Source organism: Nicotiana tabacum, chromosome 5 (genome assembly GCF_000715075.1).
Source record: "Nicotiana tabacum cultivar K326 chromosome 5, ASM71507v2, whole genome shotgun sequence".
In the NCBI taxonomy this organism is placed as follows: Eukaryota; Viridiplantae; Streptophyta; class Magnoliopsida; order Solanales; family Solanaceae; genus Nicotiana; species Nicotiana tabacum.
The window spans coordinates 67,088,238-67,160,326 of NC_134084.1; the positions used below are offsets into that span (position 1 = coordinate 67,088,238).

Genomic DNA, 72,089 nt, shown 5'->3' on the forward strand with positions numbered 1-72,089 from the left:
TAGGTCATGGATACTCAAAAATACCTCTTCTAGTAGTCATACTAATCATTGTTTGCTTTCAAATGATACGACCATAAATTATGAAGTATACTTTCTCAATAGTTGGTTTGTTTTCCAAACTTCAAAGAAGTAATTAATCAACCTAGATAAAGATGTGAAGTATTTCTTGTTTTCTTCAAGATGATTTATGCTTTTAATCAGTATGACCAATTTTATTTTATTTTTTATTCCTTTTTTTGGTACTATATGCAAGTGTAAAAATCCAAAAGGAAAAAAATATTCATCCAAGTAAAAGAAAATGTTTAAAGCAGCAAGAAAAATTGAAGATAGTTAACACATAAATATGCATAGGACAATTTATATAAAATATCCTTGGTTACCATGACATGCATCATATCGACAATTAACTGCTACTATGATTTTCACATATAGAACTTCGAAAATTTTATTCCATTCATGTGATATAAAAGATGTAATATTAATATGTGCTTATGCAATACAGGTGTAGTACGAAGTTGTGTGCATATGAGATTTTAAAGGAATGACAAGTATAAGATAATCATACCTTCTTACATTTCATTACTTACCATATGTAGTTTCTCTTTACATTTAACCATGTGATGATATGTATAGCTTCTAATTGTAATTTTTTCGGATGTAGGAAATTTTTTGTAGGTATATATACAATTGGTTAGAGACTCGTGCTGATGACGTGTTATGAAATAAAAGCAATTTAGTAAAACATGAACAAGAAATAAAAGCAATTTAGTAAAACATGAACAAGAAATAGAGATAGAGAGAAGGAAGAAATTTTCTTCTTCAATTGTGTGTATTTTCCTATCTATTACAAGGCTTTTATATAGACATGAAAAGTGAAGAAAATATGTCATGGAATATGTCATTGAACATAGAAAATATGTCATTGAATATGTCATTAACCATTTGAGAGAAAGATCATGGAGGAAGAGTAGACATTCACCATATTTTGATTTTTATCATAACACAATAATAATTGTAAGCATATTTCATCATTATTGACCATTTTCTTTTTTAAGCTAATCATGTCTAGTCCTTTATTTCTTTCTCTCTTTTTTGGGCCTCCTGTTGAAGTCAACTTCTTTGAGCTTTACTCACTCCTAGTGAGCGTTTGGACATAAGAATTTTAAAATTCCTAAAAATTCAAAGTAAAATTGGTATTTGTAAATTAGAGTTGTGTGTGGACATAAATATAATTTTGGGTTATTTTTGAATTTTTGTGAGTGATTTGAGTGAAAATTTTGAAAAATAGCTTTTTAAAATTTTCGAAAAATTCCAAAATTTATTTTCAAGTGAAAATTGAAAATTTTATGGCCAAATAATGATTTCGAAAAATTTCATGGCCAAACAGGCTCCTAGTGTGTGTGAGAGTGTATGTTTGTCTGATGAATACAGAAACTGTTTATTCAGCTATAAGATCTAGATCAGATCTCTTTTCTCATTTTTAGATCTAGTTTCACTTATTTGTGAATATTTCTTTACTGTCAGTCTGAATTTTTAGTTATTCTTAAATAGACTGATCTACCAAAACAATAAAAAAAAATTAAAAGATTATGTCACCTCCAAGGCTGTCTTGATTACTTTATTAGCTCACCTCCAGGTCTAATTTAGAGTAAAACTAAAATAAATTCAGCTTCTTTTGTCAAATTTGAAATATCTTTTATATTTTTTGAAAAAGCATGACTTAAGATCTTCTATATTTGTTTTTGGACGGGAGGAGTTCTTGTCGTTGTCGGCATTAACAGATCAAAAAAATATAAAGGTTCCCACCAAATGACTTTTATTAGACTTGATTAATCATTAGCTTTTACCCCAATTATTGATTATTAAATTTAGAATAATGGGTTCACTCTGACAAGCAATGTACATGGCTGGAAACCGAATATGTTTTCAAGATTAATCAACATAAAATAAATTTGTTATTTGATTCTTAACGTTCGTAATGAGCTTCCTTAATCAAGTTAAGTGAAATAATCTTTAGAGTAAATTGGCTCTCTCCATTTACAAATCCCTATTTCTTTGGCCTCTGTTAGTGTACAAAGTATGTAGTACTTCTTCCTTGTCAATAGGAAATGCCAATTCTTTAATTTCCAAATTAATAAATGGCATCATAATCTGTAAAATTTCTTGGATTTTCTTTTCTTCTTAGATTAAAACAATGTGGAAGAACAAATAAATTAGGCCAGCAAAGTCTTCGATTATTGTTTTATAATTATAATAACAAGAAATAAAATAGAAGTTGAACTTTGAGATGTGCTCCAATCGAATTCAAACTCGTCACAGGCCTCTATCAAAAGTCAACAGAATATGCACCTACCAATATTCACATCAAGACCCTTGCCTTTTAGCCAACTACACTTAAATTAAACATCTACTTAATTTTAATCCTCCTCAAACAATAATGATTAGGACCAAATTTTTTACGCAAGAAAATCATTCAAAATTTCTCCTTAAATTTATCAATTGAAGTAATAAGAGATCATAATTCGGGACAAATTGTCATAAGTTCGAGTCCAGATGCATCGTAAATTCAATTCGATAAATATATTATCGAACTTAATAATGAAATGTTCTATATATTTATGTCACTCGTTAATAGTTGGACATAAATATACTATCGATATTATTATTTAAGCCATATATGTCATTACCCACTAACGCAATCCTACTACCACATTTTGGCACGTGGCATTATATAAAGCTTTCGTTACTTACCGGCCCATTCCCTCTCACCCCTTTTCACGAGTAATATATTTGAGCTATTTTGTTAAGTTCAGTGGTATGTTTGAGCTATTTTCCAAGTCACCACTACGTCTCAATTATTGTAACACCTCAGATTTAACATGAAAATACATACATACATTTAATTCACACATTTATACATACCTTTTATACCTAGCTACACCTTATTAGTGTACTCTTTTTTAAGCCAATCTCATTTTTTAAAAATAAATTGTATGTCCTTTTCCCACGTCTCAATACCACTGTAACATCTCAAATTTCATACACTCGTATGGACTTTTTATACCCAACTACAATCTTATAATTGGTATACTCTCTTTTAAGTCCTTTATTTATTTATTTTCTTATATAAAACTTATCTCTAATGTTATAATAAAGTTGCCTGTATACGGGTAAAATCGGGGGTAATATATATCCTGATTTTGCGGTGGGTCAAACGAAGCAAGGATATGATCGGAATCGGAATCGGAATCGGGACTAAGACCTTCTTGTACCAGGACTCGAACAAAATACTTGCCATCAAATTTAATAAAACAACGCACCCCCGGACCCGGGAGAAGTTCTGAGACTTCGGGAAGCGCACAAAAGGTCGCATACGACTGATGGAGGGCCGTGATATCCGCGTCCAACCGGATATCACAGGGCAGATCTCGCCCGATGTTTGTAACGGATCAGTGATTGACGATAAATGAAGATTTTTATCTTTTTAAGACGTGTACTAGGGATGAAACTCTCCTACTATATAAAGGGAAAACTTTTATTTCAATAGGATACATTGTAACACGCATATCACGGCAATACAAAATTATTTCTCTCCTTTTTAGCTACTGCAACGTCTTTACTTTACTTTTATTCTTTGCTATCCGGAATCCACCTGAGCCCCCCAGGACCTTAACCAATTATGTCAACACGTCCTAAATCATGATACGAACTTAGTCGAGGCATCAAATCATATCAAACAACATCAAAATCACGGATCGCACCTCAATTCAAACCTACCGAAAACTAAGAAATTTCAACTTCCACAATCAATGCCGAAACCTATCAAAATCACGTTCGATTGACCTCAAATTTTGCACAAAAGTCATAAATGATACAACGGACCTATTTCAACTTCCACAACCAAAATTCGAGCCCGGTAACCACAAAATTAACTCTTGGTCAAACTTCTCAATTTCCAAAACTTCTAATTTTTCAACTTTTGCCATTTCAAGCCAAATTCCACTACGGACCTCTAAAATTACTATTCGGACACACTCCTAGGTCCAAAATCACCCTACAGAGCTATCGGAATCATCAAAACTCCATTTCGAAGCCATTTACGCATAAGTCAATATCCGATCAACATTTTCAACTTAAGCTTCCGACCTTGAGACTATGTCTCTCAACTCATTTCGAAACATCCCCGGACCCAAACCAACTTACCCGACAAGTCACATAACAATAATTGAGCATATAATAAGCAGTTAATGAAAGAACGGGGCACTACAAGATAATATATTTATAGCTACGAAATCTCAACTACGAATTTAAAAATCATGGCTAATATCTAACAATAGCCACAAAAATTAAAATTTTCTAGCTATTTATAAATTCGTAAAATTTGCTAGCCACAAAAATTAAATTGGTAAAGCTAATTCCTTATTTTTGCTATAATTTCTAAAAATCGTAGCAATAATTGCTTAAATAGCTACAAATTTATTGCCACAATAAACTGCAAAGCTAATTCATAAGTTTTAGCCACGCATTAAAAGCTATTATAGCAATAGTAACCTTTTAGTCACAATAAATTATTTGAAATAAAATATTGTAGCTAAAGAAATACATTTGCTTCAAGTTATAAAAACTATGGCAATAGGTAAATGATATAGCTACTGATTTATTGGTATGACATAATATTGTAGCTAATTATTAGTTTTTGCTACGAACGGAAAGTTACTATAACAAAAGTAACATTTTAACCATAATAAAATATTTAAAATAAAAAATTATAGCTAGATAAATATTTTTTGCTTCAAGTTCTAAAATATCATGGCAATAGTTGTCATTACAGAAGGCCACAAATTTATTGGTCTGATAAAATTTCGTAATTCATTAATTTTTGCCATAAGTTGAAACTCAATATAGTAATAATAACCTTTTAGGCCAATGAAATTATTCGAAACAAAATCTAGTAGCTAAATAAATATTTATGCTTCAAATTATAAAGAAAATAAAAATAATTTGATTAAAAACAATAATGGATGCCATGACAAATGATGAATGTTTTTGGTCGATTATGAAAATCATGACAAGAGTCGTCTAATACTATTATGTAATGAAAAATAGTAATTGTATATGATTAAGGAAGAGAATAGTAATTGTATATGATAATAATTATTTAAAATGCACAATCAATCTTCATTCTCAAACAATATTTACCTACTTATAGCAGCAAAACTTATCAATTGACTTTTTAGACTTATCAAACTCATATTTTATTTTATTGTAGTTGTTGTTAATTATATGATTTTGTATTTAAAATTTAAATATAATAGTTGTAGGTATTAAGAAGTCATTTTTAAATAATTGTTCATGTATTGAAGAGCTTTGTTGTGGGGAGGCTTGGTATATTTAGTTTTAATAATGACCAAAGGCTTCAATTATATAAAAGAAACATATTTAACACTATAAGAAAATAATAATAACCATCTTAATGAAATGACATTTTGTAGCTACGTAATCACAGATTTATGATGAATTTATGGTTGCATCATTAATTAAGAAAACTATATTAAATAATAAGATTTGCAATGGAAAAAAATTATTGCTAATTTTAGCCCTAATATATCATTAAAAAAATTTAAAGATAGGATCTCTATGAATAACATTATTATTTATATTAATTTTATATAATTCTCTTATATCTAGTTACACTAAGATATCCAAATCCCTACAAAAATTAATTATATTGTTATTCTTGTTAAACCAGTATTAGTAGTAAGTTCCAATTTTATTAAAAACATGGAACTATATTTAATTAATGTGTGAATAACTAATTATTGAGAATTAAACAGCAATAATATTGTACCAATTACATTGTATAACAAATTATATATGTATATATTTATTATAGACGATAAAATATGTTATAATGATATGTTATTTACCATCTTAATAATGATCTAAAATCAAATTACCGAATCTGAAAATTAAAAATTTAATATCGTTCTTATACATGAAGGAGGTATTGTCTCTCTTGTTAGTATTATTTGTATTTAAGAATAGTTACATATTTTCACTATTTTTATGCCTAGTAGTGTTAGAACTCGCATGATATGTGGATAATTTTATATTATACTGCTCAAAATTCTTCAGTTACCTAAATTTATCAATAAATTTTTTGAGTGTTTTTTATTTATCTTTTTTTTTTTAGATTAATTCGAAGTAAAAATATCCTACATTATTTTTATCCCCCTTATTCGTACAATTTTTTCTACTGTGATAATTGATTCATTTTCTCATTTAAAGTTTACTTGAAATTTAAATAATATAATATTTGTTAATTAAATTATAATTTTAAATTCATCAAAAGTGTAAGAAGATAAGCCTTTTATTATTTTTATAAGAATCTACCAATGTTTATATATATAACATTTCCTTGTCTAATGTATAAATATCTTAATATTGTCCTTATAATTTTGCATTTTCTCAATAGGAAATTATGAGTTCTATTTATTTACTAAGATTTTTCTATATGATAAGTTTTATTAATATATACATTTTTTACACTATCGCTTGGAATTTTTCTTTTTATCCTTTATGAATCTTTTTTATTATAATTTTAGTTACGTGTATGTAATGATCCGACTGGTCGTTTTGAGCTTTTGCACCTTGTTCGTCAGTTCCCGGGCATTTCTTGCCCCGTGTGATGTATTATGACTTATATAAATCGTTGGTTTTGGTTTTCATGGTAATCAGAACGAATTTGGAAGAACAGTTCTCAGTTTGAAGCTTGAAATTTGAAAAGTTTGTCCAAGATTTGACGTGTTGGTATATGATCTCGGGTCGGAATTTTTATGATTTGATTAGCTCCGTTAAATGATTTGGGACTTAGGAGCGTGATCGGAATGCATTTTGAATGTCCGTGGAAGGTTTAGGCTTGAATTGGCGAAAAATGAGATTTTGGCGCTTTCCGGTTGATAGGTGAGATTTTGATATAGAGCTCGGAATGGAATTCCGGAAGTTTCAATAGCTTCGTTATGTCACTTGTGACGTGTGTGCAAAATTTCAGGTCATTCGGACGTGGTTTGGTTGGGTTTTTATTTATCAAAAGCGTAATTTGGAAGTTCTTGAAATTCATAAGCTTGAATCCGATGCAAATTTGGTGTTTTAAGGTTGTTTTGAGCGTTCCGGAGGTTGGAACAAGTTTGAATGATGTTATGGGATATGTTGGCATATTTGGTTAAGGTACCAAGGGCCTCGGGTGAGTTTCGGATGGTCAATCGGACCATTTCATGTTGTGAAAAATTACAGAATTGTTGTTGTTGGTGTTGCAGGTTTTTGACCTTTGCGTTCGCGAAGGGTTAAGGTGCGAGGTTATGGAGTTGGCCTTCGCGAAGATGGTTCCGCAATCGCGAAGGTGTGAGGTCTTTGGTCATCGCGTTCGCGAAGTTCAGGTCGCGTTCGCATAGAGGAAGAATGGTAGGTGGGTCCTCAGTACATTTGTTCTACGCGTTCGCGTAGTTGGGGTCGCGATCGCGAGGTGTTGAGTGTGTTGTGCATCGCGTTCGCGTAGAAGAGATTCCGGTCAGTGAAGCAGTGTGCTTCGCGAACGCGAGGGCAATATCGCGTTCGCGATGAAGAAATGTCTGGGCAGACAGTTTATATTTTTAAATCGAGGTTTAAGTCCAATTTCATAAAAACCATTGGAGAGCTCGGGAGAAGGTGGAATTTGAGGAGATTTTCAGTGGAGCTATTGGGGTAAGAATTCTTCACTCATATTTGGTTTAATTACATGATTTGGTCTTGAATTTTATCATTTAATTTGAGAAATTAGAGTGAAAATTGGGAAAAAATGGAAGAAAAGTTTGAGATTTCTTTTGGGAATTTGAATGGGCAATTGAGATCGGATTTTGACGAATTTGATATGGGTAGACTCGTGAGTAAACAAGAATTTTATTGATGTGATTTTTATCGGATTCTGAGACGTGGGCCTGGGGGGCGGGTTTGAGCAATTTCGTGATTTTTGATGTAAATTAGATATTTTCGAGTGGGCTTTATTCCCTTAGCATATTTTAATAGTTATGCACTGATTGTGGCTAGATTTAGAGCATCCAGAGGTCGATTCGTGAGGGCAAAGGCATCGCGGGCTAGAGTTTGGACCGGATCGAGGTAAGTAATGATTGTAAATGTTGTCCTGAGGGTTTGAAACCCTAGATTTCACATCGTTGTGCTACTTTGAGGTGACACACACGCTAGATGACGAGCGTGGAGTCGTGCACCGTTGGGGATTGTGACTTGGTCCGTCCCGTACGACTGTTACGTCGCGTATTTGATTTGAAATCTTATGATATTCCATATTTTATAGATTGATATTTTATTTTAGGCGGTATGCCATGTTTGGGGCCTTGTGCCGACGTGTTGAGACCTTTAGGGGCATTTTTACTATTTTTCCTCGCTCTATTTATTTTGAAAGCATATCCTCAGTCATGATTTACCTATTTATTGTTTAAACCTGGTTTTATCACTTAACTCTTAAAATATGAAAACTGTTTGGGCTGAGTTCCCTATTTTACTGATGGTCCGAGTGATTGTGAGGTTGATGATTGAGATAGACCGAGAGTCTGATTGTGAGGGTATTGACTGAGATAGACCGATGGTCTGATTGTGAGGTTAATGACTGAGATAGACCGAGGGTCTGGTGGCCAGGTTAATGACTGAGAGAGGCCGAGGGCCTGGCTATGAGGATTATATATTTATGGATCGGGCTGCACGCTGCAGCAATATATATATATATATATATATATATGGATCGGGCTGCACGCCGCAGCGATATGTATATGGATCGAGCTGCACGCCGCAACGGTATATGGTACCTATTGAGTGTGAGTGCTGAGTGTGAGCGCTGATTGGTTAGAGTTGAGTCACGAGTGACTGAGAGGCTTGCTCGAGGGGATATATATATACATGCACATGAGTCCAAGGGGCTATATATATACATGTACATGAGTGATGCTTTGCCTGAGGGGCTAGTTTATGAACTTACTATTTTCACTCCTCTTTAAAGTGAGTTTCTATTGAACCTGTTGATTTAATTACTGCTTTCACTCATCTTTAGACCGAGCCTCTATTGAAAATGTTGAACAAATGTGGATTTATCGTTTCCTACTGCTCACTCTTTATTTACTCTTATTACTTTCTGGGTTGGAGTACTCACATTACTCCCTGCACCTCGTGTGAAGATTCAGGTATTTCGAAACCCGGCAGCGGGTGTTGATTGCTCGAAGGCGGAGTCGTCGGAGTTAGCAAGGTGACTGCACGATGTTCGCAACACTGCTTGTCACACCTCCTTTTTCCGCGCCCGAGGGGGCGCAGGGGGAGTTTCTTCCAATTAAAGGACAATCGAAACGGGATTTGTTTATTTATTTTAGAGTCGCCACTTGGGAGGTTCAGGGTGTCCCAAGTCACCAATTTTAATCCCGAATCGAGGAAAAGAATGACTCTATATTATGGTCTGCATACCAGAAATCCGGATAAGGAATTCTGTTAACCCGGGAGAAGGTGTTAGGCATTCCCGAGTTCCGTGGTTCTAGCACGGTCGCTCAATTGTTATATTCGGCTTGATTATCTGATTTTATACAAGTATGAACTTATGTGCAAATTTTGACTTTTAACCGCTTTATTATTATTATTTTTTACAAGAATGTGAACATCGCTTAAAACACGTCTTTGGACTGCGTCACATGAAATGCACCCACAATCCGGAACGCATTTTATTTGATGTTTTGAGATTTGGATTTGGGTCGCATGAAATGCACACCCGAGCTTAAGAAAGTAAATTATTAAACACGCGCCTAAAGAGACTATCGCGTTATTATTTTGGGAAGGCCACGAAATTCACTAAGCGGCCCTCCTGAATTCTAAGTAATTTAAAACAAGTATTTACTGAGGGCCCCGCAATTTGTATTTTTATTCGGCTCATCTCATCTCATTCTTATTTTTTAAAGGAATTTGCAACGTCATGGAAATGCATCTCGGGCCACGCCACAATCAATGCGCCCGTGACTAGAGACATATTTCGACTCCGTTGGGAATTGGACATGGGTCACATAAATGTGCACCCGAGTTTAAGAAGGTAAGATTTATTAAGGCGCGTCCTAAAGAGTCCAACGTATTGTTATTTTAGGAGGGTCGTGAGATTTTGCTAAACAACCCGTCCTGGAAACTAAATGCTTCGATAATATATATTTTAACAAGGGCCCCGCATCTTATGCGTTTTTGTCTGTCGAGGCTCATCTTGTCTTTATTTTTTTGAAAGGATGTCCTATAACAACTACGTTTCTTATCGCGTTTGTCTCTACTAATTGAAAACAGTAGATAGTCCTAATTAATTACATGCTCGCAAGTTATTTGTAACAACATTCAGAAATTCTTAAAAATCAGAAATGAGCCTACATGCACAGTCGGCCGAACAAATAATCATGGGCCCAAATCCAACCCTCGCATGATTGGCCAGACCTGGGCCGCTGCTTGTTCGATGCGAGCCTGCTGGGTCTGTGTTGACCTGAACTCGACCTTTATGAGGTTGAGATTGCAAGTTTGGTGTTCTTTGTCTTAACAGGTGGTTTACTAGTTATATGAGACCATCAATCCGAAAAGGAAGAACTTAATCCATGATGTACAGTTTTCATACTTGGCATACATTACAACATATACTGCAAAGTAAACTAAAATCTGAGATGCAACCTATCTCATTGAGCATATTATCACCTATCAGCATACATATGTAAGCTACCATTTAGCTAACTTATATTGATATACACTAGGCGTACAGGCTGCTTCGATTGTCAACACAAGAATGAAAATTATCATACAATACATGATATCTAATATAACAATATACGTATGAAAATCAACGTCAAGTCTTTTTCTTTTTTTGCATTTATGCTCAATGTTCCAATTACATTTTGATAGTGCCTTGGTTGTGTACCTGATGTAGAGGAACAGAAGAAGAAGGAAAAGGATCAGCTGAGTAGCACACAGCAAACAACAGCAACAGCAGATTCACAGCAACAACACAGCAACAAACAACCAGCCAATAATGATGAAGCTCAGCAAAGAGTCGAACAACAGATGAACAATCCCAGTGGTGTCCAACAGTCCACAGACAAACAACAATATTTCCCAAAACAAAGAGAACCAGCAAATAGTCGAGTACCAAACCAGCAATCCCAAGAAAGAGTAAGGAAATAATAGCAATAACTGAGGGTTTAATGCAGTAAAACCACCAGTTCAACAACCACAAACGACTCAGTCACTGCAAGCAACAGAACCTGGCCAAGACAGCTTGACCAATAGGCACTCTTATACAACTTTCAGGCAGTGTTTGGTTACAATGTTTATTGGAAACTACCTTATGTTTTTCAGCTTTCTTTGAACTCACTAGACCTCTCTTCAGACTTCAAGACTCAAAATTCTTCCTTTTTTCTAAAGACTAAAAGTCCAGCCCCTTTTAAGTTCTCAAATGGCCTATTTATAAGCCAAATGAACCAGTGCAGTTAAGCTGCCTGCCCTGCCAATTGGCAGAATACCCATACCCTTTAAGCCCATGCCTAAGCATCTTTGGTGCCAGCCCCTTTGTTCCCCACGCTTGGTTTTTGTTTAATCAAGAGTTATGGGCATCATTTTATTATTCATTTTAAGCCCCATACTCTTGTGTCTTGTTCCCCATTGGTATTAGTTTAATCCCAAATTAGTGCCCTACTTGTCAGCTCATTTAAACTAATCTTTCTGTCCTTTTTAACACCCCAGAATACCCCTGTTTAACCTTGATTGTTACTGCCCTGCCCATTGCATCATCAGGGTATTTTGAACTGATGAAAGTTCAAATTCAGGACTGCCCTGGACTGAACCTTTTCAGTCATTTTTACAATGCAGACAAACTCATTTCAAACAATGCTGGGGCAATTCAGTCAGTGGCAATGTTCAATTAGTCATGCGACATTATTAGCTCATTCGATTCATTAGTTATAGAAAACTAATCGACGACATTTATCGAGTCGACTATACTAATTATAACAGGTAATAAATAGTCGTTCAAATAAACAACACATACAGGGACCTAAAGGGCTTCGGACAACTTGGTCAGTCACTAGGAACCTATATAAGTTTATTCATGCGACGACTATACTAATCGGACATGCTTACCATAGGATACATTTAAATCATACACAGAAAACAATCGACCAAATAAAAGGTCTTTACAGAGATGAAAGAAATTAAGAAACTATCAGAAAATAACAAACAATTATCACAAAGCATGCTGATGACTTAATTAGCAGTTAATATAAACGAAAAGGGAAAGAAAAACTTACCGACAAAGTTTGAAATCAAAACGGACCCAAATCAGACTCAACTTTGACCACTTGAGGCCGAACAAATTTTAACCAGGGTGTTCTCACATGAGAACACCTTGGTTAAGATCCATTAAACCTCAAACCCTTATTAAGACCGGCCGGATTCCAAGGCTATTAGTGTTCTAGGTTTTGGATCTTCAGATCTGATTTTTTGGGAGTTGTGGGTAGATTCGGACCAAACCAAGCTTGGTTTGGTCACGAAGAAGGTCAGGGGAGTGTCTGGTATGAAGATGGGGTGGTTTGGCATAGGTCCGGGTTCGACTCAAATCTTCAAATGAAGATTCGAGACGAAGGAAGGTGATTCGAGGCTAGGGGGTACCAGATCCATGTTCAGGAGAGTGAGGGGGTCTTAGGGTGTTCAGGAGGTGGTCACCGGCGTTCGTGCCGCCGGCTTTAATGGCGAGGGAGACTAGGGCGGCGTTAGGGTTTGAGGGCGGCTTGCTAGGGTTTGGGGTTTCAGTTTGGGGAAGGAGACGAGTGAGGGGTGGGTTCGAATAGGGGGCGCGGGGGTATGATAGGAGGTTTATATACGGGGAGGCTGATTGGATCTGAGCCGTTAGATCAGATGATCTCAACGGCTTAGATCTGATGCTGAGAAATGAGACGGGGTCGTTTGGTAGTTAAACGGGGTCGTTTGGTTTAAGTGAGGGGTTGGGTCAGACTGGTTATTGGGTCGGGTTTGAACACGGGTTGCTGAAAGGGGTCCTGAGCCGTTGGATTGGCCTGGACGAATGGCTCAGATCGAACGCCTTTATACGTCGTCGTTTGAACTGGTGCTTGGGCAGCCGGATTTGGACTGGGTCTGAGTGCTGGTTGGGCCTGTTTTTTTTGTTTCATTTCTTTCGGGCCCAAACCGATTTCCTTCACTCTTTGTTTTCTAATTTCATTTTTCTTTTTAAAAAAATAAAAAATAACAAATAACAAATAATAAAATAACGAAATTAAAACTAAACAACAATGCAACATTTTAACACAATTATCACAAAAATATTTAAGTAAGTTAACTAAAAGCCTAGAACGAACGATGCACATATATATGTTTTGAATTTTCTTTTAATGACACACATTTTTTGTATTTTGTTTGATAATGATTAAATGCAAAATGGACAGACCCTCAAATGACTAACAATACATGTCATGAAAAATTTGTACCGCGGGGTCACTTGTCACTATTTTTATATTTTGTTTTCCTTTTGGAGTGATTGCTCGTGAAGCAAAAATCACGTGCTTACACTGCTTTCCTTCCTCTAATTTTTATTACTATATTTAGTATATTTTTATACTCTGGTTGTATTCGGACCTTGGTAGATGTTTATGACTAGTGACACCTCGATGTCGGACTGTATTTATTTCTGCACTTGTTTTATTTCGCTAAATCTATACTTGTTGGGGATTTATCCTTATAAATGACTTAAATGGACATATTAAACTGTGAAAACTGAATTTGGGAATTGTGTCGGCTGACTTTGTCTTCACGAGAGGCGCCATCACGACCGGTTCCGGTTTGAGGTTGTGATAAGTTGGTATCAGAGCCTAGGTTACATAGATCTTACGAGTCATGAGCAGGTTTAGTAGAGTCTCACGGATCGGTATGGAGACGTTTGTATTTATCCTCGAGAGGCTGCAGAACCTTTAGGAAAAGCTTCACATTCTTGAATTCTTATCGTGCGTCCTTGATTCAACTTTAAAAGTAACTCTTTAAACTCCTTCCACGCGTTCGTATATGCGCATGAGCGCTCGGTATCAGATATGCATCGATGACTTGTGATTCCTTGATAGAGGGGTGAGATGTGATCTCTGTGTGTTGATGTTGGGTCAGTCTGGAGGACTCGAGGCCGGATTTTGCTTATAGCTTGAGCACCGAGGTGCTGATTGTGTGAGCAAGTGTTTTTGAACTTATACGTTCGGTAGTGCCCTATTAGAAGAAGTAATGACTGGATAGTTACATGATGAGTGTGATGTGACTGTGAGATGTATTCATATGATTTGGAAGCGACGAGAAGGGTCTGCTGGAGGATAGAAGGACTATTAGGTGCTTGATTTCCATCTTGATTCAAGGTTTAGCCCCGAGTTATCGGCGTGTGAAGAATCTTTTCATATGTCCTAGTTGGGAATGAAGTAAATTTCATGTTGCGATATGAGTTCAGACTCAGGAAGATTAAGTGAATGCGTAATGTTTATGACAGTGGAAGGTATACATGAATGTATTTTCGAGTGGACATTGTTCCCTTAGCATATTTTAATAGTTATGCACTGATTGTGGCTAGATTTTGAGCAGCCGAAGGTCGATTCGTGAGGGCAAAGGCATCGCGGGCTAGAGTTTGGACAAGATCGAGGTAAGTAATGATTGTAAATGTTGTCCTGAGGGTTTGAAACCCTGTATTTCATATCGTTGTGCTACTTTGAGGTGACGCACACGCTAGATGACGAGCGTGAAGTCGTGTACTGTTGGGGATTGTGACTTGGTCCGTCCCGTACGACTGTTAAGTCGCGTATTTGATTTGAAATCTTATGATGTTCCATATTTCAAATCAACCAAAACACATCAGATTCAAGCAAAATTTCCTAAAATCTTCTAGATTACGCGTTCGATCAAAAACCCAACCAAACCACGTTTGAATGATCTGAAATTTTGCACACACATCCCAAATCACACCACAGAACCACTACAACTCTCGGATTCCCATTCCGACCCCTATATCAAAATCTCACCTACCAACCGGAAATCGCCAAAATATCAACTTCGCCAATTCAAGGCTAAATTTACTCCGAACCTCCAAAACTCATTCCGATCACACTCCTAAGTCCCAAATCACCTTCCGAAGCTAACCGAACTATCAGAACTCACATCCAAGACCTCTAGCACATAAGTCAACATTCGGTTGACTTTTCCAACTTAAACTTCCTTAAAAGAGACTAAGTGTCTCAAATCTTACCAAATCCTTTCCGAATTCGATCCGACCAACCCGATTCCACATCACACGGATAAATAAAGCATAACAAAGCAGAAATAGGAAAAATAGAGTGGTAACTCATGAGATGACTGGCCGGGTCATCACAGGAGGGGGGAGGGGGTAAAGCGCTCCCTAACAAAGGCGACTCTATACCTAGGGCTCGAATTCGAGACCTCTGGTTAAGGATGAATGAGTACTTACCACTCCACCACAATCCATGTTGGTTGCTTGTATTTATCTACATTGATTACTAGTTATATTCAATTTAGATAAGTATAAAAGTTATTGATTTAATAATCTAATATTGTTTTAATAACTTAATAATTATCATAACACTAAAAATTAAGAAGCTAATATTATTGAAATATGAACGTATAACAAAACTAACAATATTATATAAGATGAAAAAAGCTATAAAGAAAAATATATTTTAGAATATCTTTATTTCATGCAAATAGCTGATTTTTTTTATTTTAGTTAAATGTATTATATTTATTTATTTATTTTTGGTTTACTATAGGTATATTTTTTACTTTTATTTGCATTTATGGTATTTGTATTTTTTCTTGTATGTTATATATATGGCATTTGTATTAGAAGTAAACTAAGGCAACATATATAAAAGTAGACGACGTAAATCTAAAACCTAAACCTAAACTTCCTACTTCCTCCCTCAGCCGCACTCTCCCTCCCCATTTTCTTATGTCTTTCTTCCACCTTCAGTAGTCGGCCTTAATTAAGGCCGCAAGAAAGATAAAGAGGAACAAGATGGTATCCCCACTGGTTCTCTATTTATAGACAGAAATTTAACGTGTTGGTTTGTCTCTTTCCGGGTAAGCTCATGTCTCTATATCGTAGAGTTTCTGAATCTCCATACATTTACTTGGATTTAGATTTTTAACTTCAATTTACGAGTTATTCTAACAATTTGAGAGATATTATGCCTTATATTTCATAAGTAGTGAGTGCGATTTTGAAGATTTGATAGGTTTTGTGTCTTACAAGCAATTAACTTGGGTTTCTGCTTCAATTATTTGTTTTTGATTTACAGGGTACTCAAGAAAAATGTGCCTTTGAGAAATTTCAATCTCTTTTTATGCCAAATTGTAAGTTTTACTTCTTTTTTCCATCTCCTTATATTTATGATGTTTATTTAAATGCTTTCTCATTTGTCTTTTGTGTTTGAAAAAACTTTAAATCTTTTTTCACCTAATTCATGGCTAAGTATTTTTTTCTTATTCCATGATTTATTGAATATTTTTAATTAGTAACCGTATATGCATCTTTATATGTTTTGAGAATTCAAATATAAGTTTCTCACAAGATCATGTTATTTTATTATTTCAGTCTAGTGAGTGTGCTTCATATATTCTTAGATGCATGAAGATCAAGGGGGTGCGATGAAGGTGGCAACATGAATCATCAAGCAAATACTTATGTTCACTGCAAAATTTTGTACATTATTTCTGATATATGTTATAATCAAGCCTCACATTGGCAAGTTTTTCCTTCAATTTTTGATTATTGTACACGGCTTATGTATTGCAGATGCTATTAACTGATTAGTACAAATGTGTATTTGGAAATTTATTTTGTGAAACTTTTTAAATTTTAGTTTATGCGGAATAAGTTATTTCTCATGCTTAATATGTTATTAGTTTTAATATAATATGCACGACCATAGTATAATTAGAAAATGTTAGAAAAACTCAAATATCTAAGAAACAAGAGATTTGTGAGAGAAAATTTTGTCACCATAAAAAATTATTTTTTTTGTCAAAAAATTAAAATATAATAAAAATAATATAACCACGACTTTTTTTTAATAATTTGTAGCCATGGAACTTTTAGTTCGTAACTTAAAAAAATACTTTTTCCACGGACTAATATACGAAAGCAATTAAATATCTAAGTTTTCGTGGCAAATAAAATTAGATCTTTTGCCACACTACAACACTTTGTGGCTACCATATGAAGATAGCTACGAATTTATTTGTCGTGGCAAGAGTATAGAATCATTTGTTATAAATGTATTAGTCATGGCAAGAGTATAAAATCATTTTGCTATAAATATACCTACAACACAAAAATTTCGTAGCAATAAGTATTAATCCTTAGCCACGGACCATGTAAAGTCTGTAGCTAACTTTTAGCTATGCTACATTTTGCTACGAATGCTACGGAAAAAAATATTGTGGCTAAAGTGTTTAGCCACAGACATTTTCATAATTAGCTACGTTTTGTTTTGTGGCTATAAATACATTATGTTGTAGTGGGGCTACAACACTCAAAACGACCTGCCGAATCGTTACAATAAGAGAGTACATTTTTTCATGTAAAATAATAATGTTATAGTACAAGGGATAAACTTGTCCTCTTGTAGATAAAATTATAATTTTATTACAAAGAAAAAAGAAATAAAAAAGATGGAGGTTTATATAGGAATATGATTCTAGAATGTTCGTGCGTCAAATGATAAACAAAAAAATAGCATAAGTTAGTTTTGTTACTCGAGAGTTATGTATTATAAGGTATAGGGAAATGACTCAAACATACCACTGAACTTAACGAAACGACGCATATATATACTACTTAACTTAACGAAAAAGGGGTGAGAGTGGATGGGTGCTGGTAAATAATGAAGGGTTTATATAACGTCACGTGTCAAAATTCGATAGTAGTAGTTTCGTTAGTTGTAATAGCATATATGGCCCAAAGTTATAATATAGATAATATGTTTATGTCCAACTATTAACGAGTGACATAGACAGTTCATTTTGTGAAGTTCAATGACATATTTGAGCCCTTTCCCTTTTATTATCTCCTTTTATTTGTTCTAATAAAAGAATGGCATTTATTATGTACATAGACAAATAACTATTTTCTTTGGAATATAATTTGTTTATATATTTTAAAATCATGTCTCAATTTAGTTTGTTTTGTGCATATTTCAACTATTCAATTTTGTCCATATATTTATTACCTTCCCCCATTTACAAGCATTGAACCGCTTTGCTCACCAAAACTTATGCACATTGCAAAAATATCATGTAAAGGTTTTATGTATGCTGTAATTAAGGTCTGAACTCATCGTGATTTTATTTTTAGGCTTCATTGACCACTACCAAACTCTTTGATGCTACATTTTCTAATTATATTGGAGTTCGATTATATCCGAATTCGCGTTGCGTAGGGCCCATTCGAGGGAAAACACTCCCTATCAAGGATTTTTTCATACCCAGAGCTCGAACTCAAGACATCTGGTTAAGGGAAGAACAGTCTCATCCACTGCACCATATCCTTTTGTGGTCAACAAGTAAATTTTATGTAGAACCAAAAACTATACTCGAATTGATAAAATAAATGGTGTAAAATATTGTTTTCTTTCTTACATTTTGGACAGTAAATATGTAGGACAATAATAATTAGCGTGGGGTCTTAAGAAAATTAGCATAGATTTCCAGAAATTCCAAATCAACCGGCAGTTCCAGGTTTGAAAACTACAACTCATTCCGACGGTTCAAACTTCAAACCATGCTTGCTGACTCGGCTTCTTCTTTCTTTTTCACCAAGACAGAGCAGTAGTCACGTGACACCCCTCACGTGCCTCCCCCCTTTATATTTCAGACTGCAACCCTACACTTTCGCTACATTCACTACCATATTCTTTTCACTAAGCAATTTTCTCTCCTACTTTTCTTTAAACCCCTTTTTTCTCCCCTAAGCCATGGCATCTGACAAGAAGATCAAGATCGGAATCAATGGTAAATACCCTTTTGATTCTTCTGTATAGATCTGGCCATGTTTGTTTTGGTTCTGATTTTCATTTTCTGATTTTATTTGAAACAGGATTTGGAAGGATTGGTCGTTTGGTGGCAAGAGTTGCTCTGCAGAGAGATGATGTTGAACTAGTTGCAGTGAACGACCCATTTATCTCTACTGATTACATGGTAAAGTTTGTTGTTAGATCTCTTTAGTGTTTACCTGATTTTTGTAGTACATCCTGACGTGGATCTCTGTGATTGGTGCAGACATACATGTTTAAGTATGATTCGGTTCATGGACAATGGAAACACCATGAGCTTAAAGTAAAGGATGAAAAGACCCTTCTTTTTGGTGAGAAGTCCGTCAGAGTCTTTGGAATTAGGTACTGATCTAGATTTATGTTTGTTTTTGGTTTTAGTTAATGGTGCTGAAGAAATTGACTAATATCTGGTGTTCTGATGTTATTATTAAAGGAACCCTGAGGAAATTCCATGGGCTGAAGCTGGTGCTGATTTCGTTGTGGAATCCACTGGTGTCTTCACTGACAAGGACAAGGCTGCTGCTCACTTGAAGGTTTGATTTATCTGCTTTCTTTATGTCTTTTTTTGGTTTGATTGATTTTTCCAACTGCATTTCTGCTGTTTAGATTTGATCTATCATGCATTAACTCACAGCTAAAGCCACTAGTATATTTAATTTCATTGTTATTAGATCTTGTTTCTTGTGTTGGATCTAGTTTTGCGGAGAAAATGAAGCAAATTCCTGCATGTACTATTATAAAATTGGGATCTAAGTTACATACATTAAACTGTCACATTAAAAGTTTATCATGTAATTATAGAGATTTATCTGCTCTCTTACCTTATAACTAACTTGATTGTTTGTGTAAATAATTTAACAATATCCCTGATGTGTAACTTATCTATCTATGTATACATTTAACCAAATAATAATTGACATGGGGGTATCTGTGTTTGCACAGGGTGGTGCCAAGAAGGTTGTGATCTCTGCTCCTAGCAAGGATGCCCCCATGTTTGTTGTGGGTGTCAACGAGAAGGAATACAAGCCCGAATATGACATTGTCTCCAATGCTAGTTGCACTACCAACTGCCTTGCACCTTTGGCTAAGGTCATCAATGATAGGTTTGGCATTGTGGAGGGTCTCATGACTACTGTGCACTCCCTTACTGGTTAGTATATTCCTAGTTACTTTAAATTGCCCATCTGTGATGAGCTGTTATATATAGTTCTGATGCGATGCGATGCAATGGTCTTGTCACTCAGCCACCCAGAAGACTGTTGATGGTCCATCCATGAAGGACTGGAGAGGTGGAAGAGCTGCTTCATTCAACATCATTCCTAGCAGCACTGGTGCTGCCAAGGTAATTATTATTGGATTTTGGTGTCTTTGCTTATAGTTACTGTCTGTTCCATGTTTGTTGCATCTATGCTATAGAATACCATATAAACTAGAAGAGAATGTTAAGAAATGATACCTCAGTAGGCAAGTCAATCTTTCAGCAATGACAAAGTTTATAATTACTACTTAAATTTTAGTTGCAAATATTCATCTCTAGAGTCTGTTTATTAGTCTGTTAAGCATTCGAAAGCAAATCCAATCTATGAAACATAACATGGAACTATGACAAAGTGAGCAAGCGATTAATGAGAAGTTTCGATTATTGTCTTGGTTTATTTTCGTTATACTTTTGAGGGTTATTGCACCTGGTAATAACCTGATAGATTTTCAGTTTGATCAAGTTGCATTCATCATAATGTAGGCTGTTGGAAAAGTGCTCCCAGCTCTTAATGGAAAATTGACTGGAATGGCCTTCAGAGTTCCAACTGTTGATGTTTCTGTTGTGGACCTTACCGTAAGACTAGAGAAAGAAGCCTCTTATGATGACATCAAAGCTGCAATCAAGTAAGTTTCTGTTTGATCACTTGCGTTGTTTTATTGGTCCCTCGTGCAACTACACTAACTTGTTCCATGGTCTTGGATTCATAGGGAGGAATCGGAGGGTAAGTTGAAGGGCATCTTGGGATTCACCGAAGATGATGTGGTTTCCACAGACTTTGTTGGTGACAGCAGGTATATACTTGGTTCAATTTACTCAAAAAGAGGTACCTTAATTATTGAAGTGCATTTGTTTAATGTGAAATTATTGGGTGCAGGTCAAGCATTTTCGATGCCAAGGCTGGAATTGCCTTGAGCAAGAACTTTGTGAAACTTGTGTCGTGGTATGACAATGAATGGGGTTACAGGTAATTTTCTTTGCGTTAGACTTCTCTTTGCTCATCTTTACACCACCAATAAATTTTTTTTAGTAACACAATTTGTTTCTGGACTTTGCAGCTCTCGTGTGATTGATTTGATCTGCCATATGGCTTCTGTTGCTTAAGGATTTGATGCTGGTGAAATGGCCTCTTTAGTTTTTGATTGAATCATAGGGGTATTAGTTTTCTATGGCCGGGAGTGGTCTTCTTGCTTAATTGTAATGGAATAACCAGAGAGGAACTACTGTGTTATCTTTGAGGAATGTTGGGCTTTTTTCGTTTGAATTATCATGAATGAAATTTTACTTTTTCCCAATACAAGTTTGTTTTCGTTTCTTGGTTTTTGTTATCCTTGGTTTATGTCTTGGTTTGGCTTAAATGATTGAAGATTACACTACCTATGTTTCTGCTATTCCTGTTGAAGATCACATTTGATAATAATGCATCGAATGCATTAAAGTTTCTTATTGGCTCTGTCAAAAGTATTGAAGGTGGATTTTTCTAATTGGCAAGAGAAAGTATTAAAGAGGTGATTTATTAGTACTTATATTTTTCTCAGCATCTCTCTTTCAGTGTTGGAGCTTCATAAAATTAGCACTTCAGAGTTTCAGTCGGGAGCTGTGTTTTTTATTACGTGACATAAGATTTTCTTCTCAGTAGTTTTTCATTTTAGCTTTCACTTATGCAACTCGTTTTTTCCAGTAGTCTGAGTATGTGCAAAACTGAAATGGAAGCACTAAGGGCTTGTTTGGTGTGAGAGATAACCGATAATTAATCGGGATTAAATTTGAAATGAATTTATTTTATGTTTGGTCGGAATAAAATTACGGGATAATTAATTGGAATTTGTTATCCATAGATTATAGTATTAATCCCGGAATAAGTAATCATAGGAAAATAATTTGTTTCCAACAAAATGACCCCTAATGGGTTATTTGATACACGGGATAAGGGATAACAATTCTGGGATCAAATGTAGGATTATTTTATTTAGTGTTTGGTTGAAATTTCTGAATCGGGGTTAGCAATTTCGGGATAATTAATTTTGGGATAATAAATTCAGGAGAAAAACTTTGAATTGTTCAAAGTGATTAAGCAATTCAAGATTTGTTATAAATAGAATTGTATTTAAGGTGATTGTCTACACTTTAGAGAGATTTTAGAGTTTGGTACTTTGTGCCTAAGTTATTTTTCCCCTATAAATAGAAGATTCTATTTCATTGTATATGATCTCAAATCAATAAGAATTCTCTCTTTACTTTTTTCTATAATACTCTTCTTTTTCATTTATTGTTTCATAACACGTTATCAACAAGACTCTAACCAATTGAGTATACTATTAATTAGTTGTCTGATGTTTGAGAAAGTAAACCATCCGTGGAGACAAGATACAAGAATTTATGTGAGTATCTTGCGTGAATTCCTATACAAGACATCTGCTTTGGTCACCAAGCTTTGAGATACGGGCATGATGCTCAACTTGTACATAATATTGAGCATAATGATTTTCAATTGCTCCATGAACTTATTTTAGGAATAAATTCTAGATTTAAGGTAAGTATTTTACCTATTTTCATTTAAATTCTTGAAATGCTATAATTTAATTTTAAATACAAGTAAAGATAATAAATTTTGATTATAATTCTTATAAAGTTTATAAGAAATTATAACCGCTCGAAGTGGTAAACGATTCTATGTCTTGTCATGATCAAATTCATGCATGATTACGAGCACAAGAAGTGAAAATCCGTCCCATTGAATTTGTTTCATTCTAGTTCCCTTGAGAGAATGTGGTAGTAGCATATGATAAGTCTGAAAAAAGACAAAATTATTACCGTGAAAGTATCAAATGAATGTGGACATGATAATAGACGAAATTATAATCGTCATCATTGTGGTAATGAGAAAAATAAGGATTCTCAAAATAATCTTTCACTTTGTGAAAGTAATATTTGTCGTCAATTTGACATGAAATTTTGTAAAGCATATATAGATGATTATGGTCCATTCATGATGTGAATCTGACAACATGTGATTTATGAATACATATTCATTCTTGGAAGAATATGAGCATGCTAGTGGTAATGAATATACCACAATCACCTCTAGAAAGAGGTTTGAGATGAAATAAGAAAATAATTTCATTATTATGACATGAATGGTCATTGGTCACATACCTATTGACGTCAAAATATTTTGGCAATTGATCACGACAAAAGTAATAAAAGCAACATATCTTGCCTATAATGATTTTGATCATGACCATAATGATATAACTTTCTCCTTGAAAGAGATATTCACCATATAGATATTGATGAATATGTGGTAGTACAAAATTAATTGAGAGCTCTGGAAGAGCCAATTATACTATTTTGGAGAAATAAATTGATTTTAAATAAGGTATTGTGTCGTAGTTAGTTTCAAAGAAACTTATTGAGTTTTTAAAGTATTTGTGAAAGCGGTTGGTTATATTGAGACTACAAATAAAGAAAAGATTTATTATCTTCTGCTACTACAACTTGTAGCGGGTATGTGAAAAGCTACCCGCTTTATTATCCAGTTTGTACTACATAAATAAAAGAATGCCGCAATAAAATAGAAGTTTATTGATTTAAAAACCCATATCATATAAACTTGGAGTTTATTGATAATTGCACACGGCATGGTATAAACATGAAGTTTATCAATATTGATAATTTATTCAATTGGCATAATTGGTTTAGTCATGTCAATTTAAGTATGATGTGCAAAAAGAGAATTCACATTGGTTAATATTAAAGAACTAGAAAGTTCTTTACAAATTCTCTTGTGTTGCATATTCTCATTAATTAATAGACCAATTAAAATTGGGATTGAATCTTATTGAATGCTGAAAATATCAAAAGTAAATATGGGCACATTCACCTGTCATGTATACCACATAAGATGCATCTATGAGATGGTTACATGTGCGATTATTATTAACCAGTAACATGTGTTTGAAAGATAACTTGCTCAATAATTTAATTTAGAGCATAACTTTCAGATTTTCTAATCAAGACAATTCACCTTAATAAGTTGGTTTACATCATAGATGAGTTAGCAAAATGATTTATTGTGTGCCTCTACTTAACAACTAAACTATTGCTTATGAGAATAAAATTTTCAATATTAGTTTGATATACGTTATAGCAAAAGTATCATTATATTCTCTCCTCACAAATGGTTTAGGGCCTGGAACCGAATAATTTCATCTTATTATTACTGATGTGTGTATTTTTATTAACATCATAATACACAAAGGTAGGTTTTCAAAGTTGAGGAAGCAAGTTAGTTTTTCTAACATGAGGGGAAAATACGATAAACAATTGAGAAAAAGTTACGTGGAATAAATTATCATTTATACATCTATATCCTCGAATAAGATAATATGAACTTGGTGTTCAAAAAAGATAATTCATATGCAATAAATTGTCAGTCACGCCAGACGCATTTGCTGACCCAAAGAAAGTAACTATATTCTCACTACAATATTTCTATTAGAATAAGTCCTATAAGGACAAAATATATGGTACGCCTAATGCATATAGAAAAATCGGTTTTAAATAAAACTCTTGATAAAGAAGATGATCAAATGATCATAATATGGAGAAATGTGATCTAGAAAATCACATGACATAACATTTCATAAAATCTCAGGAGAGGTTCAGGTACTTAAAAATATGAATGAAGAAATCTCTATGTTATGTTTTTATGAAAAAAGAGTTTGAGACCGATATAAAATATTCGTCGACTACATCTATGATAATGCTAAATATATATGAGGATCTTAAGCCTGGAGAAATAATTCAAGTAGAATTGGTTTCATTTGAAAGACATGTAGTTTTGGACCTCTAGTTCAAACACTTGCAAGCATAAAATTAAAGGTGTGCAGTCACTTTTATCTATCTTATATGTCTAGCATGTGAAGTCTGTTTATATGGCTTATATGACTTAATTTATATGACAATCCCTGAAGGATTTAAATCGTTTAAAGCATATACAATACTTGGTCCTAAAGCACCACATCCGAAGTGCAATTTGTGTACATATGTATCTTGCTATAACTATAAGCATGATAATGTGATAGTAAATTTTTTTGCATGTATGGAGATATTGAAAAATCCATTCCACGACATTATATGAAGACATTACATATCTACCAAGAATGATGATTTCAAGGTGCAACATATTCATTCCAGTTAATGGTCGATTTTTTAATCAAATCTCTACCAATGATCTTTAGAAAATGGTGCACAAGTTTGGATTTTGTGAAGGCTCAAAGATGTGAATTGGTTATCTCATAAGGGGGAGTTAATACACGTTGTATTCTTTTTCCCTTACAAAGTTTTGTCCCACCGGATGTTCCTTACAAGGGTTTTAACGAGGCAACCAAAAGGTATATTGTTAGATATGTGTACTCCTTTTCCTTTACTAGATTTTTTTCCACTAAGTTTTATTTTAGTTAAGATTTTAACGAGACACATTATTTGTTGAATATACATTCAAGGGGTAGTGTTATAAATAGAATTTTATTTAAGGTGAATGTCTATATTTTAGAGAGATCTTAGAGTTTGTTACTTTGTGGTAAAATTGCTTTTTCCCTATAAATAGAGGAGTTTTATAACATGATTAAAATGGAAAATAAAAATTTATTTCAACTTATTTAGTATTTATATTATACCAAGTATCCTCATTTTTAGTCCTATGAGCAATTCCGATAAAAATATATTCATTGAATGACTTTGTTATTATTTAATCCCTGCATTAAATCCCATAATTAAAATTTCAGGATAATTTGTTCTGTGCCAAACGACCTTTAAAGATGAAACACCAAATATTTCTCAAAAACATAATATTATATCATGTTAAAAAATAATACTATAATTAGAGCAAAATAAAATAATATAGAACAATGAAATGTAGAGAAGAAAGAGTGTAGACATTTCTCATTCAAGTGTATGTCTAAAAATCTGAATCAGGAACTCAAGCGTTCTCAATAGTCCCACTGTTGCTTTCACATCAACCTTCACTTACTTTTTTCTCAAAATTGTTTTTCCAGATATGATATTTTGCATTATGGTGTAGTCCTTACGGACAGAGGCGGACCTAAGTTGATGGTTGAGGACTTGAGGGGTCACGGAACCCCGTTAGCCTCGACAAAAACTCTATATATTTATCTTATATATATCTCTGTATACAGCTAAAACCACTTAAATAATTTTCGTGTGCCCTCAACCACAAAGGCAGACTGGAGGAGTGGTTTTAAGGGGGAGCTTAAAATTTTAGCTTTGCTTGAGGTCGTGGGTTCTCATTTTCACCACTTTCTCCTCACCTTTTTATTATTCCTCTTTTGAATTCAACTAATTTGTATTTAATACCAACTTCACTTTTTACTTTTATCTTTTTTTTGAATTCAATTATAGTTTAGTTTTAATATATAATTGTCAACTTACTTAATTTTATTCCTTTTGAAATTCCTCCCTTAAAATTAAAAGCCTCAAATTGCAATTTATCGCGCTTCAGAAGTAGAAAAATACAAATCCTTCTGCCACAACTTTCTTCAACAATCACTTTGACAAAGTAGCGGATATCTGTCAACTCTAACTCGGCAATGACATCTAATTAAGAGTTTGAGGCTTTTCTTCAGTTCTTTGACTATTAGCACACCCTTAATCTTGATTTCTTTAGTAAGTTTCTTTGATAATTTTTGAAGTTTGAACACCCTTTTCATCATAAACACCTTTTTAATTGAGAAAAAGCTAGAAATTTTAAAGTTTGAAACAGTCTTAAATCAAATACCTTTCCTTTCCGTAACACCTATTTTGCAAAGAAATCTCTCTTTGTTCGATGCTTTTTATTTCTTTAGAAATTCTTTTTATTTGTACTTGGATGATAAGTCATCATAATCATTGAGTTTTTAAAAAGTTGCCCGTCAAATTTTATCGCTATTAATTAGCATATAATGATGCCCCCGTCGTGTTCAAATGCTCGATCTGCCTCTGCTTACAGATACATCCAAGGGTTGGTTGAGTGGTTTTCATCTTCAATATACACCATACGTCTTAAATTTTATCCCTTAATTGCCATCATAAGTAAAAAAAAGTAAATATTCTTTGTAAGTGTTATAAATAGAATTCTATTTAAGGTGAATGTCTATATTCTAGAGAGATTCTAGGGTTTATTACTTGGTGGTTAAGTCACACTCTCCCTATAAATAGAGAGTTCTATTCCATTGTAAATCATCCCACAATCAATAAGAGTTCTCTCTCCCTACTTTTCTCTGCAATACTCTTCTTCTTCCTTTATTATTTCATAACACGTTATCAGCACGAGACTCTAACCAATTGAGTAGAAGCTTTGGGATTGAGCATAATGATTGTCAATTGTTCTATGAACTTCCTTCATGATTAAATTGTGAATTTAAGGTAAGTATTTTACTTTTCTCTTTCAAATTCTTGACATTCTATAATTTGATTTTAAATACAAGCAAAGACGATAAATTTTGATTGCAACTCTAATGGAGTTTGAAAGAAATTATAACCACCCAAAGTGGTAAAATTTCTATGCCTTGCCATGATCAAATTCATGTATGATTGTGGGCAAAGAATTGAAAACCCGTCCCATTGAATTCGCTCCATTCTCATTCCCTTAAGAGAATGTGATAGCAATATGTGATAAGTCTGAAAGAAGACAAAATTATTACTATGAATGTGTCAATGGATGTGGACGTGGCAATAGACGAAATTATAATTGTCATCATTATGGTAATGAGAACAATAAGGATTCTCAAAATAATCCTTCACTCTGTGAAAGTAATATTTGTCATCGATTTGACATGAGATTTTATAAAGCACATATAGATGATTATTATCCATTCATGATGTGAATGTGACAACATCTAATTTATGAATACATATTCATTCTTGGAAGAATATGAACGTGCTAGTGGTAGTGAATATACCACACTCACCTCTAGAGGGAGGTTTGAGAGGAAATAAGAAAATAATGTCATTATTATGGCATAAATGGTCGTTAATCACGTACTTATTGTACGCCAAAATATTTTGGCAATGTAATTATTAAAAGACAACGGTAATGCAAGAAACAGATCTTGCATATAATTTTGACCATAACCATTATGGTATAACTTTCTCTTTAAAAGAGATATTCACCATATGGATGTTGATGAATATGTGGTAGTACCAAATTAATTGAGAGCTTTGGAAGAGCCAATTATTACTATTTTGGAGAAACACAATTGATTACCAATAAGGTATTGTGTTGTAGTAAATCTCAGAGAAACTTATTCAGTTTCCAAAGTACACGCGAAAGCGGTTGATTATATTGAGATTATAAATAAAGGAAAGATTTAATATCTTTTATTACTACAACTTGTAGCGGGATAATATGTATGTGAAAAGCTACCCGCTTTATTCTCCAGTTTGTACTACAGAAATAAAAGAACACCACACTAAAGTGGATGTTTATTGATATACAAACCCATATCATAATAAACTTGGTGTTTATCGATAATTGCACATGTCATGTTGTAAACCTGAACTTTATCAATATTGATAATTTATTCAGTTGGCATAATTGGTTTGGCCATATCAATTTAAGTATGATGTGCAAAAATAATAGAGAATTCACATGGGTAAATATTAAAGAACTAAAAAGTTCTTTACGAATTCTCTTATATTGCTTGTTCTCGCTAATTAATTGACCAACTAAAATTGGGATTGAATCCCATGCTAGAAATATCAAAAGTGAATATGGGCCCATTCACCTGCCATATATACCACATAAGATACATCTATGAGATGGTTACATGTGCGATTATTATTAACCTACAACTTGGTGTTTGCGAGGTAATTTGCTCAATAATTTAATTTAGAGCATAATTTCCAGATTTTCTATCCAAGATAGTTTATCTTGATAAGTTGGGTTACATCACAGTTGGTTTAGCAAAATTATTTATTGAGTGCCTCCACTTAATAGCTAAAATATTGCATATGAGAATGAAGTTATCTATATCAGTTTGATATACGTTATATACGAAAATATATTATATTCTCCCCTCACAAGTGGTTCGGGGTCAGGAACAAAATAATTCTATCTTGTTATTATTGATGTGCGCTGTATATATTGATTAACACCATAACGCACAAAGATAGATTCCCAAAATTGAGAAAAAAGTTAGTTTTTCTAACATGAGAGGGAGACAAGATAAACAATCGAGAAAATGTTACGTGGAATGAATTATTATTTATACATCTCGATACTCGAATAAGATAATATGAACTTGAAGTTCATAAATAGATAATTCATCTGCAATATAGTGCAAAGCATGCTAGACGCATTTGCTGACCCAAAGAAAGTAACTATATTCTCATTGCAAATGCTCATATTAAGTCCTAGAAGGACAAAGTCTATGGTACGCTTAAAGCGTATAGACAAATCGGTTTCAAATAGAACTTCTTGATAAAGAAGATGAGAAAATGATCATAATAAAGGAGGCAAGTGATCTAGAAGATCACATGACATAACACTTCATAAAGTCTCATGAGAGATTCAGGTACCTGAATATATGAATGAAGAGATCCATATGTTATGTCTTTATGAAAAAATATTGGAACCGATACAAAATGTTTGTCGACGACATCTATCATAGCGCTAAGTATAGATGAGGATCTTAAGTCTATCGAATATAGACACAAAAGTATTGGCCAAATGGAAGAGACATAATTCAAGTAGAATTGATTCCATATGAAAGACATATAATTTTGTCTATATTGTTCAAATACTTGAAAGTATAAAGTCAATGGTATGTGCAATCAGTTTTCGATATCTTATATGTTTAGCATGACATAAAAACTTGATATGCATCTAAAGTCTATTATATGGCTTATGTGACTTAACTTATATGACAATCCTTGAAGGATTTAAATCGCTTGAAGCATATACATTCTTGGTCCCGAAGTCCCGTATGATAAGTGTAATTTGTGCATATGTATTTTGCTATAACTATAAACATGATAATGTGATAGCGAGAATACCTCTATGGAGATATTGAAAAGGTTATTCTACGGCAGTTTATGAAGACATTATATCTCTATCAAGAATGATGATTTCAAAATGCAATATATTCATTCAAGTTAATATGGCTGATTTGTTTATCAAGTCTCTATCAAAGATCGTTTGAAGATGGTGCACAAGATTGGAATGCAAATGCTTAAAGATGTGAATTAATGCTCTCCTCAGGAGGAGTTAAAACGCGTTGTACTCTTTTTCCCTTACAAAGTTTTGTCCCACTGGGTTTTCCTTGTAAGATTTTTAACGAGGCAACCAAAAGACGTATTGTTAGATATGTGTACTCTTTTTCCTTCTCTAGAATTTTTTTCCCATTGGGTTTTATTTAGTTAAGGTTTTAACGAGGCACATTATCTGTTGAATAGACATTCAAGGGGGAGTGTTATAAATAGAATTCTATTTAAGGTGAATGTCTATATTCTAGAGAGATTCTAGGATTTATTACTTGGTGGTTAAGTCACCCTCTCCCTATAAATAGAGAGTTCTATTTCATTGTAAATCATCTCAAAATCAATAAGAGTTCTCTCTCCCTACTTTTCTCTGCAATACTCTTCTTCTTCTTTTATTGTTTCATAACAGCAAGGAAGTAATAGTTTAGGGTGCAAATTGTTTTTAAAAAAACATGACTTTGAAACATAAGATCTTTAATGTTGAATTTTTTGTACTTCAACCATCCTTTGGGACCAGGAAGAGCAAGTTCGTTTATTTGGTTTGATTTGATGCAGAAGCTACCAGCCGAATCGACTAACAAATAATAGGCTAAAGATATGAGCTCATTCGACTAATCAGTGATCCCTGATTCTTTCAATTGAACTTTAACTAAAAAAAGAATGAAGAAAAAGAGAGATAAACAACAGACAATAGAACTGTATGACCCAAAAATCAAAATCAAAAGATTGGCAACCACTTCCCAAACTAATTTGAGGAAAAGACATAAATAGGTAATATTTGAGTAAAAATTTCAAAAACATAGTAGCAATAGTTATTTTACTGTTACACCCCATATTTTCGTACGTGAAAGTACACCATAAGTAAATTGATGAAAGCTTGGAAATGAGATGTTACATCCCGTATTTTCGTATGTTAAAAGTTTCATCGTAAGTTAATCGACGAAAGTTCGGGAATGAGATTATTTTTGAGATTATAAGTATTATGCTATTTCAAATAAGTGATAAGTAAATTTGTAAAGGTGAGAGGGTAAGCGAATCGAAGAAAAAAAGTTTTGTCGAAGTTTGATATTTTGGGATAAAATACGGTGCAAGCTATAATACATCGTATTTATAGACTAGTGTCATACAAAGTATCACATGACCATGATAGTAGGATACATAAAGTGTGTTAAAAGTGAGTAGTATTTTAAGTAAGTGGACATACTTCTTAATTATATGAATAATTGAGTAATTAATAATTTTTGGTGGGAGATTAGCTAATTAATTATAATTTTTGGATAAATGTAACCCCTCCAACGTGGCAACCCAAGGAGACCTTGATCCAAGCCAAATAATGAGTCTTAACTAGGTAACAAGTGGCTTATTTAGAGAAGTTTTGTGACCAAGTCATCTCCTAAGTGGGGCCCACACCCACTAGGATAAAAGAGCTCTTTAAATCACCTAAGGGAGGTCCTTATTGGAAAGAAAGCTTCAGCAAGGTTCATAAATTGCAATGGCAACGTTGTGTTTCAAAACATTTCATACGAAGACTGATTTATACTAAATAGCGTGAGATTTTGAAATTTTAAGGAGTACGGTACAATCTTTCTCAAGAATATCATACGAATTTTCCTCTATTTCGATCCGCCGTTGCGTTTTTTATCACAAAAGACGTGTGTTAAAGGGATTGTCAAGAGAATCGGCTCATGTATGTTAAGGCTATCCCTTCTTTCTTTTGACATGATCTATACGATACAAACGAAATGTGCAAATGCACAAATTCCATAAATAACTCTGTTCATAGAAGTATTAGAAATATCTATGTTCTTGAATTTCCATGTATCATAATATTTTATCATCTATTCATGGGTTTCAGAAAAATATGAAAGTTGAAAAGAGTTTATTTTATGACATTACTCAAAGGCAAAATGGTCTTATGACATTCTAAAAGATTTTATTAACGTACTTTTCATGCATTGCATTCATGTACATTGACCCATGATTCAGACGGTGTTATATACGCGTATATATATATGGGAGAGGTTATGTCGTTATATACGCACCACCACATGATCAGTTGGTATACGTTGATAATTTTGCCCACAATGGCCGATATAATATGATGGGATGTCCTCAGAGGCCTGATGATGTTATGAAATATGTACCTATGCACGACATGACATTCATACGCATATATGCATGACACTATTTCATGATTTACAGAGTTATCCAGACTTACAGGTTGAGTCGTTTACTCTATATTTCTTCCATGTCTGTTATGTACTTATTTATGTAACTTAACATACTCAGTACATTATTCGTACTGACGTCCCTTTTGCCTGGGGACACTGAGTTTCATGCCCGCAGGTTCTGATAGACACACCGAGAGCCTTCCAAGTAGGCTATCAGCTCAACGGAAGATATTGGTGCGCTCCATTTGCTTCGGAGTTGCTTGCTTGGTTAGTATGATTTAGACGCGTATTGTTTGGTATAGTGAGACTCTATCCCGACCTTGATAAAAATTATGTATTCTTAGAGGCTTGTAGACAGATGTCATGTACGTAAAAAGTTGTATGTCCTTGTCGGCTGTGTTCAGTATACGAGTGGTTATTTTGGTCTTATAGGCTTGTATGTCTTATGTATAAGTTGACATTACCTGTTGTATTCTACTTATTTCATGGCAGCCTTCCGGCTCAATTATTTATGATAAGTATGACATGGAGAGATACGTTATGTTGGTACTCGAATAAGTAAGGTACCAGGTGCCCGTTGCGGCCCATAGGTTTGGATCGTGACATTTACATTCATGGCAACTAAATAAATACATTCCCTGGCCGAAAATCACTCAATCCTACTAAAATAGGGATGCTAGTTAGTAATCCCTAAAAGTAAGCAAAAATAAAAGGAAAGACGAGAACTTTCATCTATATTATTATAAAAGCACGAATGTTCCATGCTAAATGTTGGATGATAAAAATATCCCCAAAATATTGATAGACTTTTATTCCCTTAAAAAAATTAAAATATTTCTTTAAAAAATAATTCCATGTTGCATAAAATCGCAATATCTAAAACTTTACCCAATTCGAATTTGGATGGATTTCTAATTCTAATCAAATTCTTCTCAACACGTTAATGTCACCTATTTCGAGGTTGCAAACTATACCAATTCTATATGAACAAGAACACGTTCAATCACATCTCTCACCACCATATGAAAGATAATTTGTTGCCTCATTGAATTCTATAAAATTATCCTTTACATTACATGCACAGAAATATTAAAATTCTTCAAGATACTTCTTCAAGAAAAAACATTATTTAAAGAAGTTTTCTATCTTTTTTTATAAAATTATAAAAATTAAAACCTGAAATGTCTATTTTGCACTTTGTAAGTATACATATTCGAATAAAGTGTAATTATGGCTAATTTTTTTAAAAATATTATATTATTTATGGTATTATAATCAAATATGATTCAGTATATGTATCTGATTTGAAACTTTAATATCCAGTTAAATAAAATCATACTTTTTAGTACGAGTGAAATTCTAGCTTTTCCATTACTTGATATATTGTATAAAAATATACCAATTTTACCTGAACATGAATACTTCGAATCACCTATTATACTATTAACAATCATTATAAAGGGGTTACATACTTTATTTATCACATGAGTTTTCTCCTAATATGCATCCTTCCTATAGAAAAAAGGTACTTACAATTTTGTTAAGCTATAGCAAAATATACTATCTGCAGCATGAGAATACTGCCATATCAAATTAAATATGATCAAGCTTTTGCTCTTGAGGTTTATATAGCACCATTAACGTTTTCATATGTCGATGAAAGTATGAGAAAAATTAGAGTTTGATTTTAAGTTCTCGACAAGAATGTGATAAAGTGTATCGCCTGGATTATAAGATTTATATTTCTTTGACTTCAAAATTTTTTAGCTCTGTATTTTCATATAATTGTAAATGTTGTAAACAAGCCTTTTCGAAATCTTGGCCTTAATACTATTTTTTTCTTATCTTATTCGGGAAGTCAGTTTGATATCCTATTTTTATTGTAAAAGCATTATAATATTCCGTGATTTTTTAAGTTTGAGTAGATTTTTCATACTTGCTATTAGTAGTCTATTTCAACGGAGAAATCCTATCATAGGAGTCTCTCTCTGTAACAATAGAAAGTACAAGAAGGTGTCAATACTGGAGCGAAATCTATGAGTTATGATTTATATTAATTTTATCGGATGTCGCCAAAGGGACTATGATTTATATTATTAATCATTTATTCAAAAAAAGAAAATCACAGCTATCTAATATAAGATAACAAAGTATAGCTTATAAGTATATGAATTGCTAAAACATGATCAAAATAATGCATCCACAAAGATTATTTTAAAAAGAAAAAGAAAAACAAAAGAAAAGAGGAATCAAACACTAAGTGTATGGCTTATATATATATGTATTGAAGAGTCAAAAGGAACAAAAATGTTTTGCTTAAATGCGTCTTTTAGTGTTTGACAAAAGATATTGCTTGACAAAAGATACTCGTGCAAAGCACGAACATAGGAACTAATCCAAAAATAAAGCTCTATTCCCAATTCCACTAAAATAGGCATATAATGATATACAAATTCTACCCTTTACTTGTTACGAAACTTTCATGTTATTATAATTTTATAAGTGATTGCTGCTCTTCTTGAATTGAAATATACATTCACTCAATATGTTTTTTAATAATATTTTCATTGTTTTTTATTAAAAAAATCATGTATAATTAATAATATGTATAATAATGGAAGAAATCATGTATGTTTGCCATAAACATCCTAATATTCTGAAAAATATAAAATACACATATTTAGTAAAAATATATAAGGTATATATATGGTATGTATATATTATAAATTATTTATATGTTTGGTATAAGAAATAAAATTTAGATGATTATACAATAACAATCATGTATAATTAATAACCATGTATAATTAATAATACCATATATTCTTCGAAAAATCAACGAGTGGATACCATATAAAACAAATTCCAGCTAATCACATTATTAATATACAAAATATAAACAAAAAATGTATGGATATTCATGTTGAAATATATAAGGTATATTTGTCGTATATACATTATGAACAATTTAGATTTATATATATATATATATATATATATATATATATATATATATATATATATATATATATATATATATATATATATTACTTGTATAAAAATAAGTAAAAATATTTAAATTTTTTTTTACTATAATGATGAGAGAGAAATGACATCAATACTATTAGAATAAAACTAACTCCTTAATTTGAGGGGCAACTTATTTTTAAAATGTCCTAGAATTATAAAAGAAATTGTCATTTATGGAATAAATATAGAATAATAATATTAAATAAAGGATTAGGCATGTAAAAATATAAAGTAAATGGGGGCCATATAAAGTCTGGGCCAGCCCAAAAATATGAGAGACGGGCTGAATAGATCCAATTAGTAGACCCGGTACTAATACCTCTCGCCGTTTCCAAACTAGGCAAAGCCACCTCCAGCGCAAAGGTCCTACGTCCGGCGACAAGAGGTAATTCGCCGGAAAATTTCTCCGTTTTCGTTGTTATCACTTCTTAGGATTAGGTAACGTTTGGTTTGGTTTTCGAAAAACAACCAATCAACTAACTATCTTGGTGCAATGGCTGCTCCATAAAATTTGTCGCCTTATACTTTTTTATTATTACATATACACACACATATACGAAAAAAAGATAGTGTTGCCATTTTTTCATACTTGTTATTTATAGTATAACATGCTTAAATGATGAAACCTTTAACTTCACATAGTAATATTATCATTTATATTAGTAAGAGATAACTTGACTAATTTGGATGTAAGGCATGTATTTTCAATATGTTAACTTTAATTTTGTTGTAAAAAATATATTTACTAATATAAAGATTTAAGTAATTTAATTCAAAGTTCTAAAATATTTTTAGTGTTAAAGAGTAGATAGTCTTTCTTTCTTTTGTCCAAGGTTTATTGTATTTTTTTTTTTTGCAAACTTTAATATTGTCTAACTTGAAATAAAATCATAAAACCCATTATTAAAAAATTTTGGGGTTCTAAATTAAAGCTTTACTAGTGTCAATCAAATTTTATAGAGTCTCAATTAAGTTAAGACAACAATCAGTGAATATGTTATTTAGCTACCAAATATGAGTGAAGCTGTTGAATAACACGTTCATGGGCAGTGGTCTGTAAATAATTGTTGATCATTAATGACGGCGACTCAACGAAATTGGTTGCTTAAAACTAAAATATATTAAAAGACCCTGAATTTCTTTCATAATATCTATATAATATTGAGACAAGAAAAGTAGTGAGAGAACAATGTATAATATGTGGGTTAGGCGTAAGTCATATGGTATTGAACTCTCTATAAAAAATATAGCATTAAATGAAAATGGTAAAAGGATTGAGCCTATTATCGATGTATTTTGAACCTTACGATGAAGATCTATCAAATGTGACAAAAAGGAATAGGTAATTTAGAGAATTTGATTTTAAATTAGAAAGTAAAATAATAAAAAATATGAAAAAAGAAAGAAAGAAAAATAGAATTGATGAGAAGATAAATATATTATTTAATTTAGTGAGTAAAAAGTTTTATGCTATTAACTTATTTAATCCTATATCTACCAAATTTAAAATATTTTATCAATAATTGTATAAATATAAATTACATATATACGGAGTACTATATTACTATACTTACCATTTAGAAGCAACCAGGAGTCTGTTTGGCGAAGCTTCTTTTTAGTCAATTTTTTTTTTTTTTTTTTTTTGCCAAAAGCACTTTTGGCTAAAAATTGAGGTGTTTGGCCAAGCTTTTGGAAGAAAAAAAAATGCTTTTGAGGAGAAGTAGAAGCAGTTTTGAAGAAGAAGAAAAAAGTACTCTCTCTAAAAATCGTTTTTTTGAGAAGCACTTTTGAGAAAAATACGCTTAAAAACAGTTTTTTAAAACTTGTTAAATACTAATAGCTTACTTTTCAAACTAATTAGCCAAACACACTTTTGAAAAAGAGAAGTTCGATTTTACCCCTCGGTTTAGTTTATATTATTTCGTTGCTGAACGTAAATTGGGCCATTTTAGAGTGCTTTTAGGTAAAGAAAAAGTGGTGTTCCCCTTTTGCAATTCCTCTTTGTCGTCTAGGTTCTCCAATTTCTATGCTGGTCCGAAAATCAGATGCCCAGTTTTCCTTGATTGCTCTTTTCTCAAGCGTTACCCATTGTCTCTGCTACATAGGATTAGGATTAAGAGAGTCGAGTGAAGGAATAGGCCAACCAACCTATTTCAAGATCCCAGGAGGGATATACAAACTTTAGTATGAGCAAATTTGCACTGTTAATCTTCTTATTATGCACACGGCAACACATTAACTCGGGTAAACAATTATCTCTTTCACTTTGTGGGAGTTTTTTGTCTTATATTCTTAATTTTGAGATTGGCTCTTTTTTGTAAAATCCATCTTTTGAGTTGAATTTGGCATGTGTTCAGCTGACATGATTCATATTAAGATTTCAGTGTATGATTTTTAGGTTAAGTAGGTTCACATTCTGCCAAAAGTTAATTGCATTTGCTACCTTCATTTTGGAGTTAATTCGAAACTTCGAAGCATATTATTTTTACAGTTTATTCAATCTTTCATTGTGTGCCAGTTTGAAACAAATTGTAATCATTTGGTTTTCTTTAATTAGTGCTTATTTCTTACCTCTGGCTGTAATTCCGTTTTTTGCGTTCGATGTCATCTCCCTGTATGTGGCGCGTGCAAATTAATTTGCTTAACTTTGTATGTTTTATGCTATCTATTTTGTTTTAACTTTTATTTTCTTTCTCGTTGTTTTTTAACTAATGAAAAATGTTACTCTGTGTTTTATTTTGGAACATTGTTTGGTCTAACAAAGGGATCATAAAGTTTGGGATCTGGAATGCCTGTGTCGTAAGTTCCGTTAAAGTGTAGAACTTGAATAGATACGATGATAAAATATCTAAACATGACCAATGGGGAATGCTACACAATAGAACATAGAAAGTGTTAGATGATATGAAAAAATGTGAGTAGTGATAGCTTTGGTTCAGTGTTAATTTCCATTAATTATGGTTCTTTCGAGACAATTTCGGAAAAGGACATATTTCTTGACCGTTTGACTAACATGGAGAAAAATGTGGGTAAAATTAAGGAAAATAAGAGTGATCAAAGTTTTAGAAAGCAGGCGCTGAGGTGGTTAATTTAGAGGTTTAGTGAAGAAGAGGGAAGAGTAGAGGAAAGGTTGGAAGATATGGATTTTTCAAGAAGAGGCAAAGTTTATTGTAGTAGGGACAGTTTTACAGGAGGAAATATTTGGAGAGTTTAACATTGATGAAATGGAGGTTTTTAGATCAAGCGTATAAACAGAGACCTGCTCGGTAGATTTATCAAAAAAATAAAGACCTGCCCTCTAGCTGCCCAAAGAAAAACCTCAGATATCAAATGAAATAAACTATCAATACTCCACCTACTATACTATATAAATTTTATAGTTAATTTTTATTAGTCGGTCTGTTGTATTCACAAAGTGATCCATTTTTCATTCGCCCTGTTTCGCACTATTTTCAGATGCCTATTAGATTGTAGGATGTACATTGTCATTCAACTTGGCATTATAACAAGTAAGAAGCTTCTGGATGATTTTAATCTATTAATTGTGCTACATGCTTGTTCAATAGCGAGCCAATGCAACTAAGCATCAAGAACTCATTCCAGTATCTTTATCATTGAGTACAAGTGCAACTATTACCATATGATGTTAGAAACAGGATACAAGTAGCTCAGCAATGTAATGATTTTTAATAAAATATTTAACTGTATTTTTTCGGCCAAGGGTCTTATTGACCATATATCGGTGGGATAGTCTGATTCATGCTATGAGTTCACTTCTTTTTATTTTAGAATCACCCTGAGTCAATGTTGTCTGATATACATTTGAGTCATAATTCAACTGCTCCCTAAGATGTTATAACGAAACAATGCGGAAAACTACTACTATTTCTATCTAATGAATATTTTTTTACCTGAGTTAGACTTCATAGTTTTTGTTTTTTGGAGTGATAGTCTGGTTCTTGACATTACTTTTTCATCTAATGTGACATTAAATAAGAACTTTTTATTAATGCATTTCAAATTATTTGGGATCATGCTCATGCTTATAATGATACTGTCCTTTGCTCATTACAAAAAGGCATTTTTAGTAAATTTTGAAGATAATTATTATATTATATATTCTACGTAGGTATTAGGTCTTCATATTCCAACATTATGTATCTTGATGAGATGGGACATTGTATAAACTTGATCTTCTTGGACCATTTAAAAAGTTTAGGTTGGTCCTTTGTTTCTCTTACACACTTGAATCTCATTTGTAGAATCATTAGTATTATATGTTTTCAGTTGCTCTACAGCTTATTTATCCATATATCTTCATAGATCCAATCACCAAAAAAGTGATTCTGCTGATTTCTGTTGTTTTAGCTCATTTAGGAGAGAACATGAGTTACCATTAATGCTCAGAATACACGGGTCTTGTGTTTGTTCTTTTTGTTATGAAATCCTAAATGTGCTCTCTGTGTTTTTTTCGAATTTTTTGATGCATGCAATGATTTCTCATCAATTCCTCATTGTATTAGGCTTATGGCAATTAGCTTTTCTATATAGTTGTCGCAGTAGATCTTGCTATTTCTCTATCTGGTTATTATTTGGTAAAAGTAAATAAAATTGAATAAATAATAAAAGAATAAGGTTAATTTGGTTTCAGTGGGCAAGGTTTTTGTTTATTGCAAGACCTGTATAAGTTTGAGAGTAAAGTTGAAATCTTGTTATTAGAAAGAGATCGACTGGTTTTATGAAAAATGAAAAAAAAAGTTTGTTATGGAAAAGAATGGTAAGTTTACTGCTTTGTTATAAGGATTTGGCAGTTCAAGCCTCACTCTCACAACCTGTATGTTTGTAGACGGATAAAAGGTTGAGGTGCTCACCATATTGTTATCTTCTGTTGTTGTTCAGAGGCTATTTTTGAAAGCTAGTCTCTAGAGTCAAAATGTCAAATAAAGCTAGTTTGCACATAATACTACATTTGGTTGAAATAAAATTTTTTACTTTGACCAAAAAAAATATTTAAAAAGCACAAATTCATGACCGAGGGACTCTAGACTAACCTCAGAATAGTGAGGCGCTTAACCAGCAAGATACAGAGGTCTTTGTGCCGGTGTCATTTATAATATTTGTATAAGTATTTTGCTTTTGCATATTCTATGCACATATATACACTGCTTGACACAACGTGCTTCCGTCCCTGAATATGCATTAATATATTAGAATCCAACAACTATTTAAGGTTATATGATAGTCTCTTATCTACATCTGGAATCAACGCAGATTGTAGAATCCAAAATCAGCACTCTCTCACTTATCAAAGCTGATTCCTCTCCTTTGCTCCTCTTTGCGGCTTTCACATGTTTTTTTTCCATTTGGTTTAAGTTGTCTATGGGTTGTGCTGTATTTTTTTAATTCTTGTGAGTATTCCTTTATTCTTTGTCAAATGCATTCATATTGTTCCTAATTGGACTTTATATGGTGGGCATTTGTTAGTTTTTATGTTCATTTGGGTAGTTTTTGTTGGAATTTCTTCATGCATTCTGGTAATTTTGACTGATTTGCTCATGTGTGTGTTTTCCCCTCACAATCGAGCAATTTTACTTACGTCGCCGCAGTATTCTTGCATCACAAGGAAAAATATCCTAAAGTGCTACTTTCTTTCTTGTAGTAATAGTCTTTTAGCTTATGTAGTCGTCGAACTTCCTACACCCATACGTTCGCCAGAATGCCTCCTTGGTTCGGGACGAAGGTAAGCCGATACATAGACCTCTATTTCATAGCACCCGAGGAACGCAAGTGTGATGGAGGATTGGAGAAGAGAGATGGAAGAAAGGGCTCATGATGGATTTAGGAGTCTTTGTGTGAGCCGTATGCGATTAGAGTCGCACGTAAGGTAACGAGGGGGTTCCCGGCTATACGTTTAGTGTGGTGCTTGGATTTTGCTAGGCGGTTCTTCGTAAGTGATGCTTTGGTATTACATTCTTTACTTTGTATAGTAAAAACATCACTCTGAGAATAATAAAAGTAGAAGATAATACAAGTTCACTACTTTCTTAAGATCAACCTTAGAGATACAATGATACACGGCAATTTTGTAAGCTATAACACCTAACTCACACACAGTGGGAAGCTGAACCAGTTAATATGTAAAGCTTATATATTCTCGCTTCAGTTGTTTCTGTCATATTTATTGTGGCATATCTGGTGTCTAATTTAGTTCTTACAGGCTAAAGGCCAAAGCAGAAAGACCACCATTGTTTCTTAACAATTTACATTTTAGGACCGTTACTTAGTTATTCCAATAATTTGCGTGCAGTTGTTAATATTTTCCAAAGTAAATAGCTGTATAAGTTTGAGATACAAGTGCCATTGAGAGATCAAATATTAATGAACCTTGTGCCTATGCATTACTAACTCTGTTGATCGACGGATACATTCATGGATGGAGCACATGTTAATTTTTTTTGTTAAATATGAACTCTTAGCTTTTGGATAAAGCATCAATTGTCAAACTATGGTATGTGTAGTATACTAGTATTTATAGCGATAGTCAATGATGTTTGAAAGCCTATAGGTATATGTACAAGGCTCACATCCTGGGGAGACCCGAAGGCAGAAGTGACATACTAACAAGAAAGATAACATTTGAATCTCAGGAACCAAGTTTAAGCTACCAATATAATTTGCATTCATGAAAATTAAAGGGGTTTACATTTTAAACTCGAGCCCCTGCTTAGCAGGGTAGACTTACAATGTTGCCACTAGGAACTATTATCTCAAATCACAACTCATTAGAATGGGTACCTAAAATTATGTCTCAACCCACAAATTAATTGTAGCGGAACTTGCTTTCTATAAAAAGTTATCCACTTCTGTGATAAAACAATATAAATTATTTACTTAATAGGTCCGGGCCCGGGCTCAGCACGGGCCAATTCCAACTAGTATTAAATAATGATGTAGTAGTACTTTATATTTTTGGGGCCTTAAATATTTGGGGGCCTAATGCAAGAGCTTCACTTGCCTTACCTTAGAGCCGCCCTTGTCTCGGTGCCTTTTGTTTTCCGTCATTATCCTATCTGGGTTTCTTCTTTATAGTGACACCTTCTTATTATTCATGTCGTAGGTATCGTATCACAGGAACTGGTGGTATAGTATCATAGGTACACTGCAGTCTTTTCTAATGGAGGTGCTGAAATTTTACTGAAACCCCTGTTGGAAAGAACCTTCGTTTAGGTCTTAACTTCGGATATTGTATTTGGGTTTGATGTTAAAATGTGCTTCTTATTAGTCTATAATACAAAAAATATGAGAAAGTCATCTTTTCGTTTTTCTTCTAATGTTATTTGCTGTCTTAAGTTTATCACTTTTGCATTGTACTGTTAAGTTGCTGATTTTCTTCAATATGTATGCAGGAACAAGAAATACTTACTTTGCAGTGTTTGTTATTGGCCGGCACCAACTAGTTTGGGATTAAATCATAGCATAGGTGGATCTTGGATTTGAAATTTATGGGTTTGGGATTGTAGGACAGCGACCTTAAGTGCTAGTAACTGAGTTCTGAATTTAGTATTCGTGCATATTTAGTTGATTTCTTAACAATATACAGGATCTGAGCCAAGCTACTGGAGTCGGTCGAACCCGTATGTTACACTCTGAGTCTGCCCTTGAGTGATATTAGTAGGAGTAGTAGTTGTTGTTGTTTTTGTTGTTGTTGTCGTGTCTTTTGTGAGATACTAGTCTCATGAAGTTCTATGCTAGAAAACTGCCCTTTAGATACATATCTGTTTCTCTCCCATTTGGGGTTTGTAACATTTCTAATGTACCATGTAAAAGTTGCTTTAGCTACTTTTCCACCTTGTCTAGTGTGTTTTGTTCCGTAAGTCCCCAGTTTGCTGGCAATAGAATTCCAGGTGAGCAACAGAAATGCATGATCTTGGGAAGAGATTCTGATGTTAATGTTGTACTTGTTAGAATAAGTCCTGGAAGCAGTGAGGCTGAGGTTCTCCAGTCATTGCTTTCTGATCCGGATTGTGATTCCATACATATCACTGATAACTTTGTTGATAGGATGCTTTATCGCTTCAAAGATGACTGGAAGTCTGCACTTGGTGCTTTTAGATGGGCACAATCACGTCCTGGCTACAATCCCTCACCAGAATTGTACGATAAGTTGGTAGATATACTGGGAAAGATGAAGAAAATGGAAAAGATGCACTCATTGATAGACGAAATGCATGCAAACCATCTTGTTTCTCTCAACACAATAGCAAAAGTTATGAGAAGGTTTGCAGGTGCAGGAGAGTGGAAAGAAGCAGTGAGGACATTTGACGAGTTGGGAAAATTCGGTTTGGAGAAGAATACAGAATCAATGAATCTGTTACTAGACACTTTGTGCAAAGAAAATAAAGTCCAACAGGCACGTGAAATTTTTTCCGAGCTCAAGTCGCATATACCACCAAATGCAAACACGTTTAACGTTTTTATTCATGGTTGGTGCAAAGTTAATCGGGTAGAAGAAGCGTACTGGACAATTCAGGAGATGAAAGGCAATGGTTGTTCTCCTTGCGTCATCAGCTACTCAACAATCATCATGTCCTACTGCCAGCAATTTAACTTCCAGAGGGTCTACGAGCTGCTTGATGATATGCAAGGACTGGGATGTGTACCAAATGTTGTCACTTTCACCACCATCATGTGTTTCTTGACAAAATCAGGGGCATTTGAGGAAGCCCTTAAGATTGCTGAGAGGATGAAATCAGTTGGTTGTAAACCTGATACACTTTTCTACAATGCTCTGATTCATACATTAGGCAGGGCGCACCGATTACAAGAAGCTACTCGTGTCTTGAAGGTTGAAATGCCCAGAAATGGTGTTCAACCTAATACATCGACGTATAATACTATCATTGCCATGTTTTGCCATCACTCGCAAGCGGAAAGTGCGCTAGAATTTTTAAGGGACCTGGAAAGTTCACCATATTGTAAACCTGATGTTCAGTCATACTTTCCGCTGCTCAAGTTGTGCTTTAAAGTTGGGAAGACAGATGATTTCCTGAATAAGTTGGTGAATGACATGGTTAATAAGCATTATCTAAGTCTTGATCTATCAAGTTATACACTTCTTATCCATGGTTTGTGCAGAGCAAATAAATGTGAATGGGCCTATCTTGTTTTTGAGGATATGATCCGCCAAGAGATTACTCCTCGATACAAGACATGCAGTGTGCTACTGCAGGAAATCAAACAGAAGAATATGCATGATGCTGCCGATAGGATTGAATTGTTCATGAAGAAAATGAAGACCTCCTGAATAGTTCCTGGAAACTAATTTGATGTTTCGTTTATCAAGTAACAAGTTTCCCTTCATAAGTGCCTGCTTTTAATAGATTGTTGAATTTGAAATGTAGATTTCTTGTTTGGCATAACACTGAAATCTGGGAATAGCGCTGCAGCTGTTATCTCTGGTTTGGTATGAAGCTTGTACCTTGATCACATTATCTTACTATTTCTTACATCTGGCTGCTTAATTAAGCCAGAGTTGTATCATGCTTGGCTGCTGAATGCACGGAGATGATTATCTTTCGGTTCACAAGGCTAGTCCTGGAGCAACTCTTAGTAGTCCACACTGATGCTTTAAAAGATTACAAAGCTCCATTCCAGGTTCTAGTGTGTTGCTCATGATCCAAGTTTTTTCCCCTTAATTTAAGACTTTTGGAATTCCAAATTGATGCTTAGCAGATTAACCTTTTTACAGATGATAGGACATTGGTGTAAATGATGTACAATGCTGTGGTTTAAGCTAGTTTTAAGAGTTACTTTCTTATTGATGGTCCAATATTTTGTCAAGTGACTTCTAAATGCCTTTTCAGCCCTATATTTTGTAGTAGGTGACTTACTGTTTAAAGTATGGTGTTGCTCCATACTTTATATTGAAATTTCCAATTTGTTGTCATCTCCATGCTTAGTTTTTTTTGGTTTCTCACCTTGTGTTTAGTATCCACGTTGGGATCCAACTAATTTATATTTGCGTCAAAAAGTTAAGGCATTCCCTACCAAAGGCGACCTATTCCAAGGGCTTGAATTTAGGATCTCTGATTAAAGATTAAGAGCCAGCACAACCTTGGTATATAGTTATTGTCACTACTTGTAGATCTGCAGTTTATGATTCATGTGTGTGTTGGAATGCAGTGCCACGTGATGAGAGGATGTTCAGTAAACCTGCTCCTCCTGCTTCCCGTGATCCAAAACAAGCTTTGGGACCATACCAAACTAGTACAATCCCTTGTGACTGTGCATACAACCCATAAATATGTGGGGCTTCTGCTTGACAGTAGATCAAGTGGCATATATAAAGAATAATAATAATAATAATAATAATGTCCATTCCTTGTTTAGATTAACTGGTACAGTCAAACATCATTCTTGTACAATAGTCATTCACTATAAAAGCTGAGTAATTCTCGGAACCGAATATTATATTACGTTATAATATATGTCTTATATAACAATATTTTACTATAGCATCAAAGAAATTTTGGAACATACGAGGCTGTTATAGAGAGGTTTGACTGTATAACCATTTGTATGATATTAAGTTGAACTAGGTTGATGCACATTTTGGAGAATCGTTCTTAAATGAAAGTCTTTAAAGACTAATATACAACTAAGATGAGTGTTGCAAAAATGCGAATACTAAAGTGGATGTATGATATTCGACAGAAGGTATAGATAACACAAAAGATAAAATGAGATAGAATCGCTATAGATTATTTGGTCATATCCTATGTCAACCTCCAAATATACCAAAACCATATTAGGAGCTTGATAGATGTAAAAATGTATAATCACATTTCGGAAAATGTTTTTCAATTTTCCCATGTTTGGTTGGCTTAAATATTTTGGAAAATATTTTTCTTATCAACTCATTTTCCTCCAATTGGAGGAAAATGTTTTCCTTATTAAGAGAAAGGAAAACATTTTCCAAAACTCCTTCTCAATCTTCCCCACTCTATTCCCCCACCCCACACCCCCACACCCCCACACCCACCCACCCACCCAATCCCAACTCACCCCCTCTCTCCAAAAAGGCTTTTCTTTTACAAATTTTAGTTTTTTTGTCACCACCCACCCTGCTACCCCCTCCCCCACCCGAAAAAAAAAATTAATGTTTTTTTGTAATTTCAAATTTTTGTTTTTTTCGTTTCTGCACCTCCATCCCCCTGCCACTCAGTCCTCCCTCCCCTCCCCCCCCACACAATTTTTTTTTACTTTTTTTTTTGAAATTTTAAATTTCTGTTTTTTCGTTTTTCTGCACCCCCATCCCCACCCCCCGCACAAAAATAAATTTGCTTTTTTTTGTAATTTCAAATTTCTGTTTTTCCGTTTTTCTGCCCCCACCCCCCGTCCCCACCCCCGCAAAAAAAGTTTTTTTTTTACTTTTTTTTTTTGTAATTTCAAATTTTTGTTTTTTCATTTTTCTGCAGAAATCCATACCCCCCCCTTCCCGCGGAAAAAAAATATTTTTTTATATAATTTCAGTTTTAGTTTTTTCATCTTTCGGTCTACAGGTTCGAAATTTTACAAGTTCCGAAGTTATGAATTCGGAGGTTTATGTGTTTGGAAGTTTACGTGTTCGAAAGTCCGCAGTTTTTGCATAAAAAAGTAAAGTAGCACATTAGTTCCTTTGAGTTGTGTCAATTTTTAGAGACTTGGAGGGAGGGGGAGGGGGAGGGGTGAGGAGAGTTGCATAAAAAATATTTTCCTAAAAAAAATATTTTCTACTCTCTAACCAAATAATAAAAAATATTTTCCGGAAAATATTTTCCACTCACCAACCAAACAAAGGAAAATAAGTGAGAAAACCACTCATTTTTCATGAATCACATTTTCCGGAAAATCACATATTGCATTCTTTAGGATATTGAGCAAAATGTTGTCTGTCCTTTTCTATCTGGTATCATATATTTCCACTACCTATATATCTTCATTCAAGGGAATACTTGTGTCGCATTGTAGAGGTTATATCTGCTTGTCGTTGGGATCTAATAGTAGTTTTCCCAACATTTTCAGATATCTGGTTTTTTCTCATTCCTACCTTTACCTATCAATTTAAAATAATGCATGTTTTGAAGTCGTAAAAATTGTACGGGGCTCCCTATTTGGTCGCCCCCATTTAATCTATACCCATTTTTTTAAAATTTTTAACTTCCCACTTCTTAAATAACTTCAGCCCCCTTTCTCCTTCTTCTTCCCCTCCTTCGTTTTCTTCTTCTCAATAAAAGACAAAATGCAGAGCTTATTTTTTTTATTGGTCTTGCGTCGAAAATCTTTCTTCACCTTGGGAGTAGCAGTTAATAACTTCAGCTATTATTTTTAAGATGAAAATATGTTTGATCAATTTGTCAATGTGTTTCTCTGGTGCATTTTGTTAAGTTCTTTGGTTAATAAGTACTCATAATACAGAGAAGCTAATGCTCTTTGGTTTTATCATGGATTTATAATGTTGTTCTCTATTATATATCTGTAGGCTAACAGAATCCAATTTGAGTTTCACAATGGTGCTGCTGAGCATACATTTATGAGAATGGATGGGGAACCATGGAAGCAACGACTTCCCACGAACGATGACACGGTGGTTATAGAAATATCCCATTTTGGTCAAGTAAACATGCTCGCGGGATACTCATGTGTTATGTGCATTACAGAGAGGGAGTTAAAAGTAGCCAATTACAACACAAAAACTTCGGCTCTAGAGCTGAAGTTTCCCAGTTACAACACAAAAACTTCAGCTCTAGAGCTGAAGTTTCCCAGTTACAACACAAAAATTTCAGCTCTAGAGCTGAACTTCAGGCCCGGCTACTAGAATGCTGAAGTTTTGCGTGATTGTCTTTGCTACTTCAGCCCCGTGTGCTGAAATTATGTAAAAAAGCGGATACACTTGCAATTTTTTTGCAAAGCAGGTACAAGTTAAAATCTGACACAAAAAGCAGGTACAGATGCAAATGCCCTTGAAGTCCTCTCACTAAGAAAAACGAATTTCTATCTTTAAATGGGAAATGCGTTCACCAATCAACATTAATTAATGAGTAATAATTTGGGAACAACTTGCTTAAGAATATTCCAATCCCTATTACAATCAGTGAGGGATTTTTGAATCCCTTCATCACCACGCTAGAAGATTTTTCAGCATTAATACTATTAATATGTACTATAAATAAAAATTCATAGTGTAATTTTCGAGCAAAAAAGGATTCAACTGACCACAATCACGATTGAGTCAATGTGGCTCCACCACTGCCTATAACCAAGTAAATCAACAAATTCTTGACTTCTTTTGTGTTTTAACATACATGATATTCTGTATATTAGAGAACGCATCAGTTTCCTATTAGACCCAATAAATATGAGGGTATATAATATTATGTCCTTGGTCTTACACTATAGGTTCAAATTAAACAAAAAGATTGCCGACAATGAAAATTGACCTGGTAAGTGGTACTCCATAAAAGACTCGGTTCGTTAGCATAGGAAACTTAAAGTTATTTGGCAAAGCCAAAATAAAATTTTCTACTTTAGAAATTGAGGTCTTAGATATATAGAGAGATCCCCGAGCTACGTACTAAGATGCTTGTATACGGGAGAAATCGAGCTCGCCTACGATACAGTAGATCAGGCTCGAAACATGGTAATGAAGAATTGAAGATCGACCCCAAGTTCCGCTGGGCTAGAACCCAGGGTCAGAAAGCCTGCCTTCGAGAATATCGAGGCCGTGATCCCAGAATCGACCCTGGCCCCAAACGAGTTCGAAAAAACATTGATAGCATAGCCAACAGAGGACCGAAATATCCGTGACTGGTTGGAATCTCGGCACATATCAATAAGGAACCAGCAATTGGCAAATCAAGAGAGTTTTTTTTATCTTTTATAGAATTGTTTCTAAAGTAGGACTCCTCTACTATATAAAGGGTGTCTGATAATTCTTTTGACACATTGTAACATGCATTCCAAAGCAATACAATATTATTTCTCTCTTTAAGCTCTTATTCTTCTGTATCTTGATACAAATCGAAGTGCATCCAGTTCGAGTGTGACTGACCTTTCAAGACTGTAATTGTTCAATTCGTGTGGTTTGAATTTACTTTATCATTATTTATTTCAGTTGTAACTTAATTTATCGCTTTGTGTCAAGTTAATCTGCATATCCTTAAAGCCACTTACAAATTCAATTGTCGAGACCAGGAAGTCAGACCTTTTCAAAGTAAAATAGAAGGATAATGAGATGCTTAGGGAATTCGTGTCCCAGTTTCAAATGGAATGGATGGACCTGCCACCGGTCACTGATGATTGGGCAGTTCAAGCTTTCACCCAAGGACTCAACATTCGGAGCTTGTTAGCTTCACAACAGTTAAAAGAAAACTTGGTAGAATATCCGGTTGTCACTTGGGCTGATGTCTATAACGATATCAACTGAAAATCATGGTCGAAGATGATCAGATTGGGTCCTCTTCCGACTCCGTGTATCCCATCAGAACCATCGGCAGAGTCAATACATACATCAATCGTGAACCGAGATTAAACAAGGATCGGTATCCACCGTACAATGGAGACCGAAAAAGCAGTGGGTCCGGGCGGAGCTCTATAAGAAATGAAAGGAGAAGTAATCGAGGTCAGAGCAACCATGGACTCATGAGCAAAAACAGCTTTGCAGGCCCGTCGGACCTAAATAAGCACTGAGATTATCGGAGTACAACTTTAACGTCGATGCTGCCGCTATTGTATCTACCATCGGGTGCATCAAAGATACAAATGGCATAAACCTTTACAGTCCGATCCATCCCAAAGGGATCCCAACCTAATGTTCAAATATCATGGAACTCGTGGCCACATAACGGAGGATTGCTGGCAACTGATGGAGGAAGTAGCGAGGTTATTCAACAACGAGCATCTCCGAGAATTCCTGAGCGAACGAGCCAAGTATCATTTCAGGAGTAGAGATGTTAATAAGCAGGTCGAGTCGGAAGAACCTCATCACATCACTAACATGATTATCGGTGGAGTCGCCATTCCTTAGGGGCCGATGTTAAAGCGCACCAAAGTATCCATCACAAGGAAAAAATGAACTCGGGATTATGTGCCCGAAGGAACCCTGTCCTTCAATAACGAAGACGCAGAAGGGATCGTGCAACCCCACAATGATGTACTGGTAATATCTGTACTCATAAATAAATCTCGAGTTAAGCGTGTGTTAATTGATCCAGGTAGCTTGGCCAATATCATTAGATTGAGGGTCGTGGAATAGCTCAGTCTGCAAGATCAGATCTTGCCTGCAGTCCGAGTTCTAAATGGATTCAATATGGCATGTAAACTACCAAAGGGGAGATAACATTACCGGTGAACGCTACCAGGACCATCTAGGAAGCAAAGTTCTATGTAATCGAAGGTGATATGAGGTGCAATGCTCTATTCGAGAGGCCGTGGATCCACAACATGAGGGCAGTACCCTCGACTCTACACCAAGTGTTAAAATTCTCAATAATAGAAGAGATTAAAACAATCTACGGAGAGCAACCGGCTGCAAAGGAAATGTTTGCGGTCGAAGAGGTGATCCCAATATCCGCACTTACAATGATAAAAAGTCTGAGCTCGGTCGCCAAGGAAGAAACCAAATAGAAATTACCAACACCGGCCTCGACCCAACCATAGGGGATCTATAAAGACAATGATTATGGGGTCCCCAGGTCCTTCATAATCCCCGATGATTCCGATGCCATCAAGTCAACGGTCGAGGAGCTGGATCAAGTCGTACTGATTGAGCATTTGCCCGATCATAAGGTATACCTGGGCACGGGGCTAAGTCCCAAGTCCAGGAAAAAACTCATCCAATTCCTTATAGCTAACGTGAATTGTTTCGCTTGGTCCCACCTTGATATGATAGGGATACTTCCGAAAATAACCACTCACAAGCTGAGCCTGGACCCGAAGTTTCATCCGGTCAAGCAGAAAAAGAGACCTCAGTCTGAAGTTAAACATGCATTCATCAATGACAAGGTATCTAAACTCCTTAAAATAGGGTCGATTTAGGAAGTTAAATACCCGGATTGGTTAGCTAACGTAGTGGTAGTCCATAAAAAAGGGAATAAATTAATAATGTGCGTAGACCACAAAGATTTGAATAAGGCATTCCCTAAGGACTCTTTCCCTTTGCCCAACATCGATCGCGTGATCAATGCGACGGCCGGCCATGAGATCCTCAGTTTTCTCGACGCTAACTCCAGGTACAACCAAATACGGATGAACTCGGACGACCAAGAAAAAACCTCCTTCATCACCAAATACATCACATACTACTATAACATGATGACATTTAGATTAAAAAATGTCGGTGCCACTTACCAACGCCTAGTAAACTGGATGTTCAAGGAACAAATAGGATATTCAATGGAGGTTTACATTGATGATATGTTGGTTAAGTCCCTGCGAGAAGATGACCATTTGAAACATTTGTAGGAAACCTTGAGCATATTGAAGAAATACAATATGAAGCTGAACCTGGAGAAATGTGCATTTGGAGTTAGATCAGGTAAATTCCTCGGATTCATGGTGTCCAAACGGGGATCCAGATCAACCCCGACAAGATCAAAGCCATCGAAGATATCACGGTTGTGGACAACGTAAAGGCCATGCAAAGATTAACCGTACGTATAGCCACCCTGGGGCGATTCATATCGTGGTCTTCCGACAAGAGTCACTAATTTTTCTCACTATTGAAGAAGAAGAATAACTTCTATGGACCCCGGATTGCCAACGGGCCTTGGAGGAACTCAAGCGGTATCTATCGAGCCCACCACTGCTTCACACGTCGAAGGCAGATGGACAACTATACTTGTACTTGGCAGTATAGGAGATAGCGGTAAATGGAGTCCTAGTCCGAGAAGAGAAAGGTATGCAATTCCCAATCTACTATGTTAGTAGGACACTTGGCGAGGCCAAAACTAGGTACCCTTACCTAGAAAAGCTGGCACTCACTTTGGTAAGTGCCTCTAGGAAGCTAAAACCATACTTCTCAATATCACCCTATATGTGTTGTGACTACTAACCTGTTGAGTAATATTATGCATAAGCCCGAGATCTTGGGACGACTAGCCAAATGGGCCGTGGAAATCAGTGGGTACGATATTGAATATCGACAACAGACAACCATTAAATCTCAAATTTTGGCAGACTTTGTGGCCGACTTTACGCCGGCCCTAATTCCCGAGGTCGAAAGAGAATTATTGTTGAACTCAGGGACCTCTTTGGGGATCTAGACCTTCTTTACGGACGACACCTCAAATGCAAAAGGGTATGAACTTGGCATCGATTGAATCCACCAATGGGTAATGTAGTTAGACAATCTATTAGCACTGTAAAATTGACTAACAATGAAGCCGAATATGAGTCCGTGATTGCAGGTCTCGAACTAGCCAAAAGCTTAAGGGCAGAGGTAACCGGAGCTAAGTGCGACTCCCTATTTGTGGTGAACCAAGTTAATGGGACGTTTGAGGTCAGAGAGGAATGAATGCAAAGGTACCTGGATAAGTTGCAGGTAACATTACATTGATTCAAGAAGTGGACTCTCCAACACGTACCTCAGGATCAAAACAGTAAGACCGATGCCCTTGCTAACCTTGGGTAGACGATCGAGTACGATGAGTTCAACTCGGGGGCGGTCGTACAACTCATGAGATCGGTAGTGGAAGAAGGTCATGCCGAGATAAATTCGACGAGCCTGACTTTGGACTGGAGAAACAAATATATAGAATACCTGAAGACCAGAAAACTGCCCCTGGATCCAAAAGAATCGAGGGCCCTACGTATGAAGGCATCCCGATTTAGTTTGTCCGAAGACGAAACCCTGTTCAGAAGAACATTCGATAGCCCGCTAGCGATATGTCTAGGGCCAGGATATACCAAGTATGTTCTGAGGGAAATCCATGAAGGCACCTGCGGAAATCATTCAGAGACCGAATCATTGGTTCCAAAAGTTATCAGAGCTGACTACTACTGGATCGAAATGGAAAAGGGCACAAAGGAATTCGTACGAAAATGTGATGAATGTCAAAGACATGCTCCGATGATTTATCAAACCGGGGAGCTATTGCATTCGATTTTGTCACCATGGCCATTCATGAAGTGGGGAATGGACATAGTTGGCCCCCTTCCATGGGCACCCGGTAAGGCTCAAATTATATTATTTATGACTGACTATTTTCTAAGTGGGTGGAAGCCCATGCATTTGAGAAGGTCAGAGAAAAAAAAGTTATCGATTTCATTTGGGACCACATCGTATGTCTGTTCGGAATGCTGGTCTAGAGATTGTGTGCGACAACGGAAAGCAGTTCATCAGCAAAAAAGTAAGCACGTTTCTCGAAGACCATAAGATCAAATGGATCCTATCAATACCCTACTACCCTAGTGGGAATGAACAAGTAGAATCGACCAACAAAACCATACTCCAAAACCTCAAAAAGAGGTTAACCAATGCCATGCCAAAGGAAAATGGAAGAAAATCCTGCCCGAAGTCCTATGGGCATACCGTACGACCTCGAAGTCCAGTACCGGGGCCACCCCATTCTCGCTGGTTTACGGTATTGAAGCTCTAATACCGGTCAAAGTCAGAGAACTAAGTCTTAGGTTTTGATATGCAACCAAGTAATTGAACGACGAGGCCATGAATACAATTCTGAATCTATTAGATGAAAGACGCGAACCCGCCCTTATCTGATTAGCCGCCCAAAAGCAGCGAATCGATAGGTATTACAATCAAAGATCCAACTTTCGACATTTCAGTGTCGGGGACTTGGTGTTAAGGAAGGTCACAGTAAGTACCCAGAACCCGAACGAAGAGAAGTTAGAACTGAACTGGGAAGGTCCTTATCAAATTATCGAAATCACAAGCAAGGGATCGTACAAACTCGGAACAATGAACGACGAGCAACTACCGAACAACTGGAACATAACTTACTTAAAATGATATTACTGATAAGGTACGAACCCATTCATTCCTTTTACTTATTTGCATTTTGAACTAACACTTGCAGGCATCCATCAAAGAATGGCTTAACTTTTAGGTTTGAAAGCACGCGTTGCACTCTTTTTCCCTTGAACCAAATAGGTTTTCCGGTAAGACTTTTAACGAGGCAACAGTAAATCATACTAACTTAGAACTGAAGGTCGGTTATGAATCGGTATCAAAGATCACGACAGCAGTATTCGATGCCTCTCTACAATCAGCCCCGAACACTGGGAGGCATTACCCTCGGATAACGACTTTAGCAAGGAAAGAAACTTTATGATTGAATGGTTTTGGCTTGATCGATAGAATTTACTATAATGGCCAAATGGTCAAATGAACTGTGCCCGCATAGATTGCTCGAGACCTGGTAGAAAGCTTGTACACATGTGTAACTATTATGCACATGAATAAAAAGAAGCCTCTACCTTGCGGATAAATATCTTGTCCCTTAAAAAGTTTTCTTTTTTCTTAAGGAATTTCCTACATCCGATCCTCTAAAGGTATCAAGACCAAGGGCCGCCTTAATCCAAGATCAAACGATCACTCCCACTCGGGGACTGCCATCCAAAGACAAACTCGAACAACCCGGGCTATCAGAGCCAGAGGCAGAAGACCTATTAGGCAGCGCCTGAACCTTAAAGGCTATGGCCATCCCCATTCGGGGACTGTTATCTTAGGCAAGCCAAATAACTAGGGGTAACAATCCTACTGGGCAACACCCGAACTAAAAAGGCTATAGCCATAGTAAAATGTCTCGGAGACATCCGAGACCCGTAACAAAAATAATGCCTTCAAAATTTCTTAACGGGTTCTAAAGGCTACCCTCGACAAACTATAATCTAAAAAAATATAAGTACTCTAGGCAAAGGTTTCTGGTCATATCGAACCCCACGATGCCTTAAACAAAATAATGTCGAAGGCAAGGCTTGTTCGAACCTCCGAACATGACCTAACTATTTCATGCTAAGGCATTTCAACAACAACAACAACAACAACATACCTAGAGATTGTCGAAGGGAAAAAGAAGCCTTGTATTATCTATACATATAGTCTTTACAAAGGACAAACGGCCGTGACAAAAAGATCAAAAGTACACAAGTACAAAAATACATAAAGCAAAGAAAAATGCACACGGCACTTAAACGACCCGGTCTTCATCAAAGCCCGCCTCGTCGCCAAGGTCTTTGGAGTCTCCTCCACCCTCGGATCCGCTCGAACCCTCAGAATCTTCTTCATCCTTGGGATAAGCCAACTTCTTGGCCTTGGCTTCAAGTCCCTTAGCACTCTCAATTTCGGTCGGCAAGTCAATAACTTGAGCATGAATTTCCTTGAGGGCCTCCCTTCGGGATTGCCTATTCGCATACTCGATGATATCCTTCGTTCGATACTGGGCTCCCTCTGAACTTGGACACACAAAAGCTGGCCTTTCCACACTGCACTTACTCTGTCTTGGCTATGAAATCTGGGTGTGAGCACTGCCCGGGATCCTTTGAGGTCCTTAGGGAACTCTGACACACCTAGATATGAGAAAGACTATGGAATAATCTTGGCACTTGAGGTGATTTATTACATAACTCAGGGAGGAAGTCCTAATCAGGTGCTGAAGGTTTGGGCCTGTTTTTAGGCTCTCTATAGTGTAACTTTTATTTTTCTTATGTAATTCATTTCAGTATTGGTCTGTAATAATCTGTTAAAAATAAATATTGGGGTTGGCTAGTGAAAGGGATGGGGTAAATATGCATGCCATAGTTGTTAAGGGTAGAAAACATGTTATTAAGTTTATATTCCTAATTGCGCAATAAAAACCATGCTTAGGATTCATACATTAGACATCATGCTATTTAGGATTTATATGTATCGTTTTCAGCATCCCATCCACACTTAGAAATCCTGTCTATAGGGTAGATAATAACAATAAAATAAGCTGCTATTATGTGATTCTGCCCACATAAACATGTTCCAAAATTTATTTAGAAATCCTGCTCTTAGGAAATGCTGCAATCATGCTGTGCCTTTAGAAATCTTATTCTTAGGAAATTCTGCAATCATGCAGTGCATTTACAAATCCTGCTTTAGAAATCCTGCATATAAATTATTAGATACCATGATTAGGTTCTCGTTCATACTCACTCAACTACGCTTAGTTAAACTACTGATGCATGAAAAAGAGTATCAACAATCTCATCCTGCTTTAAACAAACTGGTAATAATCCCTGCATGTCTTTGCAATATTTAGACAACATATTTTAGGTACAGACAATTTCCAAACTATTTTTTAAAAATTCTGAATAACTGCTGCATATTATTTTACGCCTAGGCAAGCCTTAGGTGCTAAATTTGTCAAAACTGGAAACATGCTTCTTTATGTATGCTGCTTAATTATCAACTGTTAGAATCAGTAAGCAAACCTGATTCGGACTTCTTTTATGAGTCATGTAATAAATCTGATTCTGCTGTTGTCACTTAGATACCATGCATAGGATCTAAATGTGGACCTTATCTGTGTATGAGTCATGTTGTCTATGTGCATTACTTGTGGAGGTATATCTAAGCCCCCTATCTGTTTCCTGTGTTTCCCCCTAAATGCAGTCCTATGTGTTCTATTTGTCGCCTAATATTTTGCCTTTAAACCTGAGGATCCGCCTAGAACCCCCCTCCCTTTATAGGATAGGAGTCCTAAATTCCTCCGGGACTGATAGGAAGGGACGGGTAACAACATGCAATAGGGGTTGACACCAACCCTCGCTTTAATTACCTTCACGGGCGGAAAAGGCTAGATATGGATATGATGACAGGTGCATTAATACCACGTGTAGCCCCTCTTTGAGGAGTGTCATACCAGGTATTGCATTGATGTGATCCATATTATAAATTAACCTAGGACACCCCCTACACATCCTCAAATATGCTTAGATTGTAATTCTTTGTTGCGTTTTTAAACTTAAATCCCCTACTATTTGAGCCATACTTGTTTATTTGCTAATTGTACAAATTCACAAAACTGTTTGTCCGGGAACCATACTAGTGGATCCTGAGGGGTGCCTAACACCTTCCCCTTGGGATAATTTCAAGTCCTTACCCTATCTCTGGTTACCAAACGTAGTTATAAATGAACCTTATAGGTGCCCTAATGCACCTTAAATCGTTAAGCGACGACTCTTCAAAAATGCAAACCCCCTTTCCCAAAAGGAAAGAATTGTCCCAACCAAAATGTCATAAACCCAATCCCGCGAAGGAAAAAGGGGGCGCGATAGCCGGATATGAGATTATCGCCTACTGATCTTACTCAAAAAGAGTCAATCGGAGTAGACACATCAATAGCAGCAGACGTAGAGGAAGAAATCCTTGCTCTTCGGGCTAAGATGCTGACTTTGCCGTGGAAAAAGTAATGAGAGGAAAGCCTTGACCTTCTCTTGTTCTACCCTTCGAACTCGGAGATTGAAGAAGATCACTCTATGCAGCGACATAGGCAAGATCTCTATATGTTGATAGATACCCGAGAGACTGAGTCCTTGGGGGAGAAAGAAAGGAGGCATTACTCCCAAAAAACGTGCAACCAAACTTTATCAAGAGATTTTTTACTTTTATAGAATTGTACCTAAAGTAGGATTCCTCTACAATATAAAGGGGGTCTGATAATTCTTTTGACACATTGTAACTTACATTCCAAAGTAATACAATATTATTTCTCTCTTTAAGTTCTTATTCTTCTATATCTTGATACCGATCGAAGTGCATCCAGTTCGAGTGTGATTGACCTTCCAAGATTATAATTGTTCAATTCGTGTGGTTTGAATTTACTTTATCATTATTTATTTCAATTGCAACTTAATTTATCACTTTGTGTCATGTTAATCCGCATATACTTAAAACCACTTAAAATTTTAATTGTTATCCGATTTTGAGGGTAAACAATGCTACTTCTGATATTATGATCTTTTTTGTCTTGTCTTTTCACTAAATCAGAGCATATTATATAAAACGTACTATGTCTTATTTATGTAAACCAAAACTGTATATCGAGATAATTGAATAGTAGTTAGATGGTTGAACTACTACTTTACATGTTAGTCCTTACAAGAATTTGATTCTCACTCTTTCTTATATAGTATAGCTTTTTAAATCATTATTAGTACATTTTAACCGATGATAACATATTATTACTTTATTTCTAACTTATTATATCATGTTGATATGAAAAATTACTTAGTTTAATAGTTTCATTTAATAGTAGAATTTATTTACATTACCAATTCACAAATTAAAAGATAAGCTCTCTTTTTTCCGCTTTTCCTTGTCTTGGCCTTCTGCCCTTTCAAAATCAGAAAATAAAATATAAAAGATAAGGATGATTAAAATAGATACTAGCAATAAATAGTGGAATAAGGAGGAATCACAACGTCACAATAGAAGAATTAAATGCATTTAGAAAGCATATGATTAGAATATCGATTACATTATAAATTCCAACAGTAACGTTTTGTTTAGCTGGGAACCCATACCTTCAGGGGAATATAAACTATGGCCCATTTGCCATGTTCAGCTCTATATTCCCGATTAGAAAAGAGAGGCAAACTTTTAAATACCACTCCTTTAGTCCAACTTTTAAAACTTGGAAGTGAAAAAAAAAAAAAATGAAGTCCAAGAGAATGCAGAATAAAAATGACTTTGGATCAAACAGTAAATTGATAATTCCTTTTCCGGAGGAAATGCGATAGGGGCATACCTAAGGGAGTACGAAAAGAGGATTTTCTTTACCTTACCGCTAAAACCTTTCTTTCATAAGTAAACACGACACACACGAGCTTATTTTGTTGGAACCATCAAAAAAGGGACGGATGGACGAATGTAATTTAACTTGAACGAAGTAAAAGGGTAATAGACTATTATTGTTCAACTCATGTGACGAACTACACATCGTTGGGTCCCCAATTTTTTCGAAGCACCAGATCTAGATCTAGATTTTCATTACATAGTAGTACGATATATCGATCTAGAGAATTTACTTTCAATTTAAATAGTAAGTCATCCATTTTGCACCTACCTAAAGTGATGCTAGGTTGCTTCACCTGAATTTCTTGATTAAAGGCGTCGAGTATTTTCACTTTAAATCTCATGACTAGACCTGTAAATTGTGATCATATCACTTTTGGCAACATGATATTTTCTTATTCACTTGTGCTGGCGGAGAGGCCAACACGTGTATTTTGGCGCGCACGGAGGGGGGGGTCCTTCATCATTTTCTCAATATTACACCTGTCTCATTTTATGTGATGCACTTTAATTGATGACAGGGTTTAAAAAATTAAAAAAAAACTCTTAAAATATATGATCTGTTATAAAATGATAAAAGAAGAAGAAGAGTATTGCAGAGAAAAGTACAGAGAGAGAATTCTTATTGATTTGGAGTGATTTACAATAGAATAGAACCCATCTGTTTATAGGGAGAAGTGACTTAGCCACCAAGTAACAAACCCTAGAATCTCTCTAGAATATAGATATTCACCTTACCTTAAATAGAATTCTATTTATAACACTCCCCCTTGAATGCCTATTCAACAGATAATGTGCCTCGTTAAAACCTTAATTAAATAAAATCAGTGGAAAAAAAATTCTAGAGAAGGAAAAAGAATACACATATCTAAGAATACGCCTTTTTGTTGCCTCGTTAAAAACCTTGCAAGGAAAACCCATTGGGACAAAACCTTGTAAGGGAAAAAGAGTACAACGCGTATTAACTCCCCCTAATGAGAGCATCAATTCACATCCTTAAGCCATCACATTCTAATCTTGTGCATCATCTTCAAGAGATCGTTGGTAGAGATTTGATAAATAAATCAGCCATATTAACTTGAATGAATTGCACCTTGAAATCATCATTCGTGATAGATATATAATGTCTTCATAAATATCGTGGAATGGCTCTTCAATATCTCCATAGAAGTATTCTCGCTATCACATTATCATGCTTATAGTTATAGCAAGATACATTTGTGCATAAATTGCATTGAGGATGTGGTACTTCAAGACCAAGAATTGTATATACTTTAAGCAATTTAAATCTTTCAAGGATTATCTTATAAGTATAGTCAAATAAGCCATATAAATAGAGTTTAGATGCATAGCAAGTTTTTATGTCATGCCTAGACATATAAGATAGATAAAGGTGATTGCACACACCATTGACTTTATACTTTCAAGTTTTTGAACTATATGTCCAAAACTACATGTATTTCATATGAAACCAATTCTATTCAAATTGTTTCTTCAGACTTAAGATCCTCATATATATTTAGCGCTATCATAGATGTCGTCGACAAATATTTTATATCAGTTCCAACCTCCTTATTTTCATATAGACATAACATAGAGATCTCTCCATTCATATATTCAGGTACCTGAACCTCTCATGAGATTTTATGAAGTGTTATGTTATATGATCTTCTAGATCACTTGCCTCCTTAATTATGATCATTTTCTCATCTTCTTTATCAAGAAGTTATTTGAAATTGATCTGTCTAAACGCTTTAAGCGTACCATAGACTTTGTCCTTCTAGGACTTATTCTAACTGGAGCATTTGCAGTGAGAATATAATTACTTTCTTTGGGCCAGCAAATGCATATGGCATGCTTTGCAATATATTGCAAACGAATTATATTTTTATGAACTTCAAGTTCATATTATCGTATTCGAGGATCTAGATATACAAATGATAATTCATTCCACGTAACTTTTTCTCAACTGTTTATCATGTCTCCCCCTCATGTTAGAAAAACTAACTTATTTCCTCAACTTTGAGAACCCACCTTTGTGCGTTATGGTGTTAATCAAAATGTACACCGCACATCAATAATAATAAGATGTAATTATTTGGTTCCTGACCCTGAATCACTTGTGAGGGGAGAATATAATATACTTTCATATATAATATATATCAAACTGATATAGATAACTTTGTTCTCATAAGCAATAATTTAACTATTAAGTGGAGACACTCAATAAATTATCTTGCTAAACCAGTTGTGATATAAACCAACTTATCAAGATAAACTATCTTGAATAAAAAATCTGAAAATTATGCTCTAAATTAAATTGTTGAGCAAGTTACCTTGCAAATACCAAGTTGCTGATTAATAATAATCGCACATGTAACCATCTCATAGATGCATCTTATATGGTATACATGGCAGGTGAATGAGCCCATATTCACCTTTGATATTTCCAACATTCATGGGATTCAATCCTAATTTTAGTTGGTATATTAATTAATGAGAACATGCAACATAAGAAAATTCATAAAGAACTTTCTAATTCTTTAATATTTACCCATGTGAATTCTCTTTTATTTTTGCATATCATGCTTAAATTGATATGGCTAATCTGATTAAGCCAACTGGATAAATTATCAATATTGATAAATTTCAGGTTTACACCATGATGTGTGCAATTATCAATAAACTCCAAGTTTAATATGATATGAGTTTTTATATCAATAAACATCCACTTTATTGTGGTATTCTTTTATTTGTGTAGTACACACTGGAGAATAAAGCAGGTAACTTTTCACATACATATTACCCTGCTACAAGTTGTAGTAATAGAAAATATTAAATATTTCCTTTATTTATAGTCTCATTATAACCAACCGCTTTCGCGAATACTTTAGAAACTCAATTAAGTTTTTTTTTTAGACTTACTACATCACAATGTCTTATTGATAATCAATTTTATTCCTCCAAAATAGTAATAATTGGCTCTTTCAGAGCTCTCAATTAATTTGGTACTACCACATATTCATCAACATCCATATAGTGAATATCTCTTTTAAAGAGAAAGTTATACTATTATGGTTATAGTCAAAATTATATGAAGATATGTTTCTTGCATTACCGTTGTATTTTAATAATCACAATGCCAAAATATTTGGCGTACAATAAGTACGTGACCAATGATCATTTATACCATAATAATGACATTATTTTCTTATTTCCCCTCAAACCTTATTCTAGAGGTGAGTGTGGTATATTCACTGCCACTAACACGTTCATATTCTTCCAAGAATGAATATGTATTCATAAATCACTTGTTGTCACATTCACATCATGAATTGACCATAATCATCTATATGTGCTTTACAAAATCCCATGTCAAATCGATGACAAATATTACTTTCACAAAGTGAAGGATTATTTTGAGAAACCTTATTGTTCTCATTACCACAATGATGACGATTATAATTTCGTCTATTGCCACGTCCACATCCATTGATACATTCATAGTAATAATTTTGTCTTTTTTTAGACTTATCACATACTGCTATCACATTCTCTTAAGGGAATGTGAGTGGATCAAATTCAATGGGATGAGTTTTCAATTCTTTGCCCGCAATCATACATGAATTTGATCATGGCAAGGCATACATTTTTTATCACTTCAGGTGGTTATAATTTCTTACTAACTCCATTAGAGTTATAATCAAAATTTATTTTCTTTGCTTGTATTTAATATCAAATTATAGAATTTCAAGAATTTAAAAGAGAAAAATAAAGTAAAATACTTACCTTAAATCCAGAATTTAATCATAAAGGAAGTTCATGAAATAATTGACAATCATTATGCTCAATCCCAAAGCTTCTACTCAATTGATTAGAGTCTCGTGCTGATAACATGTGATAAAATAATAAAAGAAGAAGAAGAGTATTGCAGAGAAAGTACGGAGAGAGAATTCTTATTGATTTGGAATGATTTACAATGGAATAGAACCCCTCTATTTATAGGGGGAGAGTGACTTAGCCATCAAGTAACAAACTCTATAATCTCTCTAAAATATAGATATTCACCTTAAATAGAATTCTATTTATAACCTGATCTAAATAAGTCTTGATATATGTGTGGTTATAGATGATATCATTAAGGGTAAATATGAAGTTTAAAGATAAATTACTTTTAGATATAGAAAGATATCATTCTTTTGAAACATACCAAAAAGGAAGGTGTATCATGTATATAAATCGAGACAAAGAATATATATATATATATATATAGCAGATTTATTTCAGGTGATTTAATTTCAGCTCATCAAGTATATTGTTATGATTATGATTTCATCTTATTTGATTCTTTATAATCTATATAATTGAAAATTTTCTTTATTTTTGTGCTTCGTTGATGGTTGAAATCGGATACTCCATCAAAGAGAATGAAAGAACGAGGCACGAATATATAGTAAGTTAAGATGTATTTGTCGGTGGGAATATACTATTATTATTTTTATCTGTCTTGCCTAATTCTTCTGTTTTGGCTTTTGGCTGAATTAATATATTCCAAAGTGTAACTGGAAATAAAATTATAAAACTGTGTGAATATGTCCAAATAAAGATACCTTCTTACGAAATGATTGTTCGATCCTTATAAGTTTGGACAGCTTTTACATGCTTAGATTATTAATGAATAAAGGCGAACAAACCACATGAGTTTCACTAATTAAACCGAAGGCAAAAAGGGGAAAAGGTAAAATGATAAATAAAGAGATAAACGTATTGCAAACTTTCGGTATTTATACTCTTATATATGTTTTTTTTTGTGTGAAATAGACTCGAAAATAATAGAATAAGAAAATAACGAGCGAGAAATTTTAGATAATATTAAATTTTTTGGAGTCAAAAATAATTGAGCACTTGATACGTAAGTCTTTCCAGAAACGAGAGAAGATATCTTTTTCCTTTTTTTTTTGTGTGTGAACGAGGGGGAGGGAGTGTCACAATCTCAAATAAAGACCTTAAAGTTTTCTAAAATTAAATTCTCATATTGTAATATCTTTTCTTTTATCATTTAAGTCTAAGAATATGACCCTCCACATACGTGTGAGATTATGAATAAGTAGATGATAAATTACTTTTATAAAATTATATTTTAGTAATTTTTTTGTCAAGTCTCGACCGAACAATCTTGAATAAGTCTAGACATGACATTTCACATATGCATGAGATCATGAGTAAGTGGATATCTCTTTTTCTTTTACTGTCATAAAGTTTATAGGAGAATGTGGCAAAAAAGTCATTGGATTCAAATTTATAAAATATAATTTAAATTATATATCAATATTGAATTGTTTCCTTGAAGACGAATGAGTTAATATCTGCCTAGTTAATATCGGATCTTAGCTTGCAATATAGTAGTTTGTCACATCTGAAGCTGTTTGACTAAATATGGAATTTACATCTTCTAAAATAAATCATAGAAATTAGTGTGACTCAAATTAACTTATTAAGTGTAAAAAAAAATTAGATTATTTCTAAACATAGAAGAATGTCATTTAAAAAAAAATGAATATCACATAAATTAGGACGGAAGAAATATATGACATGAAATTAGAGAAAAGCGTTAAAAATTTACTATTTCTTTGCCATATAATCCATCTTTTTGAAGTTTTTGAGCACTTCTTAAAAAAGATAATTATAATCTTAATCATAAGCATACTTGTCTCTAGTATCCTTTCTTTGCCTTAAATATTTCATTTGAAAAAAAGAAAGATATAATAACTACTTATTATTTTTCTTAAATGTCAATTATTTAGAAACCAAATTAATTTGTCAAACACTAGTATTTGACACCGAAGAGAATAAACGAAAAACAAGCTGTAACTTGTTCCAATAATACAAAAAAAACAAACAAACAATATACAAATCCTGTCATGTTCTCTCTCACCCATTGTCCTACGTTATAAACGATGTTAATTTGTCTTTGAAATCTTCTTTGCCTCATTGGCATTCACGGGCTAAATCTTATTAACTTTCTTTTCTCCAAAATTTATCTTTTTCCTGTGTGAGCCACTGACCATACAAAAGACCCCATTAAAAATCTCCAAAACATGTGGCTTTGTTCCTTCTGTTATTATCTGCACACAACTTTAATTTGCAGTTGACACCTTTTTCCTCCTCGTTTCCTGTTCTTGAGCTTTTTCTCTTTCTCTGGTACTAGTACCAATTAATTTCTTGAAACTGCAAAATTCTAGATCCCAATATTCATACGTATCTTTTTGTGCATGATCATTATTCACCTAGCTTTTCTATTTTGTTTGTCACAATTTATACAATTTTCTTGGAAAAGGTAAATTGGTCTTTTTAGTGATTTTCTTTGATTTCCCATAAAGCCTGAAAATGGGTTATGCTTAATTGTCTCAAAGACTTGTTTTTTTTTTTTTTTTTTGATGTGTGACTTTGCTGAGAGTTGAAAGTTGAGTTTGTTGTTGGTTGTGAGAATGCCTCCAAATAATTTTCCTTTGAGATGGGAAAGTACAGGGGATCAATGGTGGTTTGCTTCACCTATTGATTGGGCTGCAGCAAATGGTCATTATGACATAGTGAGGGAGTTGCTTCACTTAGACACCAATTTACTCATAAAGCTCACTTCTTTACGTAGAATAAGAAGGCTTGAGACTGTTTGGGATGACGAGGAACAGTTTGATGATGTTGCAAAATGTAGGTCTGAGGTTGCTAAAAAGCTTCTCCTTCAAGGTGAAACAAAGAAAGGGCATAACTCTTTGATTAGAGCTGGCTATGGTGGCTGGCTTCTTTATACTGCTGCCTCAGCTGGGGATGTTGAATTTGTCAAACAATTATTGGAAAGGGACCCACTTTTGGTGTTTGGAGAAGGAGAGTATGGTGTTACTGATATACTTTATGCAGCTGCTAGGAGTAAAAACTCTCAAGTATTTAGGCTGCTCTTTGATTCTTCAATCTCACTTGAAAATGAGGTTTCTTCCACTTTCAGGTTGGAAATGATGAATAGGGCAGTTCATGCTGCAGCTAGAGGGGGAAATGTTGACATGTTGAGACAGATTCTCGGAACTTGTTCTGATGTTTTGGTTTATAGAGATGCTCAAGGATCTACTCTCTTGCATTCTGCTTCTGCTAGAGGCCAGGTTCAGGTTTGTTCTATTCTTTTATCTTGTTGATAGAGCGGAACCCAATTTGCTTGTAATTGAGACGTAGTTGTTCCTGTTCAAATTGAGCAGAATGGATATAGGGGATTCATATAATTGTGTTTGGTATATAGCTGAATGTAGCTTTAAGTCTTGCTTACTTATTAATGTCTATATCTTGCTTCCATTACCTTAGTTTTGTTATTTCTTGTTTACCCTCCATAGTTATGTCTTTGCGATGAAGAATCCTCTAACTCCATAGTAGTCTAGAGGGTGGCATTATCAAATGGATAGCTTTCAAATCAACCTTTTAAAGCTAAAACTTGATTAACCGCTTAGTGTAATATAACGTGCTTTATCAGTTTGATGCGTAGTAGATTATACTCGCAGAGGTTCTAGATGTAAATCATTGGTATCCCAATTTTGCTAAGTAGTAGATTAAATTGGGTAACTTTTTTTGTTTCTGTTGTATCTGAAGTGCTGAAGAAATTAAAAGAAAGAATGTCTCAGATCTAAAGTGTGGAACGTGCCTTTCAAAAGAAGCTGGTTTAATGTAGCCCCTGTTTCTGACCATCTTTCTAAAATAAAGACTGCGTCTATAGTTGTTGTTTTCTTAGTTCAATGCCTACTGTTTTAAGAAAGCAAAAAATTTTAAGGAGTGAAGAAATCCAATTTAAAATTACTGTTTTGGCTAAGATCAGCCTACTTAAGGTTATATTGAAGGATATTAAGTGTGAAAACATGAGTCCAAAGGAATCGTGTACAATTCTCACATAAACGATACCAAGCCAAGCTCTTTGTCCTCATACGATGGTTGTCCGGCAACTGTGTATTCTCAGCAATGTCCTAAGAACTCAAACTGATTGTTATCAGGTTCAACTACCTGGTGCTCCTTTTCAGTTGGTCTGGAAAGCTGGAACATTTTTCGGAATTTAGCCATGTTTGTGTCTTTATCTGCTGCTGCTGTGATATAGACTGCCCTGTGACTGAAATAGGGTTATCTATGTCCCAATTCTGCACTTTCTTCTAGATAAGCAGCCGAAAAAGGGTGTAAGACTTCTTGAGTTGACATAACTTTTCGGTTAACATACAACACCAGTTTTGGTACGTAAGAGCACTTGTTGGATTTGCTTCGTTTGGTTATTTTTTGAGAGAGTAGTTGATATTTAACTGAATCGAACTGTTCTGGACTATTAGCTGTCTAGTTTGAGCATTGCCTCCTCGTTATCGTTTGCTTTAACTTGATGTTTTCTTGAACTGCCAGAGATTTGTTACTTTTGACTGTTGAATTAAATCTTAGTTACTTCTTTGCAGGTTGTTAGGAGTTTACTGGAAACATATGACCTTATTAACTCCAGAGACAACCAGGGGAACACTGCACTTCATGTGGCTGCTTATAGGGGTTACTTATCTGTGGTGGAAGTTCTTGTATCTGTTTCTCCTTCATCTATCTCATTGAGAAACAACTACGGAGACACGTTTCTTCACATGGCTGTAGCCGGATTTCGGACCCCAAGTTTCCGCAGACTGGATCGGCAAATGGAGTTAATGAAGCAGTTGGTACGTGGAAAGGTTATCGAGATCGAAGACATTATTAACATTAGGAACAATGATGGTCGGACTGCTCTTCACATGGCTGTAATTGAAAACATTCAGACTGATGTTGTGGAACTCCTCATGACTGCATTTTCCATAAATTTAAATATCCGTGATGCTGATGGAAATACCCCACTGGATCTCCTCAAGCAATGTCCAAGATCTCCATCGTCTGAGATATTGATTAAGCGCCTCATTTCAGCTGGAGGAATTTCCAATTGCCAAGACCATATGACAAGAACTGCCCTAGCTTCCCACTTGAAGATGCAGGGTATTGGGGGCAGTCCTGGTGCCTCTTTTAGGATCCCTGACGCTGAAATATTCCTGTATGCTGGCATTGATAATGCATCTGATGCCACTAGTGAGTGTGCAAGCACAGAAATCGATTCTTGCTGGGGTGAACCGAGCCCTTGCCATTCTGCTGCAGGGTCTAATTCATCACACAAGCTAGGCTCAGTTAGCAGTGCTGCTAGGCGCTTGAAGTTTCTTCTACGATTGACAAGGAAGAAAGAAAGAAAAGTAGATACCACCGGCTTAGAAGATAATATGTCTGTGGAATCACACAGATTGTATGCTGGCTTGGGAGACCAGCCAATACCTCTACGACAAAGATTCTCGAGGATGTCATCGCTTCCAAACAACAAAAGAGTGCTCCCTGTCCAAAATAGTCTACCAAGTCCATCTACCAAAAAGAAATTTGCAGCTGGTCTGATGCATGGCGTTATCCAAATGACACCTCAATCGTCTTATGGATCACCATCAAGTGCTTATTCTGAATCTTCCTGGTCATCTCCAGTGGTTGTCGACAAAGAAAAGAGGATGGATCTTGGCAATATGAGTGGAGGAGCCTCTAGCTTAAATCTGTCAAATAGGAGAGAAAAATCAAAACTGACACGTAAACATGGTTCCTTCAACATGAAGTTAATGAATCAGTACTTCTGTTTCGGCGCTCAAGGCCTCGCTGTGGAAAATTCTGTTAACTGTGCACAACAAGATCAACATCACAGGCATCCAGTGGTAGCATGACTTTCATTGCTGCATCTACACAAGTAAGAAGTCATTGGACATATCCTTCCTGTAAATAGTTTGGGATTTTGGTCTAAAGTATTACCAGCTTCTTGGAACAACATATTGAAAATATATTTTTAGTGCTTGTAGTACACTAATTTTTTGCAGCAGTATCCTTTTTGTCTTGTCTGTGTTTTACGTGTGCTCTGAGGTGAGAATCTAAAGCAAAAGTTTGTAATTTCTACTCAAGTAAAAGAGCAATGGAAATGGTAAAGAATGTTTTTTTTTTTTGAGTATCTTGAATCTTGACTGATAACTAGTTTGAAAAGAATGTAACTAGGAGCTCATTTCGTGCCATTCTTCTAATTCATTTTTTAACGAGTTATTGACGTACTCTTTTGAGCACTGATATTCAAAAAGCTTTCCTATAGTTTTCTACTTTTTGAAATCTAAAGAATGCAAAAATTTCTCACTAATCAAGTTATTCTGAACAGAGATGGATTCATGATTTAAAGATAGATTTGAAATAGGTGCGATCTATACTTTTTACATACGTACACAATGTGTGAAATGAAAGTTTACTGGTTGAGTTGAAAGCAACAAAGTATCTATCATTAATCACGAATTTTTAGTTTTCTCTTAATCCCGATTTTTTAATAGATCTCGTTCATGATTTGTATCTGATTCTCTAGCTAATTTGGCTAAAAAAGAATTGGATTAGTAGTTAGTTCAACAAGAACAATCGATCTTACAATAAACAAATTTATTTATCATCTGACATCGACGAAATTTTCCAAACAGGTTTGAGATTTCTCAACTGACATACACAAAAGAAAGCATATAAATCCCAGTCCGAATCTAAAAGGGAACACAAAATCAAAAAGAAAAAGGGAAATGGACAGAAAAAGATTCAGGCATATACAAAGAATAAATGAAAAAAAACTGAATAATTGCAAAACCATGAATGTTGTTCATATTCATTATTGCAGAGCACCAAATAATGGATGATAAATCCAAAAATTGTTGGGCTCAAGCCTTCCAAAGATACTCTTAATACGATGTGATACTTTGGATTAAACACACATGATTTCCCAAAAAGGCCTGAAACCATTAAGAGATCCCTACACTTTATATATAGGCTCCTAATTTTTTCAGTTACCAATCCAACTTGGTTCGCATACCCAACAATCTCCCCCTCGAACTAAGTTTCACGTGGACTGTTCCATGATCCACGAGTCAATTTTCGGGATTCATTATGTGCCACTCATATCGTTGGAGAATTTATGACAATCGAAGCCTACAACGTGCTTCTTCACGTGTGTGTGTCTCCAAGCTCATAAGGATAAGAAAACCGAGCTCCACACATCCCTCCGCCATCGCCATACTCATCCCGTTAAACCTGTACTTTGGGCACAACCAGCCCCAAAATACACTTAACATGTTATATTGTTCGTTTTGGTCCAAGTCAACACGATTTTCCCTAAAAGGCTTCACACCATTAAGAGATCCATACAATATATATATATATATATATATATATATATATATATATATATATATATATATGTGTGTGTGTGTGTGTGTGTGTGTGTGTGTGTGTGTGTGTGTGTGTGTGTGTCATGATTTTTTCAGCTAACCAATGTGGGGCTTTGTTCGCACCTCCAAAAAAAATATTTTCCAGGAAAAATAAGTGATGTTCTCACATATTTTTCTATGTTTGTAGGTGAGTCGATACTTGATATTGAACTTGTGCCATTTCAATCTTCATCAGTAGGGGTGTTCAAACCGAACCGAAAAATTTCACCAAACTGTAAAGTCAAATCAAATCGATTAAAAAACCCGACTAGGTTTGATTTGATATTGAGTAAGAAAATCCTATCCAAACCGACATGTAAATATATAATTTTATATGTACTTTAAAGACTTTATATAGAATTTTTTTTTAAAATGTCTAAAAATATTTGAGATTCTCTCATGGGATGTAATATTTAATAGAACTATGAAGTTCATTTTTTTTTTATATTTACCTTAAATAATGAGTTGTATTACTTTCTTATCAAGTGTTATTGAAATGCGTCATTCATCTATTTGTTCTTCCATATTCACATATCGTGAATTCTCATATCTTTTCGAATTTGAAATGGTATTTCAATAATTTAAAATTAAATAAAACATATCATTATTTAGGTATCATATTAATTTTTATGTTTAAGTAATAAATTTGGTTAATCTTGAAAGTGTACATCAATGAAAAGTTATTGTTAAACGACTAAAAGAATAACTATCATGTGTTACTAAGAAATTTCTCCTATAAAAATATTTTAATAGATTATATGTTTGTCATTTTTTCAATTTTTACTAAACATATATTCACTTACAAAAGTTTATCTATAACTTTAACAAGGTACTGTAGACTTTTAGAAAGTGAAACTCTCATCTCTCACTATACACAACCTAATGGAACCCAAAATACCCAACATATCACCGGAACCACCGGATACAAACCCCATGGAGGAAGAGACCAACCAAGCACTCCTATAAGGAAATGCTTCTTGACAAACATGACACTTCACAAACGGACTACTATGCATCAGACTTTGAAAAATCAGGACGTGATTTAAAGGGCAAGGAAAACCTAGG

At 34.6% G+C, this 72,089-nt stretch overlaps 3 protein-coding genes and 1 long non-coding RNA gene across 6 annotated transcripts; all 4 read left to right on the plus strand.

Moving 5' to 3' along the window:
- The first annotated feature begins 16,012 nt into the window (after positions 1 to 16,012).
- On the plus strand, positions 16,013 to 16,927 carry LOC107817423 (uncharacterized). Its single transcript, XR_001655188.2, has 3 exons — positions 16,013 to 16,182; positions 16,401 to 16,455; positions 16,697 to 16,927. It is a non-coding gene; the product is annotated as an uncharacterized LOC107817423 (long non-coding RNA).
- Positions 16,928 to 18,918: 1,991 nt separating this feature from the next.
- LOC107817426 (glyceraldehyde-3-phosphate dehydrogenase, cytosolic) lies at positions 18,919 to 21,738 on the plus strand. The gene is made up of 10 exons (NM_001425942.1): positions 18,919 to 19,113; positions 19,199 to 19,299; positions 19,381 to 19,496; positions 19,588 to 19,687; positions 20,097 to 20,304; positions 20,399 to 20,496; positions 20,896 to 21,038; positions 21,123 to 21,206; positions 21,290 to 21,379; positions 21,471 to 21,738. The coding sequence occupies exons 1-10, from the start codon at positions 19,077 to 19,079 to the stop codon at positions 21,514 to 21,516; spliced, it is 1,023 nt and encodes a 340-aa protein (NP_001412871.1). The 5' UTR covers positions 18,919 to 19,076; the 3' UTR covers positions 21,517 to 21,738.
- Positions 21,739 to 37,812: 16,074 nt separating this feature from the next.
- On the plus strand, positions 37,813 to 45,819 carry LOC107817425 (pentatricopeptide repeat-containing protein At3g04130, mitochondrial). Of its 3 annotated transcripts, none has more exons than XM_075253618.1 (3): positions 37,833 to 38,117; positions 42,991 to 43,053; positions 43,280 to 45,819. In XM_075253618.1, exon 3 carries the CDS (start codon positions 43,609 to 43,611, stop codon positions 45,175 to 45,177), a length of 1,569 nt encoding a protein of 522 aa, XP_075109719.1. In that variant the 5' UTR covers positions 37,833 to 38,117; positions 42,991 to 43,053; positions 43,280 to 43,608; the 3' UTR covers positions 45,178 to 45,819. The 3 variants fall into 3 exon arrangements, with proteins under 3 accessions (XP_016498740.2, XP_075109719.1, XP_016498741.2); XM_016643255.2 differs by having other exon boundaries at positions 42,991 to 43,027; XM_016643254.2 differs by lacking the exon at positions 42,991 to 43,053 and having other exon boundaries at positions 37,813 to 38,117.
- Positions 45,820 to 65,630: 19,811 nt separating this feature from the next.
- On the plus strand, positions 65,631 to 69,745 carry LOC107817424 (uncharacterized). The gene is made up of 2 exons (XM_016643253.2): positions 65,631 to 66,851; positions 68,160 to 69,745. The coding sequence occupies exons 1-2, from the start codon at positions 66,183 to 66,185 to the stop codon at positions 69,465 to 69,467; spliced, it is 1,977 nt and encodes a 658-aa protein (XP_016498739.1). The 5' UTR covers positions 65,631 to 66,182; the 3' UTR covers positions 69,468 to 69,745.
- Positions 69,746 to 72,089: the final 2,344 nt, after the last annotated feature.

Coding starts and splice junctions, on each gene's coding strand:
- LOC107817426 (NM_001425942.1), top strand. CDS start 19,077: ATGGCATCTGACAAGAAGATCAAGATCGGAATCAATG. Junction 21,039..21,122: donor GACATCAAAGCTGCAATCAA/GTAAGTTTCTGT, acceptor TTGGATTCATAG/GGAGGAATCGGAGGGTAAGT. Junction 21,380..21,470: donor GACAATGAATGGGGTTACAG/GTAATTTTCTTT, acceptor TGGACTTTGCAG/CTCTCGTGTGATTGATTTGA.
- LOC107817425 (XM_016643254.2), top strand. CDS start 43,609: ATGAAGTTCTATGCTAGAAAACTGCCCTTTAGATACATATCTGTTTCT.
- LOC107817424 (XM_016643253.2), top strand. CDS start 66,183: ATGCCTCCAAATAATTTTCCTTTGAGATGGGAAAGTACAGGGGATCAA. Junction 66,852..68,159: donor CTGCTAGAGGCCAGGTTCAG/GTTTGTTCTATT, acceptor ACTTCTTTGCAG/GTTGTTAGGAGTTTACTGGA.